This window comes from Miscanthus floridulus, chromosome 19, assembly GCF_019320115.1.
Source record: "Miscanthus floridulus cultivar M001 chromosome 19, ASM1932011v1, whole genome shotgun sequence".
Taxonomy (NCBI): domain Eukaryota; kingdom Viridiplantae; phylum Streptophyta; class Magnoliopsida; order Poales; family Poaceae; genus Miscanthus; species Miscanthus floridulus.
In genome coordinates, this window is record NC_089598.1 from 1,927,321 (window position 1) to 1,999,409 (window position 72,089).

At 44.3% G+C, this 72,089-nt stretch overlaps 4 protein-coding genes and 2 pseudogenes across 6 annotated transcripts; 3 read left to right on the forward strand and 3 right to left on the reverse strand.

Moving 5' to 3' along the window:
* Positions 1-6,121: 6,121 nt before the first annotated feature.
* Positions 6,122-7,795, forward strand: LOC136528712 (uncharacterized). Its single transcript, XM_066521690.1, has one exon. It carries the CDS (start codon positions 6,274-6,276, stop codon positions 6,640-6,642), a length of 369 nt encoding a protein of 122 aa, XP_066377787.1. The 5' UTR covers positions 6,122-6,273; the 3' UTR covers positions 6,643-7,795.
* Positions 7,796-8,177: 382 nt separating this feature from the next.
* LOC136528711 (uncharacterized) lies at positions 8,178-10,842 on the reverse strand. Of its 3 annotated transcripts, none has more exons than XR_010777130.1 (2): positions 9,686-10,079; positions 8,178-8,569 (listed from the first exon to the last, which is right to left on the reverse strand). XR_010777130.1 is itself a non-coding variant. In XM_066521688.1 (2 exons), the coding sequence occupies exons 1-2, from the start codon at positions 10,396-10,398 to the stop codon at positions 8,495-8,497; spliced, it is 381 nt and encodes a 126-aa protein (XP_066377785.1). In that variant the 5' UTR covers positions 10,399-10,842; the 3' UTR covers positions 8,178-8,494. The 3 variants fall into 3 exon arrangements, 1 of the variants encoding a protein (XP_066377785.1); XR_010777129.1 differs by having other exon boundaries at positions 9,194-10,079; XM_066521688.1 differs by lacking the exon at positions 9,686-10,079 and adding an exon at positions 10,093-10,842.
* A 21,856-nt stretch (positions 10,843-32,698) lies between these two features.
* Positions 32,699-41,158, forward strand: LOC136529152 (G-type lectin S-receptor-like serine/threonine-protein kinase At1g61390; annotated as a pseudogene).
* Positions 35,950-36,324, forward strand: LOC136528760 (uncharacterized). The gene has a single exon (XM_066521743.1). The coding sequence runs from the start codon at positions 35,950-35,952 to the stop codon at positions 36,322-36,324; it is 375 nt and encodes a 124-aa protein (XP_066377840.1).
* A 1,359-nt stretch (positions 41,159-42,517) lies between the features above and the next one.
* Positions 42,518-44,634, reverse strand: LOC136529153 (cell number regulator 13-like). The gene is made up of 3 exons (XM_066522220.1): positions 44,110-44,634; positions 43,065-43,637; positions 42,518-42,976 (listed from the first exon to the last, which is right to left on the reverse strand). The coding sequence occupies exons 1-2, from the start codon at positions 44,551-44,553 to the stop codon at positions 43,479-43,481; spliced, it is 603 nt and encodes a 200-aa protein (XP_066378317.1). The 5' UTR covers positions 44,554-44,634; the 3' UTR covers positions 42,518-42,976; positions 43,065-43,478.
* A 768-nt stretch (positions 44,635-45,402) lies between these two features.
* On the reverse strand, positions 45,403-54,436 carry LOC136529127 (cysteine-rich receptor-like protein kinase 40; annotated as a pseudogene).
* Between the last annotated feature and the right edge of the window lie 17,653 nt (positions 54,437-72,089).

Below are 72,089 nucleotides of genomic sequence, written 5' to 3' on the forward strand. Positions count from 1 at the left end.
ATTCGACACTCGAGTAAAGCTCGGACGAATGGACCAAGAATTAGAGCGTGTTTAGTTCCCACCCCAAAATCCAAAAAAGTACTACAATACCCATCACATCGAATCTTACGATACATGTATGGAGCATTAAATGTAGACAAAAAAAAACTAATTGCACAGTTTGGTTGGAAATTGTGAGACGAACGTTTTGAGCCTAATTAGTCCACGATTAAACACTATTTGCCAAATAAAAACGAAAGTGCTACAGTAGCTCAAATTCACAAATTTGGGCAACTAAACACGCCCTTACCGTTTATTTTACTGCCTGTGTTGTTTTACTGGTGTGTGTGGTCGCCCACTCGGACATGGTTGTGGTGCAGGCATGAAAATTTGAATTTGAAAAGGGAGCGCCGAAAGTACCACGCAATTTGGAATTTTAAATACACGAGCTACGACTTCTTAAAATAGTGCCCCGCCGGCCGCAGCCTAGCGGGAAACGGCTATAAAACGAAGGCCGAACTGCTCGGTCGTCTCGTCACCGACACCAACGATAGTAGGCTTAGGCCTCGTTCACTTTGTAAAAAAAGTGAACCCGATGGATAGTACCACTTTCATTTTATTTGGTAAATATTGTTCAATCGTGGACCAACTAGGCTCAAAAGATTCATCTCGTGATTTCCAACTAAATTGTATAATTAGTTATTTTTTTACCTACATTGAATACTCCATGCAAACGGCTAAAAATTAATGTGATGGAAAGAGAGTAAAAAAACTTGGAATTTGGATGGCATCTAAACGAGGCGTTAAGTTCAAACGCTGCATTGCCGCCCAGGGAAAAGAAAAACTTTCTAGGGCGCGTTTAGATGAAAAATTTTTTGGATTTTGGCTACGGTAGCACTTTCGTTTGTATTTGGCAATTAGTGTCTAATTATGGACTAATTATGTTTGAAAGTTTCGTCTCGTGATTTATCACCTAACTATGCAATTAATTTTTTTCGTCTACATTTAATACTCCATGCATGTGTCGTAAGATTCGATATGATGAGTAGTATAAAAAAAATTTAGGAACTAAACAGGCCCCCTGGTCCCTACGATCAGGCACCTGGTCCCTGTCTCCCCTGTGACTGAGCATCGCATGGATCGGCGCTATTCTGGGCTAACCAAGGTAGGCTTCAGTGTCCTAGCGTGCAACTCGGTGCTCGCCGTCTGCAAATCCTGGGGCGACGCAGGCGCCGTCACGTTCGTGCTCGTCGCGGACGCGGCCCTCGTCCTCCTCTTCGTCTGCCTCCGTGAGTTCGAGCGTCGCCGCAGCAGGGCAGGGTGCGGCAGGGTCAAGGCCGTGGTGTGGGCGCTCACCGCGCTGCTGACGGCGATGTTCACGTCCAGGGTGGCTCCGCTCATGCCGCCGCCGGTGGACGCCCTGGTCTGGGGCATGGCCGTGGCCACGGCCGCCGGCAGGCTGTGGGCCTTGTTCTTCAACTAGTTAGTACTAAGTCGCAGTCGTGCATGATCTGTATTTGCCTGTCGTCGCTTTACAGAATCCTATTCCTTCTTTCGTCTGCTCGGTTTCTTCTTCTGGAACTGGATTCCACATCATTACGTTCGTAGCTCGACAAATAAAAGTCGAACGTCGTCTTGAATCTTGGTAGTCGCTGTAGTTCAATGAGCGTCGGCTTGATGGAGAGAGAGCCGCGTCGGAAGGGGCAAGGTGCCGACTGCCGAGGCAACACTGCAGTGCTCTACGGAACTCAGATTTTTTTTATTCTGAGGCGCGCAAATGATGCGGTGGCGCACCGTTTACAATAATTTCCCTCTTTCCTTGTGGTGGAAATTTGGTTATCAAGCAACATCATAGGTACCGTCTGTACCGGATTGTTGAAATCTAGGGCATCGATTTTAGGAACACATCCTACATTCCAATAGAATATGTGAATACCGAAGTTTTAGAATTCCTGTCGGGTGTGGCTAGCGCCCGGACGTTCGGACGGACGCGCATGTCCCGGATGCCCGCGCAGCCCGCTCCCGTCCTCCTTCGCCCCGACCCCGTCCGTTTTCGTCACCCCCCATGCACGCACTTCGCCCCGCCTCTGCCCGCTGGTCTCCCTTGACCCCCTCCTCTCCCTCCTTGCGGGCAGCACTTAGGAGCCGGAATGAGCAGCTGAGAACGAGCACGCCCCCAACACGCTACGACCGCAACACCACCATCCACCGGCCCCTAGTGGCACCGTCCATCACCCCCCCCCCCCCCCCCCCCCCCCCCCCCGCGCGCCACGCCCAACCCGCTCGAACCCGGCCATAGATGAAACATTTGAATACAACATACGTCTGAAAAAATGGATGAAACATTTAGAACACACCTGCAACATGGGTGTAAAACACACGAAACATCCATATTTGCAACTCGCAACATGAAACCATTTGCTGCAACATAAGACTGAAACAACTGAAATATTTAAAATATATTTGTTTCTGTTTAGCACCCACCCCTAGGGAGGCGTGTTCGGACGCAAAGTTAGAGACGGACGGCATACAGGAAGTATTGCAATCGGAACGATACCCCAGCAGACATGTAATTTGATGCATTGCATTGATCAGTGAAGGTGGACCACATGTGCGTGGCTACATACGTATCAGTAAACTATGCCGGTCGGCTTTGCCGACATGGTCCGCACGTGGTCGGTGCCGCGTCTGGTACGTCCGTACGTGGCACAGGCCCACAGCACTACACACGTGGCGGCGGTGTCATCATCGTTATCCCCGTCGCGGCCCATACCGAGAAAAGAGAGGAGCTGGTGCTCCAGTGCAAGCCCAACATCGTTTTCAGCGTGGGTCATCATCCTTTGAGATGTTGTATAGATACGCGGCCCATAAGCTACCTTCTGTAGTACGAGTACCATTGCCATCCTTCGTGGTTGGGAAGGGGGATGCAGGAGGGTTGGCGGCTAGTGGGACCCCAGAGGAGTGGGGAGCTAGAGGAAATGAACTAATCGAGTAGGAGCCACCTTGACCCTGAAGATAGGCTCAATGGGGGGAGAGAGGAGAGAGAGAATGCGACGGGTAAGAAGAGAGATATGGTTTTGGGCGGAGTGGAGAGATGATGAAGAAAAGAATAAAAAAAAACACAATGATAGTTGTAGTCTAGATTTATTGTTGATCTACAAAATTATCTCCTTCAATAATCTAAAAAGAGTATTGGGACAACCATATTACCAATCTGTTGTGGAGTTGTAACTGGATCTACTGGGGATGCTCTTATCAATTACTTCCTCCGTCTAAGAAAGATTGCAAGTACAGGTTACGTGTCGGCAAAAGTAGTTCACGTTTGATCAAATTTCGAGTGAATATTATTTATATTTATGACTCCAAATTAATATATTGTGAAAATACATTTCATAATTAATCTAATGATATTTATTTGATATTAATAAATATTAATATATTTTAATCTATAATTAGTTAAACTTAAGATTAAAAAAAACGTGATACTATGCTAGAATTTTATTCCTCGTGGATAGAGGGAGTATTCGGTTAGGCCACCCACGTGGTCTGGGCACCGAGCGGCGGAGCATATCCCAATACCAAGAGGGGCCTGGATTGCTCATTCCAACATGAAACCATCGTGACATATCTTGGCCATTAAACTTCTGCTCAACCAAGTTGCCTCCACTATCCTCCGTCCCTATGTGCACCCAAAGCCGCCTGCACAAACTGCGTGTAATTGGTTGATTATTGGTTCAACAAGTGTATCCCGAGCCCATCTGATTTCGATGGCCTTAGGTCAGATAATGGCCTGTTCGCTTCGCTGAAAAAAAAACGAGTAAAAACACTATTTCGGTTGATTTATTATGAGAAAAAAACACTGTTTCGACTGAAGAAATAAACTGAAAAATATGGATTATAAGAGAAGCGAACAGGGCCCGTGTTTTTAATCAGGTTTATTAGGCAACGGCCACCGACCAAACAGACGATCGAAACTATTCTATGGTACTATCTGGACGATTCTCGGATGCTTGACATATTATTTATTTTTTTCAATTTTGAGGATGACTCTTGAGCTCTTGCTTTACTTTTGGCAGATACACATGATGCTTGAAAGTTTACCGTGTGACGACGGTGGTGGGATGCACATGAGTCATGTATAATTTCACAAAAATAAAATTATTTGCTAAGTCTCTCCGTGTTTCAAGGTTTATTATTTAATACTCAATTAGAGATTAATTCAAGGGATGTCTTTTCATCTGTCTCTCTAACCGTTCACATAAGCTTTGTATATATATATGTACGCAGAGAACGATTTGCATCCATCGCTCTCCCTCGTCCTCTATCTTCTAACAACTCTATACGCGACTTATCAAGAACACGGGGCGTACATCCCGGGGAGGAAAAAAACAAGAAAAAGAAAAGAAACGACGTGCTCTGATGCTTGGCTTGTCCTCTCCTGAGTCCTGAAAGCGATCGACCCACATGAAAGTAACGGACGATGGGCACATGGAAGCTTATCCAGCGGTCAGTCAAGCACACTGCTGCAAAGCATATCCGGACATCTTGACCAGCGACAATGTAAATGGCGAAATTGACGACGTATACTCCCTCAGTCTCGAAAAAGAAAAACGTGTTTGGGTAAGGGTTACCAATGTGTTTTTGTCTTTCACTGATGTGTTTTTGTCAATTCCTCTGATAGACTGAGTCTATAAGGGTTTGCTGGTGGAGGCCCCCCTCTCTCTACTATGCTTTCTTGCTGTATCGTTTGGGCCTGTGGGGTTACGCTGGTAATTCTAGAATTACCGGCCAGTCCTTTATAAAAAAAAAACTCTGCTTCTGCTTAATAAAATTCGTGTCTCCGGTAGTTCGAGAAAAAAAACGTTACCAGATACGTTAACGGTCAAAATTTTCTCAACTTTAATTAGATTTATACAAAATGTGTGCAACATTTATATCCCTCAATAAGTTTATTATTAAAATATATTCAACGATCTATCTAACTATACCAATCATATATTATAAATATTAATATTCTTTTATATATAGTTAGTCAAAGTAAAAAAAAAGTTGACTTCTTGAGAAGTCGGAATGACTTCTATTTTAAAACAGAGGGTACTTGAAAGGTGTAATAGGTTTATGAATTGCATCGTATGCACAGTGCTTAGTGCAATTGACGGTCCTATTCAGCTGATCTTAAAGCCGGACCGAATCTGATTCGTTAATAGAGAAAAATACCGTCGAACAAGCCCGACAACCAGAGCAGAGCTTTCAATGTACGATATACGCCACCCTCCGCGATTTCCATGAAACTCGCCTGACGACGTCACGTGGTCGGGGGTCCTATCCAGAACATGTACTACGCCGCCTATAAACAAGTCTGTGAGCAGCTGGGGTGGGCGCAGCGGCTTTGCTACACCCGGTGCCGGTTTAGTTCCCAAAAATTTATAAATTTTTTTAAATTTTTTTTTATCATATCGAATTTTTAGACTCATGCATAAAATATTAAATATAAATAAAAAATAAAACTAATTATATAGTTTAGATGAAATTCACGAGATAAATCTTTTAAGCCTAATTAGACTATGATCGAATACTAATTGTCAAATAACAATAAAAATGCTACAGTACTATTTTTCAAAAAATTTCGTCAACTAAACACGGCCCTACACAATCTCCTCCAATCGACACGTCAGTCTTAACGACATTCCGGTATGGTTTAGTTCCTAAAATTTTTCAACATAATCTGTTACATCGAATCTTACGGTACATGCATAAAGTATTAAATATAGATGAAAAAAAATTAATTATACAGTTTGGTTGGAAATCGCGAGACGAATGTTTTAAGACTAATTAGTCCATGATTAGCCATATGTGCTACAGTAACTAAAATGCGCTAATGATGGATTAATTAGACGTAATAAATTCGTCTCGCAGTTTCCATACGAGCGCTAATGATGGATTAATTAGGCTTAATAAATTCGTCTCGCAGTTTCCAGACGAACTATGTAATTAGTTTTTTTTATCAGTATCCGAAAACCTCTTCCGATATCCCCGAAACACCCGATGTGACGTCCAAAAATTTTTATTTCGTAAACTAAACACACACTTCATATTGTCCATCTTACACTACTCCTGTATAAAAACTCCTGGTTCATGTCCGAACGGGCGAGACTAGCTTGTCTTATAGTCATTCCACTGCTCGAGTCAAACAGAGTTTCCACGTACACTCAAGCACGTACTCCGCGAGCTCTCTGGTATACCTGGCTGCCGAATTCAGGCTTGAGCACACACTGCCACTGCCGGGGACTGCCCATGGCGGACAACAACAACCGGGGGCAGACCTTGATCGCCGGCGCGGGCCTCGGCGTGCTCACCGTCAACTCGGGCCTCGCCATCTACCGCGCCAGGGGCGACGTGGCGTCCGCCCTCTTCGTCGCGGCCTCGTACCTACTCCTGCTGCTCCTCTTCGCCTGCCTCCGCGCGTACGAGCGCGCGGCGCCAGGGTCCCCCGCCAGGGAGCGGGCCAGGCGCGCCGCGTGGCCCGTCACCGCGCTGCTCACCCTGGCCTTTGCGTGGAAGGTGGCCGCGGTCATGCCGTCGCATGTCGCGGCCGGCGTCGTCTGGGGTCTGGCCGTCGCCACCACCGCCGGTGGCTTCTTCGCGCTCTTCCTGCAGGCCTGAAGAGTAAAGACATGACATAGGCGGTTCGTCAGGGCCAGGCTGCCAGCGGGAGGAATTCTTCTTCTGTGCTGTAGATAGTGCGTCATATGTGTGTGCAGTGTGCCTACCGAGTACCTATGCGGTAGGGATTGCAACGGAGCGGATTCGGATAGGACGGAGTCTTTGTGCATCTGAATCCGAAACCCGAAACCAAAACCCAAAACCGCACCGAACACCGACTCGAGTGATAAACCGTCCCCAAAACTAAACCCGTGGATAACCGAAACCCGAATGGATACCTGAAACCCGCTTTGTATGACAGCATAGTAAAAGAAACAATGACTTTCTATAAACATATGCATGATATATAGACACATATTCACATGTAGAAACAAGAGGCGACAAATAATAAATATTTTTATGAGTCAACTTAAAATAAATTTAATAATATAAGTAAACAAATTATTATTAGCATATTATAAAACATGAGTTTTAATTCAAAATGATTTATTTCGGATATCCATCGGATATCCACGGGTTGAAAACCGAACCCAATTGATTTTAGGGCCCCGAACCCAAAAACCATGGATAAGAAATCATCCCCGAACCTAAACCCGCAACACCGACCCGCAGATATCCGATCCGAAATCGCCAAGTTGCCATCCTTACCTCTGCCTGCTCGACCCGTGTAGTAAGGTACGGAGTACGTACCCCAGTGCTAGCTAGCTTATATGTGTATATAGCTGATGACTTTTGTAATACAAAGTGGCTTATGTGGCAGCCAGGTGGCCGTAGCCACGCCTAGAGACAGCTCTAACGGTGTAAAAAGAGCTCGAGCCTGTTCGCTGGGTCGTAAACGATTGTGGATTATAAACCAGAACAGTATTTTTCTCTCATACTAAAGCAGCCAGCAATAATAATCCACGATCGTTTCAGCCGAAACGAACATGCTGTAAGTTATTGTGAACAGGGCCTAAGAAAGAATAAGAAGTTAACTCTTTATTAGAAGCTAAGCTTACATACTTTTCTATGATTTATACGCCTATGTTTACATGTTTTTTAGACTAATATATGGGTTTACTCTGTTTCTTTTTTTTTTTCAAAGTTCATATGTTAACAAGTTGACTTTACAGTTTAGAGTGTCCAAAGGTCGACAAACGTACCTCAAAGTGACCGTGGACTTTTGCTAGTACGTAGTATTGGTGTTTGGAATGAATCAAAGCAGAGGTTGATTTGTGGATTTTGCTGGTTACGGGCGGCTTCCGTCGTTAGGAGCTCTTGTCGCAAATTGTCCAAGTCTCATAAGACTAGAGCCGTTTTGTGTAGCTTGGGAACTTTCTTGGGGCCGGTGTTTGTTTTGATAAGCCATGGCTTACTTGCTGTAATGTGTTTTATTTTAACCTTTTAATGAAATGCGTGACGTGCCAAGGCACAGTTGTAAAAAAAATCTATATCGCTCTAAAGTCTTCCTTTTTTCTTGTTCTCCCCTCAACCCTATTGAGGCATCCGACACTTGAAGTGTTGCCTTCGCACTTTTGTTTCTTTGCAAAGGGTCATTTGGCGTAACTCCAATCAATACTACTATTGATCACTGATTCATTGTAGCACTATTTCAAGACTGTAGCACAGAGCCCGTGGAGGTGGCCATTGTGGTTCTACCGGCTCCACTGGGGATACAGTAGTTTTGCCACGTCAAAAGTCCCAAAAACACAACACGAGTGTTTTGGGATTATTGTTTACCGAGTGTTACCTATTTTTCAAAGAATTTTTTTTTTCTCAGCGTACCATTGATGTTTGCCGACTGTTTTTCGAAATTACACTCGACAAACATATTTTCTAAAGAAAAATAATAATTAGGAATTACACTCGCCAGCTACCATCTATGTGCTGCTTGCAGTAGCGTAAGAACTGGCTCTCTTTGGTCATATTGTTCCAAGTCAATGGGAAACTGCAAGAGCCATGAAACTTTCATTAGCAACCAAATTCCAAGCAATCCAAAAATAGATCACACACAAGTGAGAAATTGGCTCTTCAAAACAAGCTGCTATCACTTCCCAATTCACTATCATACGTGATAATTTCCAATACACAGACAGTTTCATGCTAATTTGAGAATAATTTGCAAGCAGCCAACCAAACAAAAAAAACTAAAGGTTTGCCAGGAGATCCACTTCACTGACTCTAGCAGATATAAGTCCAGGAGAAGAAATATAGAATTTATACAGCTGATCACACGCAAGTGCATGAAAAACTGTTGGATTAATTTCTCTTGGAGCTGAGCACCACACAGGATCAGGCAGACAGGCACCGAACAGAGAGAAAGAGATGCTAGTAAACTTTTGACCAATCAAAAAATAAGCACGTACTGCTGCGCTTGCCGCTCAAAAGCTAACAGCGAGATGCACCTGCTGCTACTGGATCCTACGCTCATGTGCCTGAAGCAGGAACAAGCAACGAACGGAGGGAGTCGGACCGAGCAGCCTGGGAGCGGCGGACTGCTTCCTGGAGTTCGACTCCTTTTCACGAATCAACCAGAGAAAGAGAAGAAACACAGAGAGAGGAGGGAGCATACCAGCGCAGGGTCTTTGGACCTTGAATCCGGTGGGCCAACAACTGTACCACACCGGTGTGCTCTGTGCGCTAGCGAGCACGGACTCGGGCGCTGGGTGCGCTCCTGCGGACGCCGGACAGAGCCGACGGACTTAAGCAGAAAAGGGACGCGACCAAAAAATTCAATGAAAACCAGATCAAATCAAAACGAATCGCTCCCTAATTTTGCACAGGCAATCACAGCGGAGGAGGGAAGCTATTCTCAAGAAATCATTGCCCAATTTGAACTCTGCCTCCGGAAAATTCAGATCGAAGCCAAAGAACGAAAACTTTTGCCAAAACCGAAAATCAGCTCTCGTCTTGATTCAATCAAATTCATTTATAGAGCAACATCAGCACATATCATTGCACGAATCTAGCCGACCGAAACACCCCCAAAACCTCGAATCAAACAGATCGAAGCAAGAACGAAAAAGGGGGAAAACTAGAACACAGTAGCACGAAAATCACATACGGACACACGTGATGAATCCCGGAGGACGACAGGAGCATTTGAAGATTTTCTGCGGCGGCCGGAGGGGAAGAGGGCGGCCGGAAGAGGAGGGGAGGGAGGCGGCGCCGGCGGGAGGAGGGAATGAGATCGTCTGCAGTCGCGCAGAGCGACCTCTCTCTGCAGTCGGCGCATCTGAGACGTTCATTGTGATCCAACGGTGACCCTAACTAAACTCATCTAGCAGGGCGTTCTAGTGGCCCATCGCAGCCCAGACATCGCACTCGTCTTCGTTGTTCTCGTCAACGCCATCGACACCCACCACAGCAGCGTCGACAAGCGCAGCCATGGCGGACCCCTCCTCCTAGCTCGTTGATCTCGTCAACGCCGTCGACGCTGCTCACAAGGAGATCGTGGGACAGGGCGGGCACCTTGGCGAACGTGGCGGCAGCGGCGAGGGCGCCCCCGGCAGCGCCGACAAGCTTGGAGCCGAAGACGAGCACCTTGATGTCAGCGGCGACGTCAGCGTCGTCCTTGGCGGAAAGCCCGTCGCCGGAGGCTGGCATGTAGAAGGTCGTGGCGTCCCTGCGTGCGGCCTCGCATGACAGGTCGAGCGAGTTCGCTAGGCAGGTGACTGTGGCAGCGGTGACATTGCTTCCCACGACACCGCACGCACGCACGAGCTCGCCATGGACGGCTATCGGTCCTTCAACTCCGCCGCCGTCTTTCTCGTGCATAACTGAGTAACTGACCTCGAGCTGCTACTCTCCCGCGAACTCGTGCGTTAGACCGTCCAGGTGCTTCGGAGGACTCCGTCTTGCCCGCCGCCCACGCAGCTGCCGGACGTGTGCCTGCCCATGGGTGCTCAGGCCCTGCTCGTCAGTGAGATGCGCATGTCTTCTTCGTCCGTGACCTCGCAAGCTGCTTCGTGCGTGCGGTGTCGTGACAACCATCATGCGTGCGTGCGGTGTCGTGGGAAGTGATGTCCCCGCTGCCGCAGCCGCGTGCCTCGCGAATTCGCTCGACCTTGCCGCCGCGCTGACGCAGGGCTCCAATGACGAGACCGCGGTGGCCGCGGCTTCCGCGCCCGTCGCCGTCGCGCTCGCGGCGCTGATGGACTGCCACGCCGCTGGCCTCGTCGCCGCGCTGTCGTGCCAGGCCGCGCGCAGGGACGCCACGACCTTCGACATGCCAGCCTCCGGCGACGTGCTCTCCGCCAAGGACGAGGCCGACATCAAGGTGCTCGTCTTCGGCTCCATGGTTGTCGGCGCTGCCGGGGGCGCCCTCGCCGCCGCCGCCACGTTCGCCAAGGTCCCTGTGAGCGGCGTCGACGGCGTGACGAGATCAACGAGGAGGAGGAGTCCGCCATGGCCGCGCCCGTCGACGCCGGCTACGGCTGCGACGATTTCGGACTGGTACGAGTCGCCCGAGTATCCTTCACGTGGCTGGGCTGAGATGGGCCGGCTGCAGGCTTCCAAGACTAGTGTGGTTGTGGCGTTTTGTGGGCTCGCGGTTGGATCTGAAACGGACGTCTCAGATGCTTGACTGTAGAGAACAGTCGATTTGCCCGACTGCAGAGGACCCAATCCCGGGAGGAGAGGGGGAGAAGAAGGGGTGGGGATGGGAGGAGAGGGGGCACTGGGCGCCGGTTAAGTACAATATTTTGTTTGTTTGCGGTCACTCGGCAAAAAAAAAAATTTCTCTTTGCTGAGTGTCTTGAATTTAGGCGCTCGGTAATTTTTTTTTCTTCTTTTTTTCTAGAAAAAATATTTTATTTATTTGCCGAGTGTTTTTTTAACACTCGGTAAATCCCCTTTTTACCGAGTGTTTTTTTTACACTCGACAAACCCTTAATTTACTGAGTGTTTTTTTTTGACACTCGGTAAACCCTCTATTTGCCGAGTGTCTTTTTTTTTGCCGAGTGTTTTTAGCGTAGCACTCGGTAAAGAACTTGTTCGTCGAGTGCCCGAGAGAATATACTCGGCAAATATAAAAACACTTGGTAAATTTAAGGATTCCGGTAGTGCTCCACTTTTTGTCAGTTTATTTTTCGCCTTGAAAAAGATAACGGCTCCATGCTACCGTGCAACACAGTGCTATTATAATATTTTTCAAGGGGCAGAACGCTAAGGAGCTATACGGAAGAACGACTAATTAAGGTCTCCATTCTCACATTCAGCAGCTACCTATTTAGCCCATTTATCGCTGAAATTTAGCTTAAGCTGATGCTTATGCTGATTTGTTGTGAGAGAAAAAATATTGTTTGTTTACTAAAAAGTACTGTTGAAGTAGTGCTAAAGAACAAGTGACCCCCAAATACACCTATTTTCTCGAATGGAACAATTCTCTCTTGCATATGTATGTGGAACAATTTTCTTCGCACGTTTCATCGAGAAACATTTTGTTCCACGGGTAAGGAAGAATAATAAAAGCATCATTATGAAAATGTTCCAGACCCATGTTCTAGTTGCAAAGAAAATATGTTCCACATATAAAAGGAAAATGGCGAAATGCTCCCTCACAAGAGAAAGAAAGTTTAGAAGCGTGGTGTGGCAGAACCGTCCGAAATAACATATTTTTGGAGCCGTCAATCTTTCACTAGACACTAAGTACATCGAAAGTGAGTTACATCGGACAGTTCCGTCGAGCACACCCTAAGGGAGAACTCGAAATAATCTATGTTTTATCTCCATAATTCAATAATAAGTACGAGCTTACAAAATATTAGTCCATTTCATACAACAAGAGTTCTAAAAAATTATTTATTACAACACCCGAGTTTAGAGTGCGATAATTAAACAGCGAAACAAAAATAAACATCTAGCGGAAATGATACAAGGATCCGTCTGTGTCCACCAGAAGAATCATCTACACAAGAGCTACTCCTCAAGCTGCACCTGCAACAAGGGTAAAATAAACCATGGGTACATAATATACTTGCAAGACTTACTCGACTAGTGGGAATAGTTTCTCGACTCTCAGAGATATGATAGGCAATCTAGGTTTGTTGTTTTCTTTTTGTTTACGAAAAACATTACTAGAAGTACGTCCTTAAGATCAAGTTTAATTAGCAGTCATAATTACTTCATTAGCTAACCATTCTAGGTAAGCATATGTTCTACTTTCAAGCAAGGGTTAAGCAATCAGAACCATCTCACCATCTTTTATCTTCCAGTTCTTACTACGGTGCTAGACCATAGTCAAGTCGTACCGTCTCACAGAAACGGCGATTCGTGAACCAATGTATTCCAGTTGGGTACCTCAAAACACACGTCCCGTTTGTACCCCAGGCACAAATAAGACCAATCCATTCCACTCCTGTCAAGGGGGCTAGGTCCTCATCCAAACTTAGACTTCAAGCCTCCACACTTGAGACCCGGTCTCAATATGGTGCTTAGACCTCCACCTTTCCCCGCCTCCAATCAGTCGGTTCGAAAAGAGCCAGAACCCACGACAAGAGCGTAACGAGCCTTCCCGCTGCCATAAGCAAGTATGTGCTCAGGATAATAAGTCTGTGACCTGACTACCATCCATAGCAATAGACGGTCCTTAATCGACATGAACAGGAAAAACAGTGTAACCAAGCTAAGCCCTGTTGATCGCGTGATACAACCTGTTACACCCACCAATATTCATACCATATCCTGTTCGGTCTCTATTTTCTTTTCATTATTTTATTATGAGAATAATAATAATAACCACCTATTGTGAGTAACGACAGGTTACTCACGCTACCGAAAACCTAAGCATAGCATCTACTGGAACCTGCACTAGTAAGACTCATAGGACAGATATATCTATGCATATGGTTTTCATAAAATTCCTGTAACGTAAATGCACACACACACACATATATATATATATATATATTCAATTATTATAAAAAATAAGGGTTATGCACCAGGGCTTGCCTTGGATAGGTGCGGTGTCAGCTGAGTTAGTTAGTGGCGGCTCTAGGACCTCCTCCTGCACGAGAATCTTCTCCTCGTACTCCTCGAGATCTCCTTGAACTCGTGATCGCCGGTGGTCACGATCGCCACCAACTCGTTCTCTACATGCATGCGATGATGATACAACACTTAGCATTTAGGCAATAACAACTCTTAAACTAAGAATACACATACTAAGCTACTAAGCTAGCTCTAATGACTAAGGTACTAAGCTAACTATCATATTTACGAAGCAAAGTGTTGGGTTCAACTAACAAACACCTAGCTTTATAAATGAAGGATATATCTTTATTTCTACTAATGATTTAATATATATTTGAAACAAAGAGCATTTAACTACCCTAATGCTTAGTCTATTCTAAGGCTATAAAAATTACAGTGAGCACATAATAGCATAAAAATTTTAGGACTAAAGCTACCACTAATTTATCATAAAAATTCCTACAATATTTAACCTAATAATATTGAGCACTCGCAAATGATTTAATAGCTCCTAGCATCAACATGTATATATATGAACTAAATACACTAACAGATAGAGCATAATTTTAGGAACCTAACAAAAATTAAAACTACTTCTAATTCCTTATGAAAAAGAAAAACAAATTCTCTCGTGCAGCCCACACGCGCGCGCTAAGCGGCCCGCAGGCGCGGCCCACGCGGAGACGGCCTGCGCCGGGGAAAGCCCACGCGCGCTGGCGATTTAGCAAAAGAGACCTCAAACTTCTTCTAAATTACAACTGAGTGCTAACACTACTTCCCCCTCTCTCAAACCTTCTCACTTAACCCCCTGGCTTTTCTGGAATTCCCCCGCGCACACCCCCAGCGACCTAGCCCACGGTGGCGCGATGGCCAGTGACACAGCGCGGCTGTGCCGGCCACTAGGGACCTACGATAGACCACCTAACGAGCTAGTCACCATCATTGACCCGAGCGACTACGCTAAGCTATGGTGCGGGGTGACACCACTGGTTGGGGAAGGCTGCAGCGGTGCGCGGCCATCCACGACGGCGGCGCCACTGCTCCAGTGAGCTTAGGTAGCTACAGGCCTAATTGGTTAGCGCGTGAGCATTAGGAGGCTACCATGGACCAGGCTGAGGTGACGGTTGGGGCAGAGGATGACGGAGGAGGGCTGGCCACGTGCGGCCGAGCCATGCGGCGGCGCACCATGGCAGCATGGTCACGTCAGCAACGATGGGGAGGCAATAGCGGTTCCGCTAACGTGCATAAGGTGGAGAGGAAGGCAATGTGAAGCTAGTGGTGCAAGTGAATTGGCTAGGGAGGGACGGTAGGAGGGCTGCCCTCGTCCACGGCCAGACGCATTCTTATCGGCACGGGGGCGGGGAAACTCCAAAATTGGAGCTTGGCAGTGCCTTCTTCATGGCTGGGTGGGTGAAAGGTCCTAATGGCTAGAGAGGGGTGAATAGCCTAATAAAAAAATTTCTACAACAACACTTAATAAAATGGTTAGATAATTATGAGGCGAAGCAAGTGTTGCGCTAGCCTACTCAAAATGCAAGCCACCTACCATAATTCTAGTTTAGATAGAATCTATTCACACAATAGCTGTGACACTACCCTATGTTAGTGTGCTCTCAAAGGCTAACTAAAGAGCCACACCAACCAACCAAGCAAGTACTCACAACTAGCTACACTAAAGAGCTTGACAACTAGTTTGCGGTAATGTAAACAGAGTGATCAAGAAGATTATACTGCCATGTAGATGAAGGAACCAATCAATCATAAGGATGAATAACAATGAAGACCAATCACCTCAGAATCAATGTTGAACACAATAATTTTTTACCGAGGTTCACTTGTTTGTCGGCAAGCTAGTCCTCGTTGTGTCGATTCACTCACTTAGAGGTTCATGCGCTAATTGGCTTCACACGCCAAACCCTCAATAGGGTGCTGCACAACCAACTCAAGATGAGGATCACACAAGGCATGAGCAATCCACTAGAGTACCTTTTGGCTCTCCGCCAGGGTAAGGTCAAGAACCCCTCACAATCACCACGATCGGAGCCAGAGACAATCACCACCCTCCGCTCAACGATCCTTACTGCTCCAAGCCATCTAGGTGGCAGCAACCACCAAGAGTAACAAGCGAATCCCACAGCGAAACACGAACACCAAGTGCCTCTAGATGCAAACACTCAAGCAATGCACTTGGATTCTCTCCCAATCTCATAAAGATGATGAATCAATGATGGAGATGAGTGGGAGGGCTTTGGCTAAGCTCATAAGGTTGCTATGTCAATGAAAATGGCCAAAGGTGTGAGCTTCAACCGGACATGGGGCTTACATAGAAGCCCCCATGAAATAGAGTCATTGTACCCCTTCACTGGGCACAACACGGGGTGACCGGACGCTCCGGTCCGATCGACCGGACACTGGCCCTCAGCGTCTGGTCACGTGATTCACGCCATGTGTCCCCTACTTCAAATACCATTCGTCAGATTTCAATGGTTATCTGTTGACTGGACACAGTGCACAAATTGACCGAACGCTCAGCCTCCAGCGTCCGGTATTTTCCAGTAAGGTTCCAGAAATGATTTTCTTCGACGGGACGCGTCCGGTCATGCTTGACCGGACCCTACAAGCGCCCGGTCACATAGTGACTTTTCTCTGTGCTGCCCAACAACAGGACCGGACCCTGGGCCTCAGCGTCCGATCAGTCCAAGACCCAGCGTCCAATCGATGACCAATGCTGGCGTCTATGCTGCCACACTTGATCGGACACGCCGGTCCCTCTGAGACCAATGTCCGGTCACTCAGTGACCAGCAATACTAACTCCTTTTCACCTCTAACTTCTTCACCCTTGCTTAAATGTGCCAACCACCAAGTGTATCACCTTATGCACATGTGTTAGCATATTTTCACAAATATTTTGAAGGGTGTTACCATTCCTCTAGATCCTAAATGCATATGCAATGAGTTAGAGCATCTAGTGGCACTTTGATAACCGCATTCCAATACGAGTTTCACCCCTCTTAATAGTACGACTATCAAACCTAAATATGATCACACTCTCTAAGTGTCTTGATAACCAAAATAAAATAGCTCCTATGGTTTATACCTTTGCCTTGAGCTTTTTGTTTTTCTTTCTTCTTTCCAAGTCCAAGTACTTGATCATCATCATCATCATGCTATGATCTCTATTTGCTTCACCACTTGAAGTGTGTTACCTATCTCATGATCACTTGATAAACTAGGTTAGCACTTAGGGTTTCATCGATTCACCAAAACCAAACTTAGAGCTTTCAATCTCCCCCTTTTTGGTAATTGATGACAATCCTTTCACAAAGATATGAATTAAAATTCAATTGAATCCATGTTGCTTGCCCAAGCATATTTACCATGTGTAAAAGGATATGGACAAGTTTCATGAACTACATATGGTAGCAATTGCTCCTCCTATATATGTGCTAAGAGTTTGGACTGTAGCTTGCACATATGCTTAGATAGGAAATATAGGAGACAATGTCTACCAAATGATGTTAAGGTATAAAAGATGGACCTTTGAAGCGTGATACCAATCGGAGTGCACCATTATACCATCCTTCGCACCATGGTTAGCTCTATACCACTTGGGAACACTTGGAAATGAAATCATTAGATATCCTATGCATGCTAGTTTTTCATTTCATCGTTTAAACCTACAACTAGCATACACCACACAAGCATGGATGTTGAAATTTAAAACTTGTACCATGCAAGCAAACATATGAAATGCACATTCAAATGCACCATACAAGTTCATGAGCTTACTCCCCCTACTTATGTGGTCAAAATTTTAATTGACCCCTTTCCTTATTTCTCCCCTTATGTCAAGTTCTCCCCCTATCACTTGTATCTTTATTTCCCTTTGTGTTGTCTTCTTTTCACTATCTTTGTGCACTACTTCTCTCCCTTTATCATTAATGACCAGAAAGGTTTAAAATATAGATAGGTAGATATCAATCAATGGGGTGAGGATCATTTTCCCAAATTTGGTCGAATCTAGATCATTTACCAAAGATATTTAACTCAGTTTGATCCAAGGACAAGCTTCACACCTCCAAATAAGGGTTATCTTGTACCATGATGAGTTAAACACTTAGAGCTCATTTTCTAGATCAAACACTAGATCAAGTCCATAAACATGTCATATGCTACCACTAGATCAAGTCAAGCATAGAAGCAATAGTGATACCATATAAACATCAAATTCATTTGATTTTCATGAATGAGCCTAATAAAATGGAGAGATGACTAGATGCACTAAACATGTCCTTAGCAAGGATGTATGTCATGCCAATCAATTTTTACCTTGGATTGCTCGAAGGAGAGGCATGTCATATAAGTGAGGGGTGCATCAACACATATTTGAGAAATCCAATATGTTTAACTCATTCCTTAGCTTGCAAAACCTTTTCTCATCCAATGGCTTGGTGAATATATCAGCAAATTGATCTTCGGTGCCTACACTCTCAATGCAAATGTCCCCTTTTTATTGGTGATCTCTTGTGAAATGGTGGCATACATCAATGTGCTTTGTTCTTGCATGTTGAACCAGATTGTTGGTCAACTTGATTGCACTCTCATTGTCACATAGCAATGGCACTTTCTTGAACTTGATTCCAAAGTCACTCAAAGTGGCCTTCATCCAAAGTATTTGTACACAACAACTACCGACGGATATGTATTCGGCTTTGGTGGTTGATAATGCAACACTATTTTGCTTCTTTGATGACCATGAAACAAGTGATCTTCCCAACAATTGACATGTGCCTGAGGTGCTCTTCCTTTCAACCTTGCATCCCACATAATTCGAGTCAGAGTAACCAACTAGCTCAAACTTTGCTCCTTTGAGATACCATAAACCAACATTTGGTGTATGCTTCAAGTACCTCAATATTCTCTTTATAGCCTTCAAATGACTTTCTCTTGGTGAGGCTTGAAATCTTGCACACATGCATACACTAAACATGACATCTGGTCTTGATGCGGTCACATAGAGTAGGCTTCCAATCATAGACCGATACAATTTTTGATCCACCATATTTCCACTTGCGTCACTATCCAAGTTGCCATTTGTTCCTATTGGTGTACTAATGACTTTGCTATCACTCATGCCAAACTTCTTGATCATGTCTTGATATACTTGCCTTGACTCATAAATGTACCATTCTTCAATTGCTTGATTTGAAGACCAAGAAAGTAACTCAACTCTCCAATCATGGACATTTCAAACTCATTAGCCATCATGTTTCCAAACTTATCACAAAAATCTTGATTGGTTAATCCAAATATGATGTCATCAACATAGATTTGCAACACAAATAAATCTTTTTTAATTTTTTTGATGAAAAGAGTGATGTCAACCTTTCCCATTGTGAACCCTTTAGAGAGTAGAAAATCTCTCAATCTCTCATACCATGCTCTAGGTGCTTGCTTCAAGCCATACAATGCCTTCTTCAACTTGTACACATGGTTGGGCTTCTTATCATCTTCAAAACCAGGAGGTTGCTCAACATATACTTCTTCATTGATGTAACCATTGAAAAATGCACTCTTAACATCCATTTGATAGAGCTTGATATTGTGGGCACAAGCATAGGCTAGCAAGATTCTAATTGCTTCCAATCTAGTAACCGGGGCATATGTTTCTCTAAAGTCAAGACCTTCAACTTGTATATATCCTTGTGCTACCAATCTTGCTTTGTTCCTTACTACTATCCCATCTTGATCTTGCTTGTTTCTAAAGACTCATTTGGTTCCAATCACATTGTGTCTCTTTGGTCTTTCTACCAAGTCCCATACTTGATTTCTTGTGAAATTATTCAATTCTTCATGCATAGCATTCACCCAATCAACATCCTTCAATGCTTTATCTATCTTCTTTGGTTCAATGGATGACATAAATGAGAAGTGTTTACAAAATAATGCCAATCTTGATCTTGTTTGTACACCTCTAGAAATATCACCAATGATAGTGTCCAATGGATGATCCCTTGCAACATTGGTTGGTTGGAGGATTAGAACTTGATTGCTTACACTTGCTTGATCATTGGGTTGAGATGATGTACTAGACACTTGATAGCAAGTTGAAATTTAAGCTCTCTACTAGCAACACATTGGAAATGCTCATGTCATTGGATATTGCAATCTTACCAAGCCCTTTGACCTTGCCTTTGCTATTGTCACCAAATGTGATACTATCATAACCATCATTGCTATTGATGTTGATTGAGTTGAACATTCTTGTATCACCGGTCATGTGTTGAGTGCACTCACTATCAAGAACCCAATACTTTCCTCCAACTTTGTAATTCACCTACAAAAGAAGATCAATTCTTTTTAGGTACCCAAACTTGCTTGGGTCCTTAAAGGTTAGTTACTAAGCTCTTTGGTACCCAAATGGCTTTCTTCTTTGAGCCCATTCATGGTTTACCAATGAACTTAACCTTCATACCATTTGTACCCTTAGTAAGCACATAGAAAGAATTAATCTTAATTGAGGATACATTAGCATTTTTGCTCTTGTTCTTGCACTCATGCTCTTTATGACCAACTTACTTGCAACTAGTATAAAACTGACCATTGTCCTTCACAAAACTAGTCTTGTGAGGAGCAAAGGCCGCCTTGCCTTTCTTAGGGGTATAGCCTAATCCCTCTTTATAGAGAGAAGCTCTTTGGCTATCCAAGCACATAAGCAAGCGGTCCTCACCACCATAGTCCTTAGCTAAGGTGTGAGTGAGCTTATTGACCTCCTTAAGGTTCTCATTCTCAACTATTAGTGAGGCATCACAAGTGAAACCATCACTACTAGATAAGGTGGAAGTAGAACTACTACAAGAAGGGTTAGTGGGAGCAATAATGATAGGCATAGATAATAATTCATCAATTATATCACAAGTTAAGCCTATATTGTAAGTTTCAACATGCTTCTTTTTATTTTGCTCATTAAGCAAAGAGGAATGAGCTTTTTTAAGCTTCTTGTGAGCCTTGCCAAGCTTCTCATGTGCTTCCTTTAGCCTCTCATGAGTTGCTTTGAGCTCATCAAGGGCTTGCTTAAGGGCTTTTACCTTTTTATTCAAGTTCTTGCATTCTCTTCTTTTAATGTCAAAATATTCTTTAGCATCTTCTAGCATGTCAAATAATTCATCTTTAGTAGGTTCATCATCATCACTATCATTATCATTTTCATTTTCATGTTCATTTTCATCATCATGTTCTTCATCGCTTTCATCATCACAAGTTTGTACCTTAGTGGCCTTAGCCATGAAGCATGATGGAGATTCAAAGAGAGAAGGCTTCTCATTAATTGCAACTCTTGCAAGAACCTTCTTCTTGGTGGTCTTGTTATCATCACTATCGTTATCATCATCACTTGAGCAAGCATCACTACCCCAAGTGACTACATATGAACCACCCTTCTTCTTCTTGAAGGCCATCTTGTCCTTCTTCTCTTTCTTTTCCTTTTTGTCCTTCTTCTTGTTCTTCTTGTTGTCATCATTATTATCGCTATTGTATGGGCATTGAGCAACAAGATGATCTTTGCTTCCACATTTGAAGCACCTTCTTGACTCTTCTTTATTCTTGGATGAAGACTTCTTTCTTCTAGCATGGTAGCTCTTCTTCACCATGAACTTGCTAAATCTCTTGACAAATAGAGCCATCTTCTCATCATCATCATCATCCCATGAATCATCATCTTTACTTGATGTTTCTTGCTTAGCTTTGCCCTTGGATGATGTGGCCTTGAATGCCACACTCTTTTTCTTCTCATCCTTTTTCTCATCTTTCTTCTCCTTCTTTTCTTCCTTCTCATCTTCATCTCTATATGTATCATCGGTCATGATGTCTCCCAACACTTGGTTTAGTGTCATGGTGTCCAAACCACTCCTTACTAGAATAGTGACCAATGTGACAAATCTTGAAGGTAAGCATCTCAAGAACTTGTGGGAGAAGTCCTTGTCCTTCACCTCTTCTCCAAATGCTTTGAGATCATTGATAAGCACTTGAAGCCTATGAAACATCTCCGGCACACTCTCATCCTCCTTCATCTTGAAGCTTGCAAACTTCTCTTTGAGGATGTATGCCTTTGCACCCTTCACGGCTTGAGTGCCCTCAAATGATTCTTCCAACTTCTTCCATGTCTCATGAGCCATCTCAATATTCTTGATTTGCTCAAATGTTTTCTCATCAATTGCATCATGAATGGCACTTAGAGCAATGTCATTGTTTTGGAGAAGCACTTCTTCGGCCGCGGTGGGATTCTCTGGATCACCAATCTCAATTTTGGTTTCTACCACGTTCCACACTTTTCTATTGATTGACTTGATGTGTGTGGTCATCTTTGATTTCCAATACGGATAATTTGTACCATCAAATTAGGGTGGCTTCTTGGTGTTGTTGATTTGAGCTATTTTTATACCGAAGATTGTTAAGCCTCAAATCACGGTGATCTCGGCTCTAATACCACTTGAAAGGTCCTAATGGCTAGAGAGGGGGGTGAATAGCTTAATAAAAAATTTATACAACAACACTTAACAAAATAGTTAGACAATTATGAGGCGAAGCAAGTGTTGCGCTAGCCTACTCAAAATGCAAGCCACCTACCACAATTCTAGTTTAGATAGAATCTATTCACACAATAGCTATGACACTACCCTATGTTAGTGTGCTCTCAAAGGCTAACTAAAGAGCCACACCAACCAACCAAGCAAGCTCTCACAACTAGCTACACTAAAGAGCTTGACAATTAGTTTGCGGTAATGTAAAGAGAGTGATCAAGAAGATTATACCACCGTGTAGATGAAGGAACCAATCAATCACAAGGATGAATAACAATAAAGACTAATCACCTCGGAATCAATGATGAACACAATAATTTTTTACCGAGGTTCACTTGCTTGCCGACAAGCTAGTCCTCGTTGTGGCGATTCACTCACTTGGAGGTTCACGCACTAATTGGCTTCACATGCCAAACCCTCAATAGGGTGCCACACAACCAACTCAAGATGAGGATCACACAAGCCATGAGCAATCCACTAGAATACCTTTTGGCTCTCCACCGGGGTAAGGTCAAGAACCCCTCACAATCACCACGATCAGAGCTGGAGACAATCACCACCCTCCGCTCGATGATCCTCGCTGCTCCAAGCCATCTAGGTGGTGGCAACCACCAAGAGTAACAAGCGAATCCCACAGTGAAACACGAACATCAAGTGCCTCTATATGCAAACACTCAAGCAATGCACTTGGATTCTCTCCCAATCTCACAAAGATGATGAATCAATGATGGAGATGAGTGGGGAGGGCTTTGGCTAAGCTCACAAGGTTGCTATGTCAATGAAAATGGCTAAAGGTGTGAGCTTCAATCGGCCATGGGGCTTAAATAGAAGTCTCCATGAAATAGAGCCGTTGTACCCCTTCACTGGGCACAACGCGGGGTGACCGGACGCTCCGGTCCGATCGACCAGACGCTGGCCCTCAGCGTCTGGTCACGTGATTCACACCATGTGTTCCCTACTTCAAATATTGTTCATCATATTTCAATGGTTATCTGTTGACTGGACACAGTGCACAAACTGACCGGATGCTTAGCCTCTAGCGTCCGGTCATTTCTAGTAAGGTTCCAGAAATGATTTTCTTCGACCGGACGTGTCCGGTCATGCTTGACCGGACCCTACAAGCGTCCGGTCACGTAGTGACTTTTCTCTGTGCTGCCTAACAATAGGACCGAACCCTGGACCTCAGCGTCCGGTCAATCCAAGACCCAACGTCTGGTCGATGACCGATGCTAGCGTCTATGCTGCCACACTTGACCGAACGCGCCAGTCCCTCTGAGACCAGCGGCTGATCACTCAGTGACCAGCAAGACTAACTCCTTTTCACCTCTAACTACTTCACCCTTGCTCAAATGTACCAACCACCAAGTGTATCACCTTGAGCACATGTGTTAGCATATTTTCACAAACATTTTCAAGGGTGTTAGCATTCCTCTAGATCCTAAATGCATATGCAATGAGTTAGAGCATCTAGTGGCATTTTGATAACCGCATTTCGATACGAGTTTAACCCCTCTTAATAGCATGGCTATCAAACCTAAATATGATCACACTCTCTAAGTGTCTTGATCACCAAAACAAAATAGCTCCTATGGTTTATACCTTTGCCTTGAGCTTTTTGTTTTTCTCTTTCTTCTTTCCAAGTCCAAGCACTTGATCATCATCATGGCATCATCATCATCATGCTATGATCTCCATTTGCTTCACCACTTGGAGTGTGCTACCTATTTCATGATCATTTGATAAACTAGATTAGCACTTAGGGTTTCATCAATTCACCAAAACCAAACTTAGAGCTTTCAGTGGGGTCGGGCAGCGAGAAGATGGAAGGGCGAAGGTGACGACGGGCAGAATTGAGTAGAGGTGAACGCTCTTTGGCTCACACGTGGGCGCGGCTTGACGACGGCAGAGAGATGAGAACAGAGACAGAGCGGTGGGTACGGCCGATGGCTTGGCATGTGCACGTCTTGGCTGGATGTGGTTGGCGCGACCGTGGAGACCCACATCTAGGCGCTAGCAGATAGGCGCACGCGTTCGCGGCTGGTGTGGCCCACGTGCCGCAGTGCCATCAATGACAACGTGACGGCGAGCCCGGCCATGTTCGCACGGCAGAGGCGGCATCGCACTAGGTCGGCAACGGAGTAGAGATGTAGAGGGAGGCATGGACATGATGACGAGGTGACGGCACCGGTAGCGGCTACATCACGGCGCGGGGTGGGTCAGCAGTGCAACAGTGCAGTGGGGCCAACGACAGCACCACCTGGCTACGCAAGCAGCAGTAGCGGCTCCGCACGCTAGGAGCCAGCGGCAGTCAGGCCACAGCCAGGCTAGAGCAGTCGTGGCTAGACACGCGCAGCAGCGCGTGTGCACGTGGGACAGCTAGCATGGCGACATCGAGCGCCTGAGCGTGGTGACCATGCCCACGTGGCCAACCAGACCGAGACCGTGTCGTGCACGAATGTTAAAGCACCTATAAAAACTAAACGGTTGCTTCTAGACCTTAACCATCTTCACCATACTCAAGATGGTATATGAGGCTACCAAACCGAGCTAACACATGACACCTTTTCTTAATCCGATTTTGCAAAATAAATTGCCAAACATGGCATTGTCTAACTGTCAACATACTTGAAAATATTCCAAGTCTTTTGAGCTGAACTTGATTCCAATTTGTATTTCTAGACTATTAGAAATGTTGGCTAGCAATGTTATTTTTCTACAGCAAATATTTCATTGTCATCTACAAAGTTCATATAACAATCTTTATTTAAGTGCCACATACATGTTCTATAGCATTTTTATTTAATAAAAATTAGTTTTAAACCCTACTTGATATACATGAGCTATTGAATCGACTTTAATTTAACATTTTTATTAGTCATTTTAGGTTACAAGAAATTGATCTACACACTTTATCACATGCACTAACATATAAACATGATGCTCATGACATGTTTTAGTAAATGATTTAGGGTGTAACACCGAGGGTGTTACATGTGGTCTGCGTCCGATTCGCTAAAATACGGTATGATATTCCACACTACTATAGAAACTTAACTGAGGCGGGCAAAATGGCTTAACCGAGGCGGACAAGCCAACCACCTCGGTCCAAAGGTCACGGTTAATCATGAACTTAACCGAGGCAGTTGTAACACCCGTGTTTTTGCATCATTCAAATTCACTAAAAATTTGAACTTTTTAAAACTTACAAATGAAACCTTGACTAATTATCTCCCGCAAAACCGCTTTTTAAAATAAAAGGTTTTCCAAAAACCCTGCATCAAAATCCACCATATGCATTTGTGTCACGTAGGATTTAGTTGTAGCAATAAAAATAATTTTCTAGGATTAGAAAGATTGCTTCGCATTTAAATTCCTTTGCCTGCTCTTTGTTTGTTTGAGTGTATGTTTGAATGCTTGCGTGATTGCTTGAATGATTGTTTGCATGCCCGATTGCCTTTCAAGAATTTATTTGCGGCACCAAAATAACCTCTCCTTCCAATTCCATTCTTGAATTATTTAAAACCTTTTCTTTATATTATAGAGGTAGATAATACACCATTGATATAAGTGATATTTTATTCTTTAGGAATCATAATAGCCAACGCGTTGATAAATTATAAGTTTAATTATTCTCGCTAATATTCCCTTCTTAGTTACATTTAGCTATACATATGAGATCGTTACTTTTAGTTTCTATCATAGTTATAAAGTAATATCTAGGAAATATATCATATCTCTCACAACTAAAAAGACTAAAGAGTGGATATTTGTTGGTGCGACAATTGCCTTCAGGTTGTCGATCTGCTGCGTGCAATCCCACGCGAGCGCTCTCGCCCTGCATCGCTCGCTTCCCCGACGCCCGCCTGGTCATGATCCATCCCTCCAATCATGCTCCATCCCCTCCCGTGATCCCGCTCCAATCAACTTTGGGTTGTCAGTCTGCGGCGTTAAGGGTGATATCTCGAAGCTGACCGAGTCCCTCACCCGTCGGTTCTAGGGCGTTGCCTCCTTCCTCGTGCCACCGCTAGTTGATAGGAGGAGGAGGAGGAGGAGGAGGTGCCTCAGTCCCCATGGATCGATGGGGTCTGGAGTGACCTGACAGAGATTGGGGGCAGGGTGGAACGCTGGAGTAGTGGCAGAGATCTCCAGGATCACATCGTCGTTCCTGCCATTCGGGCCTAGGGATTAGGAGGAGGAGGAAGAGGGTGAGGCAGTCGGTGTGACCAAGGAGGTAGTGGTGTTCGTTAGTAACATCTCAAAGCATCCGAAGATAGCTTGATTTCCCCTTGTTTGTTGATGAGCGACACACGAATGGTAAGTGCCAGTGGCATTAGATCAGAGTGCTTGGACTCTTTATTTTGTTGCTTTGATTCATAGATGGTTGAACCGATTGTTTTGGTGCAATTGTGTGCTCATTTTGTTGCAGTAGTAGTGGATAAGGGAAGAATATGAGGGTTAACCTTAGTTGCTTAAGCTTGTTTGTCTACAATACAGTGTTCTCTTACTACTGAAATTACAGTTTCTAAAGTGTAACTACATCTATTCATCTTAATTTAGCATCTGAACTCAAGTCATCATTAGTCATCATTGTTTATGTTGGAATTGAGTATATTTTGCTTATATTTACAAAGGTTTTGCTGGGCAAGTGTTGTTTGGAACTGGGTGTGACACTGTCAATGTTTACTGTACTTTTGCTCAAACTTGCAACCGGGTCAGAGTTGTTTTTGGAGTTGACAATTATAGGTTCAACATGTTAGACAATAGGATTAGTATCCTTGATACTTGTACATGACGCAAGGTCCAGAGATGTTGGACATGCATGTTAGTTGAGATATTCTCTCTTATACATGCGTTAGGATAGATATGATCTCCATATTTATTGTAACAAACCTAATATGATGTAACGCCACATAGGGGGCTATTCCCTATCCTATTTAACATGCACCGAGAGACCTGAGATAGGGTTATCTCGTTCCCACTACGTTTTCATGGTATTCAGAGCCACTCTCCTCATGGAAACAAATCTATGGCGCACTCTACCACCGCCGTAGCAGCTTTCTCCTTCGGCTTTCTCCCTCCCGTGACAGAGAAGCTCACCCGTGGCAACTATGGCATGTGGTACGCCCAGGTGTCATCCACGTTGACGGGAGCTCAACTCGCTAGGTACATCAAACCCTCGGCGAAACCTCCGTCTCTGTTTCTCGAAGACAGGACGAGCGATGACAAGAAGGTGGATCCGGTCCCAAATCCGGAGTATGAGAAGTGGGAGGCAAAAGGCCAATAGGTTCTGAGCTACCTGTTTGGATCTCTCTCCAAGGAGATCTTTGCTCAAGTGTCGATGTGCACAACTGCAACCAAATTGTGGGCTACAATCCAGGCGCTTCAGGCGTCGCAATCTCGTGCACGCGTGATCTCCACGCGCATGGCACTTGCAACCATGACCAAGGGGACATTGTCCATCGTGGATTACTTCGTCAAGATGAAGGGACTTGCCGATGATATGGCCTCGGTAGGTCGGAAGCTGGAGGATGAAGAGCTAGTCTCGTACATTCTCAAGGGACTCGGTGAGGACTTCGACGCCGTCGTCACGTCGGTGTCGGCAAGAGTTGAGCCAATCACCATCCTAGAACTCTACGCCTAGCTCACCTCCTTCGAGCAATGGAAGGAGCTGCACGGTGGAGGCTCCCAATCCTCTGCCAATGTTGTGTCGAAGGGAGGCCGTGGCAGTGGAAATTCCAACAATCCTCGCGGCCGTGGTGGTGGAAACCGCGGAGGCTTTGGACGAGGACAGAAGGGTGGTCGTGGCGGTGGCGGCAGTGGAGGCCGCAATTTCATTCAAGGTGTGTTCTGCCAAGTTTGTGGCAAGGAAGGACACATGGTGTATCACTGCTATAAGAGATTCGACCGTGACTTCTCCGGGCCACCGCAAAAGACTGCTTCCTCAGCGACTACTTCATACAGGGTTGATACAAATTGGTACGTGGACTCTGGAGCCACGGATCATATCACTGGAGATCTTGAGAAGCTCACGTTGCGTGAGAAATACAACGGAGGTGATCAAGTCCACGCGACAAATGGCATAGGTATGGAGATTGATTATATTGGTCATAGCACTTTGCATTCCCCAAATAGTGTTCTCCATCTAAACAATGTTCTTCATGTTCCTGCTACTTCAAAAGATCTTATTTCTGTTAATCGTCTTGCACGTGATAACAATGCTTTCCTTGAATTTCATCCCAATCATTTTTTGATCAAGGAGCAGGGGACGAAGAAAATCCTCCACAAAGGCAGATGTGAAAAGGGGCTTTATCCATTCAAGTCTTCCACCAATAAGCAAGTGCTTGGAGTCACCAAGCCGTCGAGTTCCTTGTGGCATCATAGACTAGGTCATCCATCTAGTCGTGTAGTGCAACATATCCTTAGTCGTCACCAGTTGCCTTTTATTCATTCTAATAGTGATACTATCTGTGATGCCTGTTAGCAAGTCAAAAGTCATCAGTTGCCTTACCCTAAATCAACAAGTATGTCATCGAGTCCTATGGACCTTATTTTTTCAGATGTGTGGGGGCCCGCTCCAACCTCAGTTGGGAAGCATGAGTACTAAGTTTCCTTTATTGATGATCATAGTAAATTTACTTGGATCTATCTTCTACGTAGAAAGTCTAAAGTTTTTCAGTGTTTTCATGACTTTCAGAATCTTGTTGAAAGGCAATTTAATCGCAAGATCCGTGTAGTCCAAACTGATTGGGGTGGGGAGTATCAATCTTTGAACTCCTTCTTTAAACGCATAGGCATAGAACATCTTGTTTCTTGTCCTCATGCACATCAACAAAATGGGTCTACAGAAAGGAAACATCGCCACATAGTAGAGATGGCACTTACCCTTCTTGCCCATGCTTCAGTTCCTTTAAAATTTTGGGATGAAGCTTGCCTCACAACAATTTTTCTAATTAACCGTCTCCCTTCTAAGGTTATCAATGATCAAACCCCATTTGAGCACCTATTTGGTCATCAACCAGATTATTCCTTTTTACGCACTTTTGGCTGTGCGGTATGGCCAAACTTGCGTCCCTACAATAGTAAGAAACTCCAGTTTCGATCCAAGTGATGTGTTTTTGTAGGCTACAACAATTTACATAAGGGTTTCAAGTGTTTGGAACCGAATGAAGGGCATGTCTATATATCTAGAGATGTAATCTTTGATGAGAATGTTTTTCCCTTTGCGGCCATGCATCCAAACGCTGGAGCTCGCCTACGGGCTGAAATTTCCTTGTTGCCAAACTCTCTTTATAGTCCTAATGCCACTTTTGGGGATGTGATTTTGCATGATCAATATTCTTCTCCGTTAACCACTAATGCTTTGCCAAGCTCGTCATGTGAAGGAATAGACACAGGAAGAAAATCGGGGTTAAATCAAGCAGAAAATGGTGCTGGAATGCCCTCAACAAACTCATATCATATGCTGGAAGAAAACAACAACCATGGCACTGACTCTGAGGTGGATCCTCCGGCAGATCATCCTTGAACTGACACCGCATCCGCTTCGGGTTTAGTGCCGCCCACATCCTCTCCACCGCGTACGCCTCGCGAGTCTACCCGCCAACCTTTGACATCCACAGGCAGATCTTCTGCGGCCATGCCAAGTGGATCTCCATCAGCTCCGAGCTCGATCGTGCCACAGTCGGATCCCGCACCAGACGCGTCCCCGACACTGGCAAACTCCTCAAGCAGATCCTCTATGGACGGTGCACCTGTAGCATCGCCTGCGCCCTCGCGACCGACAACTCGACTCCAACACGGTATATCTAAACCGAAAACATATACTGATGGCACTATTCGCTGGTGTACCCTTGCTAGTTCCTCTATAGGAGAACCTACTTCGGTTGCCGATGCACTACGTGACAAACGATGGGTGGAGGCGATGCACAATGAGTATCAAGCCTTGATAAGGAACAAAACATGGCGGCTAGTACCACCTCCATCCAAAGACAAGAATGTGATCGGTTGTAAGTGGGTTTATAAAATTAAGCACAAATCTGATGGATCTATTGATAGATATAAAGCAAGGCTTATGGCGAAGGGATTCAAGCAACGCTATGGCATTGATTATGAGGACACGTTTAGTCCAGTGGTTAAGGCGGCCACTATACGACTCATCTTGTCTATTGCGGTCTCTAGGGGATGGTCATTACGACAACTAGATGTGCAGAATGCTTTTCTCCATGGAGTACTAGATGAAGAGGTGTATATGCAACAACCACCGGGTTACGTTGACAGTGCTCATCCTAACTATGTCTGCAGGTTAGACAAAGCGTTCTATGGGCTGAAACAAGCTCCACGTGCCTGGTATGCTCGGCTTTGCAACAAGCTTATTCAGCTTGGCTTTGTTCCTTCAAAGGCGGACACTTCTTTGTTCTATTATAACAAGGGTGATATACTCTGTTTGTTCTTGTGTATGTTGACGATATTATTGTTGCTAGCTCATCTCCTACAGCCACAAAAGCTCTATTGAAGGATTTGCAGGCGGACTTTGCTCTCAAAGATCTTGGTGATCTTCATTACTTTCTTGGTATTGAGGTCAAGCGGGTGGAGGATGGCTTAATCATGTCACAACAAAAGTATGCCTCGGATATTTTGTTGAGGGCAGGTATGAGTAATTGTAAGACTATTAATACACCTATATCTATTTTTGATCGGCTCAGTGTTAATGATGGAGATAAGCTAGGGCCTGATGATTCCTCCAAGTACCATAGTCTAGTAGGGGCACTACAATACCTGACATTGACTCGTCCGGATATATGTTTCGCTGTCAACAAGGTTTGTCAGTTCCTGCATGCTCCTACTACGGTACACATGAGTGTGGTCAAGAGAATCCTACGGTACTTGAAAGGATCTTGGAATACTAGGCTTAAAATTTGCAAATCATAGTCTATGTTGGTCAGTGCCTTCTCAGATGCTGACTGGGCTGGGTGTATAGATGACAGGAGATCAACAGGTGGCTTCGCTGTGTTTTTGGGTAAAAACTTAATCTCATGGAGTGCCAAGAAGCAGGCCACGGTCTCACGATCATCCACTGAAGCTGAGTACAAGGCGCTAGCAAATGCTATGGCTGAGTTAATGTGGGTGCAAAAACTGCTACATGAGCTTGGCATCTCTCATCCTCCATCTGCAAGACTATGGTGTGATAATCTTGGGGCTAAATATCTCACCGCAAATCCAGTATTCCATGCTAGGACAAAACACATTGAGATTGACTTCCACTTTGTGAGAGAACGTGTCGCTCAGAGACTTTTGGATGTTCGGTTCATCAGTTCGGGAGACCAGCTAGCAGATGGTTTCACTAAGCCGGTCATGGCTAGGAAGATCAAGCAATTTTGTGCCAATCTCAACCTTGTTAGTGGCTGAGATTGAGAGGGGATGTTAGACAATAGGATTAGTATCCTTGATACTTGTACATGACGCAAGGTCCAGAGATGTTGGACAGGCGTGTTAGTTGAGATATTCTCTCTTGTACATGCGTTAGGATAGATATGATCTCCATATTTATTGTAACAAACCTAATCTCATGTAACGCCACATAGGGGGCTGTTCTCTATCCTATTTAACATGCACCGAGAGACTCGAGATAGGGTTATCTCGTTCCCACTACGTTTTCACAACATCTGTAAGTTGAATGAGTTGACACAATTTTGCATGGCAGTCCTTCATGTATGATGCATGTCCAATGTTTCTTACCATACCAGATTGATTTCGTCAGTTTCTTACACCTACATTTGATATGCTTCTATATTTTTAGATTTTGAACTGTATGCACGGTATGGACATGTAGTTGCTATAGAGCGCCTGGTGCCAAGCCTGTCATACCTCAGGACCTGGGATGAAAACGGATCGGATACAGACGGATATTACCGATATTACATTTGTTTTCATATTTCTGTCCGGATTCGGATTATGTCGGATATGATACGATTGGATATCGACATCATAAATATACGATTTGAGTATTTGGATACGGATACGGTATCGGATATTGGATATCCGGACTCGGATACAGACAGATCTCAACCCCTCTAAACGAATTCAGTTTCGAATACAGTCGAAAAATATCCGTACCGTTTTCAGCTTTGCTCTACTGATATGAGTGAAGCGTGCTTCTAGAAAAATATATTTTGTGCTTCTCCATTCGAAACCCTGCAAGCAAGATGCTGAAATTCTTTCAACACCACAAGTATACTCCCTCTTCTTTGTTCTATTATTTTTTCTTTCTAATTGTATTTTTTAATCATGTATGTTTCTTGCTGTTCATGCGGACTACAATTATCCAAACAGAAGCATCTGCTTATAGGCTTGATTTGGAAGACAACATGTATATATCTTGTCAGAAATAAGAATTACCTATTTATGTGTTTGAGCTGTGGTCTTTTGAATGTGAGATATGCTATCTAGAAACCATTTTCTTACCCCCTATAAGCTGTCATATTGTTTATAATTGGCTTATTATGTATCCTTTCAATGAAGTATGAACCAGTCCATTCTCCATTGTGGACTTTGAGAGTAGCGTGACTTTGTGAGCTCAAGTTGACTCCCACGAGGCCTCCCCGCCCTCCCACGAACGCCACACGCTGCCGATGACGCACGCGGAACGCGCCGCCGCCGATGATGCCGACGAACCGCGGGACGCGTCACCGATTCCACGACCTGCCGCGCTGCGCCGCCGCTGGACGCGCCACTGCCTCCACGACCTGCCCCGCTGTCGTCACCGCCGGAACGACCCTGCCCCGTCAACCCAGGCGCCCAGGTCTCCGCCGTCTCTGCTTCGCGCCACCGCCACCGGACGCCAGCCGCTCACCGGCTAGGAGCGCCCAATAGGTATGTCCTTCATTGGATCCACGCCTGTAGTTCTGTGTGCTCTTATGTCTACTAACTTTGATCCCTTTCAAAGTCACTAGAACCTAGGTTCGTTGTTGTATACTACTATGATTTGGTTTGTACTTTTGAGTGCCAAATCACATGTGCATATGTTATCTATTGTACTAATCCTGAATACGTTTAGAAAAGTGATTCTACAGTTTTTCATGTGCTGCGTGGATTACATTTATTCCTTAACAAATCACACAAGCCCTCCTTTCGTAATCTAGAACTGACAATTGTTGTTTTACTCAGTAAAACTTAGTTAGTATAAAAGAATAGCCTACTAGCACTCTCCTGTATTTCAGAGGTACAATAAACTGAGTGAGCTGTAAGTGTCAAATGTAGTTTTTCTATCCACATCCAGCTCACCATGTGCATCAAGCAATGTAGGTAATTTCTCCAGCGAATCCATCTTGAAGGAACTTCTGCAAATAATAGTGATTATTCTTATTTGTATGGTATCTTCTCTGTGTCAAATTGCAGGCAAAGCTGCTCGTCACACTCACGCTGTCGAGCTCGATCCGTGGCCGTTTGCATGTAAATTCTGTGACTGGTGGAAACGATATTATTCCACTCAATAAAAATTGAAAATAGGAGGTTTGTACATTCTATTTCTTACCTAAGAAATATGAATTTTCTCTACCTAATCTCTTACCCAGTATCGATGTTTCAAAATGTGCATTGCTTCATGTGTCTTGGCTGTTGTTATAAAAAAAACAATTATCAAGGGTGAAATAATCTTGTCTTTCCCCCTGCGTATGGTTTCATATGGAATGAAACATCTTCTATTGCCTCTTCCATGATTTGACTATCAGCAATCTGTTAAGTTGATCCTTTTTGTTGCTCTATGTTAGTGATACACATTAACTGCTGTTAAGCTGTCATGGAATGGAATGCTTTTAGTTAATGATTAATGATGTGTAATGGTTGAGGCATATGTTGTCATTTATCATCCATTTTTTATTAGGCTTGGTGCAGTGGTCTGTGTATGGATAATGGCTTTGGATTCCTGTTGTGCAATGGAGGGAGTAGTAATGAAATAGCATGAAGGGTCTTATTTTACGGCATACTCTACACAGAAATCTCTTATGACTGTCTCTGTTTCTCAAAGAAATCAGGAAATCTAGATTCACTTCAACCTGCAGATGGTGTGGTGTGCTGAGTAGCAGCTGTTTTTTCAATGTTCTTTTTTTTAATATGCTATATTCTCTTCTTTAGAATGTTCAAGTACCAATGATGTCACACCGACTATCAATCTCCTGTCTCATGCAGAGTTACTTTGGTGCTTCTTTGACTGTATCAACCTGAAACTGGGAACTCAAGTTACTTTGGTGCTTTTCTGGTAATAAAATCTGCACCTTGATTATCGCAAGGTTTTTTTATATTGGCCAATTTATTTGTGGTTGCATAAACACTTTGACATGAGCTGATCCTATTATAATTAAAGTGGTACAAAAGACAGTCTGAATTCCTACTCAACCATTTCCCCTGTGCCTGCCGGGAGTTGATCTTGTGGTTAAATGCCCGTGTAGCGCCATCTGAAAAATGCATTGTTTTAGGTAAATGCATGGCCTGTCCCCAAGATGTCTTCTCATGAGGTCTTGTTAATTCATTTGGTTTATGAATCCTTTGATATTAGGGTTCTAGTCTGAATAGTGCCTTGTTTGATCAAGTTTGGTTGTAGATTTAATCTGATTTTTCATTCATGATTTTCTAATTCCCTACATAATCTGCTCTTCTTTCAGATTAGCATGCTCTTGTATGTTTTACTGTAGTTTAAGGAAGAAATCACAAAAACAATAGAAGTTTGATAGTGCATGTATCGCTTTTTTTGTAACAATACAACACTTCAATTTGTAATATTGACATTTCGAACATCACGCTCGCATTATCGTTTTTTTAACAATACAACACTTTCATGCTTAAATTATCAGGACATTATTTGTTCCCGTTGCAATGCACAAAAAGAGTTGGTGAGTCTGCGACGCCGCGCTCTCCATGACTGTGTTAATTTCATGAACTTTGTTTTTTTGGATTAAATGTCACTTTAACATCGGTATTTAATGTGCGATCCGTGTGTTTTTAGTACAAAAGTTTGGTTGTCGGGCACACTACCTAGTTAAATACATAGTTACATTTTCGTAAATATTAAAGACCCTCGTCGTTGATTACACTGAACAAATAGAATCAAAGTAATTCAGTAAAATATGGCAATCTGGACAGCAGCCAATAGAATAGTTCCTCCACTTATGGATGACAAAGATATACCTGCCATCTGGATTATTTGGGGATGTCAGAAATATGCATTTTGGGTTTTCCTGTTCAACCACTTTAACGATACGATCAACATCTAGGGAAAAATCAGGCAGTCTTGGAACTACATTATAGAATGGTGAATGAAATATCATGCTGGGAAGATGCATATAGTGAAGAGAAAAATCAATTTAAGAGATGAGATAAAATTAACCAAATTAAGAATCATTCAAGGTTCAAGAGATATAAGCAAAATTCAAGACAGGTGTTAGAGGAGTCAAGGGCCTATTGGGCCTTAGCCCGTTAAGGTTAATTAGTCGCTTGCTTAGGAGTCAAGTAAACCTCTCTATATAAGGAGATGACATGTATCAATCTAATCAAGCAAGAGATTAGAAGGAAATCACTTCTCTCTTGCCGGCCGTGGGCGAAGCCCCGCGGCCGGCCTCCCCCTGCGCCCCTAGCCCTAGCCGCCGCCACCACCACGCGAACAGTACCCACAGATACTGTAGCGCTGCTGGTACTGTAGCCCGCGCATCGCTGCCACTTCCCTCAGCTCGCTCCTCTCGATCCCAACAACCCCAACGCCATTCATAACATCTGGTATCAGAGACCATGGCTGGATCCTACGCCGCTGTGCCCTTCTCCACACCGCTCGGCGCACATCCCTGGGCTACGCCGGCCCTGTTCTCCGCAGCGCCGCCGGACGGATCCTACGCCGCCGTGCCCTTCTCCACACCGCTCGGCGCACATCCCTGGGCTGCGCCAGCCCTGTTCTCCGCAGCGCCGCCGGCCGGATCCTACGCCGCCGTGCCCATCTCCACGCCGCTCGGCACACATCCTTGGGCTATGCTGGCCCTGTCCTCCGCAGCTCCGCCCGTGTTCACCACCGCCACAGCCACTGTGGCGCCCTTGCCTGCGCAGCAGCCTGCACCTTCCACAGGCGCCTTCGGTGAGTGGATGGCGACCTTCGACCACCTGCAGCGCTAGATGGATGTCCTCGCGACCCTCGTCCATAACATTGGCGCACAACCGGCGTCGGTGCCCTCATCCGCGGGCGCGCAGTCGGCGGGCCTCGTCCTCGGCGTGCCGGTGCCTCCATTCACAGGTGCACAGCCGGGCGATCAGATCGCCACTGCGGTAGCAACCGTGCAAGTGGCGCTTGCGCAGAAGAGTGATTGTCAGTCTGCGACAGTGCGATTACAGGCTGCAGCACGCGGCCTCCTAGCGTGACACCGACTGCAGGAGATCGAAAACGGGCCCATCCATTTGCGTTTCGTTTCCTTGCGAAGACCTCGCCATGAGTCTGCAGGTCTTTCTTCTCACCCAGCTAACAATCCGACCAGCTCGGAATTGGGGAGTGATTTTTAGTGACCAAGTCATGCTCGGCGATCGATAGCCAGACAGGGGGAAGCTATTGGTGAGAAGAATCAATCGATTTCACTGACTATATTGCTGTACTTGACAAGAAAGTTTCTTCATCTCAGTTTGATCTTGAGTTCAGTTGTGTATTCAAAGTTCTTGCAGATTTGTACCCCTTGTCCTGACAGGAGGGGCTTAGATGGCTGATCCGGTGGCCGGCGTGGAGAAGATCGTCAAGCTTGGGCTGGCGATCAAGGAGGCGGTGGACATGGTTCGCCACAACGAGGAGGAGTGCCGCGAGATCAGGAAGCGGGTGCTCAGATTCAGCGCCATCCTGTCGCAGCTTCAACAGACTGGGATGATGAATGATAGCCCGACGATGAGCGGCGCCCTGGAGGATTCTCCAGCACGCCCTCGAGCTCGTCACTGCCTGCCAGGAGAGGAGCACCATCCGCCGCCTCATCAAAGCAGGGGATCTGTCCAAGCAGCTGCACCGGGTAAAGGATGGCATCTTGAACAAGGTGATGCTGGCGTCCTTCGCCGTCAACACCCAGGCCACCATCGTGTTGCTTACTATTCAAGCTGGTGGTGGTCATCCTCCACCCAGGCAGCCAGAGGTACCATTATATTGTTTGTGTTTTTTACCCATGCAGATAATGATATTTGCACATTATATTGTTGAAATGCATTTTCATTGGTTTTCATTTTTCCTATTTTATTTTCACAAAAAACTTTATTTAAGTCATGCCATGATACTTTATCTAATATAATGGATCTGTTAAATTAGAAAGCCGTTGCAAGGCACGGGCACTCTACCAGTGATGATACAAAGGATCAGACATAGTTTCCTTGAAGAAGGCATTTTACCCAAATAATGAATGCTATATGGCCAAGATGGCTAATTTGTGTTGGATCTAGTTGTGATACAAATTTCAGTTTAACTCCATATATAGGCTTCATCACGATATCGTAATTGCATCATTTTGCAATTTCAGGATGCAGGAGTGGTCTATTCAACTGATGATGCTAGGTCGGTTATATACGATGCAACCTCTTTTGTTGTGGTGGTATGATATATAGTAACATATATAACTATATAAGTAAAGTATACCATAAACTATCTATAAAAAAAGTGTCATTCCATACCATTAACCATCTTAACACAAATTGTTGCCGCCACTATTGCTTGTGATTTTAGCTTATTCATTCATGCTGGAGGTTCCATATACCTTTCATCAAACTAAGAAAATTCAAGCATCCATATCAAGTCGAGGACTCGAACCCAAGTGGGCAATAGGTTCCATCACAAGAAAACCTAACAAACTATAAGCTGTGCTCAGTTTGTGCGTATAGCTTTTATTTGTGTACATTGGCTAATGGATATTGGATGCCAAAGTTAATTAGTTAAACTTATTCTTATTTTTGTTCTTTTGAGTTTTTACGTAATTAGAATAATCATTGTCTCTCAATACCATTTGCAGAACTGAGTCGAATGATGTGGAAAACAGCGTAATAGCTGGAAGTGAGGTGCCATTGGCTCCCTTATTAGTTGGTAAGATCACATCCTGTACTTTGGTATATCTGTGTTGTGTCGTACCCATATCATGGTATAAAAATAAATCACACCTTTAATTTCAGCGATCAGTGGAAAACTAGAACTGACATTAAAAAAAGGCTCACCTTCTGGATCATAACCTAAGCTAGCAATGATAAGCCATGTGCTATCAATGGCACGGATGCCTAGCTCTGTGAGTTGTAATACAGAGTATGGATTCCTTCATGATTACAAGCTAGCATAGATATTTGACGTGTTTGTAATTTTAATTCAAGTTGTTTTTGGAAATTTATAACATCAGATTTGGAAGGAGACAAAAAAAATCTAAAAAATTGTAGTTTTCAACCTATAATTTTCTCGTTGAATTTTTATTTGAAGCCATTTCGATGTCCAAATAATTTACCAAAATTTATAGACAATAATAGTTAAAAGAAAAAATATATTCCATTCAGGTTTGCTCCAGTTTTGTCCCTTTTCGGACATAAACTGCTGTTCCAACTCCTGGGCCAAATTGAAGTGGAATTAAATGTTGGAGGTGTCAAAAGGGGCGGAGCCAGGCCTCTTTATCGATGTCAGCTGACATCGATGATTTTCAGCAAAATCAGTCTTATGCACTGTTCTTTCAAGGAGCTGACACCAGCGTCTAGTAGAGCTGATACCAATGGCTCTGGTGGCTGGCTCCGCCGTCTAAACAGTATTGGAGTTTGAGGTTAAAATTAGACAAATACAATAGTTGAGGGCTAAGGATGGACTTATTCCAATAGTTTTTTACAATCTTTTAATATAACTTTCAGTTAACAAACTAAAGTATCAATTGTGTTCATCGCATCTTTTGTGTGGTACGCATGGGTATTACAGTTTATCTTAATCCATGCTAATTTTTGTCTGTACATTACTTAGTTTATTCGAAAGTGCTAGCTATTCATATATGATTATCCATGCTCGCTACTTTTTTCGGAGATTTGTTGATGTTTACTACTTTACTCCTTCAAAATAAGTGTTTCAACTACAAAGTTCACTTGTGGAGCAAGATACCAAACTACATGATTACGTTGTTTCCATATCAGCCATAAGAGAGTTCAGGTGGTCTGAGTTGAAGGTTGCTACAAATAGCTTTTCAGATGGGAACATCATCGGCCGAGGTTCCTCTTTCATTATCTATAAGGTACTTCATGCTTTGGCTTGGTAACTTTGTTCTGGATAGTTTGGAGTGATGAAAAAAATAACACATTTTGGTACCACCTACAGATCATTTTTTTCCTACTATTATCGTGCAGATTTTTAATTCTTGAGAGCTAACATTGCACCTCCTTTCAACTTTGTTTTTTCAAAAGATAATGCTACATGGAGTTTTAATATGATACAGTACAAGAGCTCTAACAGGGACCCATTATGTAATTGTGTCTATTTTACAGGGTGTACTAAAAGGTGGAAACATTGTCGCCATAAAGAGATGTCATAGAACAGACAATCGCGTGTGGCTACACGACGAAATTTATGATCTACTTCTTGTTGTTTCAAAGCTTCAGCATGAAAATATAGTGAAATTTGTTGGATATTGCGGGGTGTTGGAACAACCTAGAGAAACGGAATTCCTATGGGTGGAAGAATACGTGGCGAATGGAAGCTTACAGGATATCATAGATGGTATGTTTCAACAGAAATATTGAACATATGTCACTCCTCGGCGAACTTTTGTCTTAATTAACTTTGTTGAATATAATGAGCTCATAATTGCTTCCACCATGATATAACATCTGTAATTTTGCAGATTCCCGAATTCATTGGTCTTCCCTCTTCCAGATAATTCAAGGAATAGCCCAGGGTCTGCATTACCTGCATGAGCAGCGTGTTGTCCATATGGATGTGAAGCCACTCAACATCCTCCAGGATTCTGATATGAATCCTAAGATTACTGACTTTCAATTATCTATAGTTCTGCCTGATAATAATGAGATCATCAATCATGATTGCGTAATGGGAACACTGTATGTAATTACACTAAAGCTTTTCACCATTTTGGGTACTAAAAATTGACACCTAAATACTGCTACCTCTCAAGTTACAATTTTGGGTACCACTTAGCACGTTTCCGTGGACAAATAAAAAGCCTCTCACATAAATATTTCCATTGACATGAGTACATATGCACGAAGCTTTTCTTTCATTTTTATTTCCTGATTTTTTCTTTTTTCTTTAATTAACAATTCAGGGGATATGCAGCTCCAGAACTTGTCGCAGCTGGTATTTTATCTACGAATAATGATGTGTATGCTTTTGGCATCACCCTTCTTGAGATGATGTGTATGCTTTTGGCATCACCCTTGAGATGTAAACCACCGCGCCTACATGGACGGGTAATTAAGTACACACAAACATCTTTGTCAAAACAGTATAGACACATTGGGTTTGGTCTAGTTAATTTCTTGGTGAGATATGTTCCATAAAACAGCTACGTTTTTATTTTACTACATTCGTCAGGATTGGAGGGCTTTGAAAGCTGAACTAATGAAGGAGAAGTTTGATCCGGCACTGTTTGAAGCGTCGGATCTAAAGCAGATACGAAGGTGCATCCAGATAGGACTTCTGTGCGCTGAGCATGATACGGCACGCCGCCCCAACATGGACCAAGTTCTTGAGATGCTAAATGGCAACAAAGAATTGCCGAACACAAAGAAGCCTGCCTGGTCAGACAAATGGCGCCCGCTGGCGTGGTTTTGACATTTGACACCTATGTCTTCCCTAGCTTGTATGACACTGGGCTCTGGGCAGCAGTATCATGTATTCATGTATCTCTGTGTGACTGTGTGCTTGATGGATATAAAAGGACTGCATGGATCAAACACTAGACTGTAGTCTGTACTATAGAGTGCAGACGTTTAGCATTTAATCATCAGCTTGATGTGACATACGATTCAGTTCTCAAATGTGTAAGCAATAATACACACACTTTGCTTTTGATTTTCTCCCTTTCATTTGCGTACTGTTCTTCCTTTTATTTATAATCAGCTTATGAGCAGAAAATACTGAAAACTTAGCTGCAGAGGCCGGAAACTATTCCTTTTCCTAAAAAAAAGTTCTCAAATGTGTACAATTCTTTCCATGTATTTCTGGTCATCTCTGTATGATGTGGGCCGATTCAGAATCCTTTAATTCAGGATGTTTGTTCACATGAACATATGCTGCTTCTCTGAAAATTGAAACAGTACATACTTTATTTGACATTTCTCCCACTAATTTGAATCACAATCCTGAAAAATTTCGAAGGATATTTGTTCACATCCACACATGCTGCTTCTATGTGTCCAGTAGCAGGGACGATTGGCTGGTCGTCAATTTGAGCACTCGCCTCTTCCATGTCAACCATTCAGAGAAGAAATCGATGCACAGTTTCAGGGGACAATCTGCAGAAGTATCTGAACATGTGTTGCAGATAAATGAGTTGCAGTTTGCAGGCACGCGGGCGGGTCGGAGAATATGCAGAAGGCACCCTTAAAACTTTGCAAAAAGCCTCCGGTTTTGGATCGTGATCAATAATCGCGATCCGAATATATGCAAAAAAACCCTATTGGATCGTGATTAATATTCGCTATCCGATTATTTGCATATAACCCTCTATTTTGGGTCCAGAATTTTACAACTAGGACCCCGGCTCGGATCGCGTCTTGAAAATTGACCGGCATTGACAGGCATACATCTTGAAAATTGCATGATTCTGACTTTAGTCTACAGATCTGGAAAGGAATTGCAGAGATTTAGAATTAAAGAGGAACTGTACAGACTTGATGGATTTGATATTCAAGTGCTACATCTGTGGGTATTCGAAATAGCAGGGCAAAAAATACATGAACACTTGTCTGACATCTTGATTGTTGTTGTTATCTCTGCTACAAGTTTTTGGTCGGAACCGCATTTGGCCTTACCTTCTCGAAGTTTTCATGGTTATTACAGAATGAAGAGGAGTTCCAGCAGTAGTAGGTGCATCAGGTCGATGACAGTAAATTTCATCCATGTTGCTCTTTCAGAGGTGATATTTTTTTATCTGAAAACCTTACAGCTAGCAGCAACGGTTGCTCTATCTTAGGAAATCTGAAGATACACAGGGCAAGAGAATGAATTAGAAGATGAGGTTATTGCAGATTGATAACATACTGAACTGGGTTTGTTAAGTTTCGAACCTAGATGATGAAAGCATGCCAAGGGGAATTGCAACTTCAGAGAATGTGTCAAAGCCTGGAATTTCTTTATCCAGCGTACAATGCGTCAAAGCGTGGAATCTCTTTCTCTTTATATGTAATATCAAGAACAAATTCTCTGTACAAGTTGCATCTTCAGAGAAGCAGCGTGTGTGCACATTGAGAGACACCTTTGAAAATTGCATGATTCTGAGTTCTGACTAGTTAAAAAGAGGCACTGTAGAAATTTGAAGAATTTGAGACTCATAGTAGTAGTACGTCCGCGGGTATTCACAGTAGCAAGGCAAAAATGACATCAAGGCACGTCTTTTTTTCTTGCGGGGTACATCAAGACACGTCTGACATCTTGAAAATTGTTCTCTCTGCTAGGAAGGTTTTGGTCGAACCGCCCTTTGCGCCTTCGCCTATCCTTTTTTTTTACTTTTTCATGGTTCTCTTATAGAATTAAGAGGGAGTTTGGCAGGCACTTCAGAGCTTGTATTTCGTCTCAACACCTTACAGCAGCAAGGGTTGCTCTATGTCAGAAAATCTGTAGGTATACAGGCAAGAGACTGAATTAGAAGATGTGGTTTTTGCAGGTTGATAATATACTGAATTGAGTTTGTTATTTTTTTAACCTTAAAAATTGAACCATGTCAAGGGTAAATGACATATGTTGCCCTACTCCTCCTTCAGTGGTGGGAGGCTCAAGGGCTGCACCGACTGTGTCGGCATCGGAGCCTGTGATGACCCTGGAACTTTGTTGTCCTGATGAACCAGAAGGTAAGCTACAGGTGCAAACAGATCATCCGAAAACTCTAAAAACAGCACCCAAGAGTTGGTCAGGTAGTAACTCTGATTTGATCATCCCATGAGAGAAAGAAAATTCAAACATACCTATTTGGCACACATGAATGCATTTTCACCTGAATTTAGTAAATCTGACAAAGAGGATCAACAATTGCATACTAGCTAGCTCTTCCCAAAGAAAAAACAGGGTGCTAGCTAGATCATTGTTAGTGTGTGGAGTGATAAGATGAGAAAGAATCAAGTCAGTAACGTGTTTCAACTCCTGCAGTGACACATGAAAATTCATGGATATGTGCATAATAAGACATGTTACCAAGGCATAATCCCTGAACAATGCCTAAGCAGCATCCATCGCACGATAGAAACAGGAACGGCACAAGAGACGGTCTTACCACAGGTGCCTGTACAAATAACAGATGGCAAACACATAAGCTCTCCACAAATTAGAAAAATAACAAAAAACTGTACACAGAAGACATGCAGGTCTCAACCTTTTACTTTCAGATATTATATAACAATAAAAATCCAAAGATCCTGTGCAGAGATCTTGTGTACCAAAAAGGCATACGCAGCTAAACATCTAGAAGCCAGGTTTTGATTTTTAATCCTAGCAGTTAGGCTATCACCATGTCTCTTATACTCAAATATGTACAGAAGCATAGTAAAAGGACATATTTGAGAGCCTCTTTGGAAGGTGGAAATTCCATGGGAAATTTGCAGGAATTTGGTACGAAACAAACTGAGTCCAGTCAAAATTCAGGAAAATTTTCCCGTGCTCCAAATGGTGCCAGAGTGTGTTTCTGCTTGATACCATATATCATAGAAACAAGAACTACTGAACTAGTTTTGATGAGCAGGTGGTTGTACTTGTACCTCTTGGCTAGACGAATTCTCACCGGCCTTGTCGAGGAGCCTCACCCAGTTGAGCGTGGCGTCGACGTAGCTGACGAGGGGGAAGAGCTGGAGGTAGAAGCCGATCTCGCCCTGCACCTCCCGGAGCTCGTCGGCGTGGCGCGCCCCCATGAAGCACCGGTACGCGTACCCGCGCCGCTGGCAGGAGCGCACGAGCAGGTACGCTCGCCGGAGCGTCTCCTCGAGCTCCTCCACGGGCGCCCGCGTCTCCGGCGCGCGCATCGGGTGCGCGTCCTGGAGCCGCCGGAGCAGGCCGCCGATCATCTCCACCCGCCGCGCCAGCTGCCGGCAGGTGGCGCGGTTCCGGCGCACCGTCCGCGCGGCGTCGGCGATCATGGTGATGAGGCTGTACGCGTCGAGACCCACCAGCTGCGCCACCGTGGCGACCTGGCCGACCAGAGCCATGTCCTTGCCGTTGATTTGTGTTTGGTGGTGTGGTTGGGGTGGTTGAGGTCGAGGAAGATGGAGAGGAGGAAGAAGGTGGTGCGGTGGTGAGTGAGAGCATAAAAAGGCCATGGTTTGGGAGGAAGTGGCAGACAAGTCCAAGAACTTGACTGGTGTGAAAGAGACAACGGCAGTTGAAAATGATTAGATTTTTCTGAAATGTGATGCTGACATGTTTGAGCGAAGCATACAGTTGGCGCCAAACGTGAAGGAGGCCGGGTTTCCAGGAAGCTTCAAAGCTTGTATAAAGTAGTAGGCATGATTTTGTTCAATCTTTGAAAGATTCCAAGTTGGACCCATTATTTGGTTGGTTCCTCATCGGCCTTGTATAAAGTAGTTGGCACAGCAATGCCAGCCTGCCTGACCAGCAGTGATCGATTTCTAGATGCTCTGTCATCTCGAGCTAGACTAATAACCTAACCACATGTGGACAGACTCTAACAAGATAGCATTTTATGACAGACAAAAGGGAGCAGGTTATTACACTGATAATTCAACCGGAAAAATATAAAATTCGGCCGGCGCTGAAGGTAGGCATCACCTTCTAAGGAGCTTCCGATTGAGCTCAAATGTGCTCAATTTGTCAACAAGATTTCCAGATGTCGATGTCCTGAGCATTAGTAAACTGTACTCAAAACAGACGCCACGAAAGGGAACTCTGACCAGCTCTCCAAGTTGGACTCGGTCCCTCAGCTCACCACAGTGTGTTTACACGAATGTTTAGTTGCAACTATCTCTCTCTGTGGTGTTAACAGAATCATGATCGATTCACCAAACTTAACATATTTCAGTAGTTCATTACTTGACACTTTGGATATGATACTGCAACAGTTTCTGTGGTTCTTCCAAAAGTACAACCTGATCTAGCCTTACCACCAGGCTGATCATCTATTGCCACGTTACTGAGCTACAATGATGCTGCCAAGCATGGTAACGACTTCCGACATGGAAGGTCGATGTTTGGCATGGTGGTGAATGCATAACAGGGCCACCATCACACATTCCATAATCTGAGCGCATTCATGCTGTTTCGCACGCAGCAAGGGATCAACAAACTTGTGCATCTTCGTTTGGTACTTGCGTGCCTGAAAAAAATAGAATTTCAATCAGGTGAAATTTCATAGTTACAAGTATGATCCATCATAGTTCTTCAAGTGTACCCAACAAATCTCGTTGTCTAGAGAAGGGACTCAGAAAAATGTCATTTATAGCCACCGAAAAAGAGATCACATTTAGCCTCCTTTTTTTTAAAAAAAATAGAATAAATACTTACATAATCAGGAAGCAGTAGCCCTGTATGGCCCTTCGCCTTCACTTTATTATAAGACCGAATAAGCTTTCCATTTATTATCTCAAGAAGTACTATACCAAAGCCATATACATCTGCTTTCTCCGAGATAATTCCAGTAGCAACATATTCAGGATCTGCATAGCCACTAAGAGACAGAGAGGATTATCATTGTAGTGCGCGTGTGCAAACACATGGAAATGAAAAATAAGAAGGTCGTGTCTATAATTTGATTGCTGTATCAGATGAGCTCCTACTATGTGCCCATAACAGCCACCTCTGCAGTCGTATTTGGAGCCAACATTAGTGCCAGACCAAAATCAATAATCTTGGCGTTCATTTCGTGATCCAGCAGGATATTGCCTGCTTTTATGTCCCTATGGACAATACACATCTGAGAATGCCCATGCAGATAAACAAGACCATCTGCTATCCCTTTGATTATTTGAAGACGCTTAGACCAATTTAGCATCTCCCTTTTTGTTTCATCTACAAAAGAGAACATACATTGGTAGCAGAAATCATTGAGTAATACACTTGCTGAACAATGAACTCGAAAGATTAAAGAGGCATTAATATTAATGTAAAGTTACCAGCAACGATAGATGCCAAGCATTTATTTGGAATGTATTCATATATAAGTATGTTTTCTTCTCGTTGATCACAATACCCAAGTAGAGCAATTATGTTTTTATGTTGAAGATTTGGAATGGCTTCAATCTCAGTTCTGAACTCATGTGGACCTTGAAATGAAGATGCATCTTTTCTTTTGACTGCGATATCAAGACCATTAGATAGTTTGCCTTGAAAAAGATTTGAGTGCCAGTGTTAAAAAACACATCTAATGATGAACAAGGGAGCATAACAGAACTTTCAGGTATAAGATGATATAAACTGCTTGTGCCAGTGACTAGTAGAGCAGTTGAGCACATTCTTCAGATTAACCTTTAACATGAAGCAAGGTGCTATAATTGATTAGCCCCATCCCAAGTGGAGATGCATTTAGAGAAGTTTTTTTTTAATCTAGGTGTTATTTCAAGAACTTGTCTCATACTAAAGATTGTCTCGAGAAAACATTACCTTGTAAACATAGCCAAATCCACCATGTCCCACCAAATTTCTCTCCGATAAGTTGTCTGTAGCAGCCAAAATCTGAGAGATGCTAAAATGTGATAATTCTGCTGTTTTTGAGCCACCAATGAGATTTACTAGTCCTCTCATGTTCATGACTTGGCCTAATTCAAAGGACACCCCACTTTGTCACTGATTAAAAATATGCATTCTCGAAAAAAGAGTTAAAGAAATGGTGGCTACAGTATGACTGAACTACAGCAATAACTTGAAGCTTCCCTGTCCTGTCCAAAATCAAATGAACGTATCCAATAGAATCATAAAGGAACAGATATCAGAAGTCGTTATGTCAAGTCATTTTTGTAACTTCAAGCTTATTTTCTTTAAATCAAATTTAACAGGATGACAAGTAGGAAAAGTCAGTGAGTTGTCCATGCCCTGGGAGATAAATCCGTGCAATGATCAATTCTAGAAGATTATGCTATATTATACCCCTGTATCAAAAGGAAAGGCATCAATGTATAGCAAATATTTGTATATTGTTCATATATTGATGCAAGTTATCTTCCAAAAGTTACATAGATGTACATGTACTTTGGAGTAGGAAAAACTATCTTAGCAATTCCCAGGTGCTACAAAATGTCACAGCTATTAGAAAATATTGCATAATTGTGGAGTGCATGAGCATACCTTCTGTTTTCTCTTCCTCAGGTTTTGAGGGAGGATGAGTTCCCAGATTTTCAAATTTATTGGTCATGAGGGCCTCTGTTCTAAGCCTGATATAGTAGCACACATGTAAAATATGACAGGCTATATGAATAAAGAAACTCAAGAGTTTGTCTGTTAAAAAGCAAGTTCCATTTGTGTATGTGGGTAGGGTGGATGAGGTCACAATTTTCTTAATCAGAGTATCACATAATTAGTATCACATATCGTAAGGAAAAGCATCAGCACCAGAATTGTAAACAGAGCCATATTCTGCAAGGATAGTGCAAAAATTTCATATTGAGCAATCACAGTCCTTGCCGTGGTTTTAATTAAGGTTTTAAATCTCCAGCTATAGTTGTCGCTATAGCCGGCTATAGTTGTTTGAGGCTGATCAAACTATTTGTGTTTATGTACAACTTAGCGGCTATAGCCCGCTATAGCCTCATTTAGCTCCGCTATAGCTGTTTTAGAGGTCATCCGCTAAATACCTTTAGCCAGAGATTTAAAACATTGGTTTTAATTCAAAGAGAGGTGTGACCTTGGAGTGATAAAATGTTTAGTGCATCATTCAGTCTAGTCTCCAAAAGTCCAAATATACAGCAGCAAAACCAAGCAGGTTTACAATGTCTGAATGCACAAGCGAAGGCACTCCATAACTTTACATGAAAAAAGGAACACCACAGATATACCATATATATACCTATCTTCATGTTCCGCATCATGTACTGCATGTAACTCATCTGTAGTTTCCTTAATGACGCAAAAAATAAAAAAGAAGGCAAATAAGATCGTTTGATCAAAAGTTATATCTTAGCAAATATTATTCCAGCAACAAACTGCCATCACCATTTTGAATCTTAATTTTAATAAGAGGCATGGTAAACGGAATAAATATTTACATGTTTCCTTGACATAATATGTAATTTTTGGACAGTGCTTCTTATATAAGTTTATTTGAATTAGAGTTTTATTACAAGCTACATAGGTTTCAGCAGTTGCATGTAGGCTAGCCACCTACCAACAAAATCAGCAAAAAAAAAAAAAAGTTTGCATTAAGAAAGAATCTCATCAGCTAGAAAAAATGGTCTTTTTTCGTAGAGGAAGAAACTTGTCTTTTTGAAACACAACAAAGTCTTAGAAACTTTCACATGATGAAATCCATACCCTTGAGCACAGAGGACAAGCTCTGCTCAGAAGCCGCTCCCAAGTACGGGTGTTGTCGACAAAGCTGACAAGGGGGGGAAAGCTGGAGGTAGAAGGTGATCTCATTCTGCACTTCACGGAGCAGATCAGCCTGCTTCCCTCCCATACAGCAGCTATGCAGGTAGCCACTATCACGACAGGACACGATGAGAATGTATGCTTGCCAAAGCGTCTCCTCCAGCTGCTCATCTGGGTTCCTCGTCTCCATGTGCTGCATCAGCTGTGTCCTTTCGAGCTGCTGCAGAAGGTCCCCGATCATCCTTGCACGGCGTGCAAGCAGCTGGCAGGTCTCCCGGTTCCTCTTAATCGTCCGCGCAGCCTCCACAATCATCGAGATGAGCCCATAAGCATCCACCCCTGCAAGCTGCGCGACGCTGGCCAGCTGACTAACTCCATTCCACAGCGCCATGCTCTTGGCAGGGGTTGGTCTTCTGGAAGGTCTACCTTAGAGACCCCAGTACCTGAAATAATGGAACCAAAGTACCTGAGATCTAAATTTTCTAAAAACACAGTGACTTTGACGATGAACTGAAAGCGGCCAACTGAGAAAAACATGGTCTTCCACTAAACAGGAGCTCCTTAAAAGGGCAGATGAATTAGACAAAAAGGCAGAATCACAGCTGCTAAGTCAGCAAGAATGTGATTTAAAGCAATGTATCCATGATAGGTTAGTTCAACTTCTGAGAGAAGAAGTCAAATGGTATCAAAGAGCAAAGAGTACTAAGATGCTGAAAGGTGATAACAACACAAAATACTTCCATATGATAGCTAATGGCAAGCATAGAAAAACTAGAGTTTTCAGGCTTGAACAGGAACAGGGGATTATTGAAGGGGAAGAGAATCTTAAAAAGTATATCACAAAGTACTATAAAAGTTTATTTGGATCACAAATGAGTAACAATTGTTCTATGAATGAGTCCTTGGTAGAGGATATTCCTCAAGTAACAAGGGAGGAAAATAAGATATTGACAGAAAAGTTTACAGAGAAAGAAGTCAGAGAAGCCATTTTCCAAATGAATCATAACAAAGCCCCGGGTCCTGATGGATTCCCAGTTGAGTTTTATCAGGTGTTTTGGAGCCTCATCAAAGGTGACCTAATGGCCATGTTTGAGGATTTCCATAGGGACAAGTTACCTTTGTATAGTTTAAATTTTGGAATTATCACTTTAATCCCAAAATTGAAGGAAGTCAAGATGATCCAGCAATATAGGCCAATCTGCATGTTAAATGTTAGCTTCAAAATCTTTACGAATGTAATGGCTAATAGATTTTCCCTGGTGGCTAATAAAGTGATAAAACCATCCCAGACAACCTTCTTGCCTGGTAGATACATTATGGAAGGAGTGGTTATACTGCATGAGACAATACATGAACTGTGTAGGAAAAAACAGGATGGGATAATTCTCAAATTAGACTTTGAAAAAGCCTATGATAAGGTTAATTGGCCTTTTCTACAACAGACTTTAAGGATGAAGGGTTTCTCACCTACATGGTGTAAATGGATTGAAAACATAGTTAGTGGGGGAAGTGTAAGGGTTAAAGTAAATGATGACATGGGTCATTTCTTTCAAACAAAAAAAGGACTGAGACAAGGAGACCCCCTGTCTCCAGTTTCCACACAACTGTGGCGCTCTTGGAAACCATGGCGCTCTTGGAAACCATGGAATGAAACACCACTGGGAATAGCCTTAGTCGTGCCAGCAGGTCAGCAAATAGGATTGCATATAGGCTATCTGATGGTGAGAGGCCACCAGCACACTGGCATTAATTTTAGCTGTCGACGATGCGGCGATGCCCCTCTATATGTAGCATGCTCTTTTTTTCTACCACAGTACGTGAGCCTAAAGGGAATGAGAACCCCTACATAAAAGGACTGTGTATGTGGTTATTTGTTTTTATAAAGAGGAGTCAAATTATGTGGCCAAATTACATATACGGACTATAAAATTATCTTTTCCATTAGATCCACATGTTATAGTGATAGACATAACTTTACGTGGAACAAATTTTAAGAAGCAAATAAATTTGCACATACCAAATATAATCGAGTATGTGATATATATATATATATATATAAGCTAATACAGAGAATAATTCATTTTCTAGAAATTGGTGAAATATTTCTTTTTCTATTTGAGGGAAGTCTGCGACCTCTCCATTTAGCTTTTTTGGTTATATGAAACCTGCACTATTAATGAAAGAGTAAGACAAAGTTTTGTTGGTTTGTTATGATTATCCATAGATATATATCAGAGAAATTACTGTAGGCACATATGTTTGTATAGTTTCTTCCTCGTGTTGAGCAGAATATCCACGTGTAGGTGAGCATCCATTATTGATATGCCAGATTGGGAGTACAGAAAAGAGTGGGTGTGTGTCTAGGATCTCATTGATTGGTCTAGCAAGATATTTGATGTGGATCAGCAGGGACGGAGGTAGAAAAAAAAAACAAAGACCTGGCTAATTAAATTCCTCCTTGTGGATAAGAATTCCTCCCTGCTCGAGCCCCTTCTACTGTTGCTGGAAGCGTGAACAGGTTACAGGCTAGAGGTAGAAAATGAAGGAAAGAAGCCCAACCCTCAAATTTATCTCTGTTGAAGCTTGAAAGGAGGGGCTAGAGCCGTAGAAGTGAAGGAAAGAAGCCCCTCGTAGCAGTTTTTTTTTTCTAGATCCGCTACTGCATTAGGTTATCAATAATGATGTCCATCAAGCTCTTGATATATGCCAACTCAGCAAAATTAATTCGTGAGAGAGTGCAAATTGACACTTCAATTGTGAAGCCTCATCCAGCTAGCGTACATCCCGGAGAAGAGGCCAGCTGTCCGGAGAAGACAACGATGGGAGGGACCCACGAACCATGAAGTGAATATGGAGGCCAAAAGATTTTATTTGTTTCTATAAAAGATTTCAGACCCATGTTGTTAGAAAAATAAGTATTAAAATAATTAAACCAATCTAATCTGTATTGTATCCTTGCTTCCCCTGTCTTTTTTTTTTGTAGGCTTTCCTCCGTCTGTCTCTAGGCATATGCCAATTCAGCAAAATCTCTGAACAATCTGTCGCTGATACGGCATTACGTGCACTGATAAAAAAAACATGACCAAATATACCAACTGACCACTGGGGGAAACGAGTCAGACATGCAGAATACCTGAATTCAAGATACTAAGAAAACATGCAGTCATCAAAGCAACTACGCAAGATTTTTACTGGGAGCTGCTGAACACCCTGCTATACCATTCAGCGTCAGGAAAAGTAAAGTTTCATCGAGAGGAGGCGTCTTCTGCTACCCATGTTGAGTGGGCAAAGAGAGGACACGCCCCATCCATGCATCCTTGCAGAAGCCATTGCCCATCCTCACAGATCAGAAAGTCCTTGTGGTGGTGCTTCTGGACCATATCTTTTACTACTTGTACAATGCTTGGTTTCAGTGGCAACTGCCTTAGGCCTGCCCGTTGGTTTCTCACCTGCCACTGCCTATACTTCTCAGGGCGGTCCACACACGGTCCAGGCCCTTGCAAGCGATGGCATTCAGTGCCGAACGTCCAAGCACAACCTGCTCCAGCACCAATCGAGATTTTTGCTCTCCCTTGGCATGGTTGCATCCAGTATGTCGAATAGCGCCATGTAATAGAACAACGCCTCTCGAAACCGTGACAAGAATGATGAACCACATGAACAATTCAAAATATGCTTTGGATGAACACATCCGGCCTCATCTTGTTTATGTTATTGAGGACGATATCCCTGGGGCTTGGGTCCTCAAAGTATCCGCTCTCGTCCATCTAGGTGCTAAAATTGAAGAGGTCATTCACGACAAGCACCTCACCTGCCTCCATGTTCAAGTCTTGTTGAAGCAGTAGGCTGCAAAGTAAAGGTTGTAGGCCATGAGCAACTGCCAAAGCTGGCTGCCTGAACCCATGAGCCGTGCCTCTAACCCCTTGGTGAAACATTGAGCTAGCCTTTGTGTTGCGTCGACTGTCGCCGATGCGTGTTTCTTGATTTGCTTCAGCAGCTCACACGCTCCCATGTGGTTGTTTGCTGCCACTGCCTGTGCACAAGAGATCAACAATGTGTGTACGTCCACCACGTTATCCTTGGCCGCCTTGCTCCAACTACAACTCGTCAATGTGTCATCCTCCTCCAAGAGCACGCGTGAGATGTAAGGGAGCACCATGTCATTAGGGACATGACGCCGGCCCTCACTACTGCTGCCATTGGGCTTCTGGGGAAGGTCAAGGAAGACAGGTGGGGATGGTGGTGACCGCTCCACGAGACCTTTGACGAAGAATTCCTCTGGTGTTGTAGCCATGGTGATGAATGGTAGTCGGGTGGCGCCGTAGTTAATTTTTGGTTAATATATATATATATATATCGTAACGAGAAGAAACAGACAGACTTTTGATTAATGATTCTAACGATCTATGATCTGGAGTGCGATAGAGACGAGGCTTAGCTATGACTCCAATGCTGGTTGGAATCTGGAGACCATGGCTAGCTATATTCCCAATGTTGCGAAAGCTACCTATTGCACAGAACACATAAAAAATATCCATGGAAAAGCAGATCATTGAAACAAACCCCGTTTCTTTGACCTATTGTAAATGACAAAGCAATTAATAAGAAGACACTCTTTGTGGGATGGAAATTAAGCATATCTAGACAAGCTTTTACAGGCTAACATGAAGCAACAATAGTGATCGTGAAAACAGGGAATGAAATTAAGAAGCTGAGATTAATTTAGATAGGTGTTTATGCATGTAAATTTTTGCAAATGTGAAGAAAAAAGTGAAGCACGTACATGAAACATGGCAAGATTTATGAAGCAAATATCTACTGGTACATCATGCATCTGATGCTGTGATGTTTGAAATGATACTGCTAAATGTTAATTGTTGACTGACAGGCATAATTAGAACACCTTAATTACTACCATGAGAGTTACTGGTGGCTGGCAGCGCGAGCCTTTTCTTCCTCCTCGTCCCTTCCACTGCACCTCCGCGGCTTCTCGGGCCATTCTTGGCTGGCAGCGGGCGAGTGCTTCTCTCCCTGCCTCATCTCTCGGTGAACAAGTTGCAGATTTATGAGAGACACAACGGCCATCTCCGGTGTGAATCATCCGTGGCAGTGGCTGTGGCGAGGTGATTCGCGGATGGAGACAGCTAGAATGAGGAATGCGCCAGGCTCCCGCAGTGAAGGCGACAGGCCAACCTGCTGCGATGGTGTGGCACCAGCCCTCCCCTAGATCGATCGTGCCGCCGACGCTTCGTCCACGGCCGTACGTGCTCTTCTCATCCAACAGCCCATGGAACCACCTCCTGCATCTGCACCTCCCTCTGTGCGGCCCGCCGGCGCCGCACAAGGCGCGCAAGACGAAGAAGACGAGAGGCGTCACTGCTGCACAGAGCTGAGAGCTCCCCCACTCCCCTATGCAACCTCCCAGCAGCCGGAACAGCCATTGATATGGACAACGCCCAGCAACTGCTCGATTAAATGCCACCAAGGCAAGACTCGATACTACTGTAGTTGTGTTCTAGAAATTGTAGGCGAGTAGCACTCGCAAACATAATTTTACCACTGATAAACACGGACATCCAGACGAGCGAAGGACCGGAAATGGCGACCAGAGGGGGTGAATGAGAGCCGTAAATTTTTTTGTGAAATATTTCGGCCATTGTCCCAAGTTCACCACCAAACGTGCAAATAAAACACCATGATGTCCACGACCCAAATGAGTGGGTGGATATTCTCTAAGAACACAACGAGACACCACAAAGCCAATCGCAACAATCGAAAGTCAAATCGAAGCTCAAACACGCAAATTTCAGATAAACAAAAATCTAGACCGGCACACTCTATTTTTGCAACTGGATAACAGTATTACAGCAAAACCACATGGCTAGGAACGGCTCCTACAAAAACTCACTGCCTGTATACTGGAGCGATTACCAATCCTGCAAGAACGAGAACTAAACAAGTGTTGCACTAATGGAACGAGAACAATGCAGCTCGCAAGTAGTACTCCACCAGCCAAATGAATGCTAGTAGTCCACTACGACCATGACAATGATTTAATAATCAAAGAAAGTTTTGGTTCCTGTAGATAAAAAGTGACTACTCATAAATTGGAAAAAACAAATCACGATCAGGCGAATCTCTTGCTTCTGTCCATGATGGCGTTACTTGCAAGAGATCAGACAAGAGATACTACAAACATGGAAGGGGAGGCCACCACCGATAATCTGCTCGACGCACAGGCAGTGTACGCCGATTTGCTCAAGAGATGCAGTACCCATGAGTGGTCATCGCTTCCTCTGGTGCTCTGCGTACGGCTGCTGGATACCACAACACGAACTGAAAGAATTAACTGAGGGGAGAGACAGGCAGCAATGAATCAAACGGTCAGAGCAGGCGCTGCTCAAACAAGCAAGCTCGGCGCTTTCGCACCAGCTCTGGTAGCGCTGCAGCTGAAACACATCCCCGCGTGAAGAACAACGAAGAACAGAGAAGTCACGCTGCAAGAACAGAACAACAGGCGGACACAAAACTTCTCGATTTATGACCCAAGCCAAATCCAACTGCCACGAAAACGAATCCAGGTAATCCGAAGGCAGTAGATGGGCTATCCCTAAGAAATCATCGCCCAAAGTTTGGTCAATCCATGGAAATTTCAGATCACAGGAAAGAACGAAAATAGATGAACACAATGAAAACAAGAGCAACAAAAATCACACACAAAATCACTGAATCCCGAAGGACAACTAGAGGATTCGGGCCTCCATTCCCACACCAGATATCACAGAATACACCCACAAATTTTTCAGTTTGGGGGACCTCTCTCAAGAACAAGAAACCCTAAGTCTAAAAGGAGAAAAAGAAAAATGAAAGAGAGGCAAGGGAGATGGGGGCTCCCTCATCCTATTTAACAGGGCTATTACACATTCCCAGTTTTGCCCCTGGATACAAATGAGTTGAACCGCTAAGCCCAAGAGCGTTGTTGTCCAACCCGGTGTAATCTTGATCCGACGGCCACCGCACCTACTCACCGGTAGCTTCGCTTCGACGCGAACTCCCCGATACCGCCACGTGCCGTCCGTCCCTCCTCGGAACCTCCGCCCGGGTTTTGAGGCTCAAACTCGTAAACCGTCCGCGGGTAGCGTACTCCATACGCGTCCCCCGCCATCCGACGCGTGTCACCGCCGTCCTCGACCGGCCGGCCCGCCAAGTCCTCCTGAGCCTCACTCGACTCGCGCATCCACCGTCTTGACCCGGTCAACACCGTCACTCCATGTCTTCTTGCACCTATCGATGTCCCAAGTGTCAGCCACCACGGCTAGTCACCCGGCCTCTGGGTCCCTCGGTCCAAGCCTCACGTCCGTCCTTCACCGCTCCCGGTCTGTCGGCATGGCACGTCCTCCTTGACCTTCACCTCGCTGTCGACCACCGCATCCGAGCTCTACACCTGCACAACACAAGACAAAAGACATGTCGCACACATAGCTTTCGCCATGATAGGGTTAGTCACCACTCAACCTACTTCGTGGATCACATTGACAATCACTCATCACAAAACGAACACACAAGGGTACTTGTCAACCTTGTGTTCGCAATCTCCCCCTTGATGAGTGCATTGTCAACACCAATACACGAACAGCTTGAGCAAAAGAAAAGGAAGAAGAAGAAGAGAAAACAAAGAACTCACCCAAATGACCAAAAGCCAAAGAAAAGCCAAGAACCGGGTCATTTGAAAATGAGCAAAACTTGGTCCCCAAAGACATGAGCAACGGCTCGACGCAACCAAGTAAAACAAAGCTAACCCTCAAGAAGAGGCAACGGGCTCAACACCACTAGCAAAGCTCGAAAAGCCGAAAAACTGCTAGACCCTCGAGAAGAGGCAAAGGCTCAACACATCTAGCAAAACACCTCAAATGCAACTCCCCCTGAACAAGTGCAATCTCTCTCAAATGAATGCATATCTCTCAACTTTAGGTGGAATTGGAAGTTTCTTCCCCTTTTCTGAATATTTCTCCCCTTGTGTCCCCTTTTCTGAATATTTCTCCCCTTGTGTCCCCTTGTGACATTGTGAGTGTGGAAACTTCTCCCCCTTGTTGACACATGCACTTATCAAGCTAGAGCCCAAGGATTGCAACTCCCCCTCAAAACAAGCTATGAATGCAGAAATGCACAAATGCAGAAGCTTCAAGATTATAGCAAGCAAATTGAAAGGATGCTCTAGTGGATGATGTCATGTATATATAACAACACATACAAGTGGTAGCAAATGCTCAAGGTGACCAAATGAGACGAAATATGGCATTTAAGCAAGTTTGATCAAGTTTGAGCAATTTTAAAAGAGGGTTCACCACCAAAGGAGCACATAGCAAAAATAGACAGGAGATCGACCTTGTGCTACACATGTATGCAAAGTGAACTACCCCAAACAAAGTTCACACATCATGTCATGAGACAAACTTGTGGTTTGATCAAATTTTAGACACCAATTGAAATTTATCGGAGTTATGCAGCTTATTACCAAAGTTTGTCAGACAAGTGTGTGCGGGAGGTTATCTGTGCCATCAAAACCTGACTTAGCGACCATGTCAAGCCTATGCCAAAGGCAATCAGAAGCTTAAGACAATGATCTCGGTATCCATTACAGAGCTCAAGTTCACCAATAAGTGCAATTTGGAGCTGTCTCGATACTCTGACATAGGATAGTACAGACCCATCCCGATCTTTTCAAATCACTTAGTTTGATTTTCAAGTTTTAGCACAAATTCAAGTTTCTCAAGCAAGTGTGTAACTCAAGGTATGAGCCGTAGCAACTAAGCATATATATGAAGCAAGAAAAAGATCTCGACACATTCTACACATGCTAGTGCCACAAGTAGTGGTGAACACATTCATGTTTCAACAAGTTTTAATCAAGTTCACAGTTTGGAAAACAAGCTTAGCTCATAACATGTATCAATTGATCAAAAGGAGCCTAAGCCAGAAGCACATCATTGTATATCCATAACATCCCCAACAAGAGCATAGTGTCAATCTAGCTACTATAAGGATGAAGCTCAGGATGCAATATGATACATGATGATATGATATGCAAGAATGATATAAAAACAAAAACAAAGGCTAAACTACAAAGAAAAGCAAAACTAGAATACAACAACCAAAGTTCCCCTCCTCTAAAAAGGGAAACAAACTCCAAGTTCCCCTCGCAAGCGAGCAAATTGGGCTTGGTCAAGTGGTTTGGTGAAGATATCTGCGAGCTGATTTTGGGTATCAATGTGGTGCAGATCGATATCACCTTTCTCATAGTGGTCACGCAAGAAGTGAAAGCGAACTTCTATGTGCTTTGTCTTTGAGTGAAGGACTGGGTTTTTGGCTACACTTATGGCACTGGTGCTGTCACAAAACAAAGGCACTCGCCTAAACTCTAACCCAAAGTCTCTCAGAGTAGCTATCATCCAAAGCAACTGGGAACAACAAGCAGCAGCAGCAACATACTCAGCTTCTGTGGTGGATTGGGCGACGCTAGACTGCTTGCGAGAAGACCAAGACACAAGAGAAGATCCAAGAAACTGACAAGTCCCCGAAGTGGACTTCCTCTCAACACGACAACCAGCATAATCTGCATCAGAATACCCACAAAGAGAAAGAGAGGAGGAGGCTGAAAACTAAAGACCAAACTCGGGTGTGAAACGAAGGTACCTGAGGATCCGCTTGATGGCTTGACGATGAGACATGCGCGGCGAAGACTGAAAGCGCGCGCACAAGCAGACTACGAACTGTATGTCCGGTCTCATCGCCGTTAGGTACAGCAGGGACCCGATCATGCTTCGGTATTCCTTCTGGTCCATGGCTTCTCCCTCCTTGTCCTCATCCAGGGCCGTCGTGGTTGACATGGGCGTCGAAAGAGGCTTGGCCTCACCCATATCAAATTTGTTGAGCACGTCCTTGGTGCACGAACGTCCCCTCACGAGTTTGCTTGATTTGCAGCCCGAGGAAGAAAGTCAATTCGCCCATCATGCTCATCTCAAATTCCCTGCTCATAGTATCTGAAAACTTGGCAACAAGAGCATGAGAAGAGCCACCAAAGATTATATCATCCACGTATATCTGAACCAAAAGGATGTCTGTGCCTTGCTTGAGGAGGAACAAAGTCTTATCTACGGAACCCATCCTAAAACCCTTATCAAGTAAGAAAGCTTTTAAACGCTCATACCAGGCTCTCGGGGCTTGTTTCAAACCATACAAGGCTTTGTGGAGTTTAAAAACATGGTTGGGGTACTTTGGATTTTCAAAGCCAGGGGGTTGCCTCACATAAACCTCTTCCTCTATGTACCCATTCAAGAAGGCACTCTTTACATCCATCTGATACAGCTTGAACCCTTTCGAAGCTGCAAATGCTAAAAGAATCCTAATGGCTTCTAGACGGGCAACAGGAGCAAAGGTTTCTTCATAGTCTATTCCCTCTTTTTGACAAAAACCCTGAGCCACTAATCTCGCCTTGTTTCTCACCACCACCCCATCCTCACTCTGCTTGTTCTTGTAAACCCACTTTGTACCTATGGGGTGGCACTCTGGTGGAGGTGGAACTAAAACCCACACTTGGTTCCACTCAAAGTTCTCTAACTCCTCGTGCATAGCATTAACCCAATCGGCATTAGATAGTGCGTGTCCAATATCTCGAGGCTCAAAAGAAGCTACGAAAGCAGAATGAGCGAAATGGGAAATATGATAAGACTTGGAACGCGTTACCCTTTCGTTGATGTCGCCGATCATGGTCTGAGGAGGATGGCGTCGCTGGATATGTCTAGGTGCACCCAAAGACGAAGTCACCTCCCCCTCATCCACAGCTGGGGCCTCCTCAGTCGATTGAGGAAGCGGCTCGCATGGACCCCATGAAGTAGAGGTGGAGGGCTCGGGGCCGTGAGCCGAAGTGGTCGAAGCTGGCTCGATCGAGGCAGCCGGTTGAGATGGCTTGGGATCATCCCAATCGACGTCATCGTCATCCTCAATGAAAATGTTGTCACCCATCTCTTCATCACCTGCATGTTCAAAGATAGAAACAGAAGAGGGCATGGTTTCGTCGAAGGTGACTTCACAAGTCTCCACGACACGGTTAGTCTCAAGATTAAGCACACGGTACGCATGTGAATGAGAAGCGTAACCGAGAAATATACCGTCCGAAGATCTAGATTCAAACTTGTCAAGATTACCTTGCTTAAGAATGAAGCACCTGCAATCGAAGACTCGAAAATGACTCACCTTGGGTGGACGCCCAAACCGCAACTCGTAGGATGTCTTCTTCAAGAAAGCACGAAAAAAAATGCGGTTTGAAACATGGCAGGCGGTGTTGATGGCTTCGGCCCAGTAACGCCTAGGAGTCCTATGCTCATCGAGCATCGTCCTGGCCATTTCAACCAAAGTCCGATTTTTGCGCTCAACAACACCATTCTACTGAGGGACATAGGGCGAAGAAAACTGATGTTCAAGACCCAACGAAGCACATAAGGTGTCAAACTGTGAGTTTTTGAACTCAGTGCCATTGTCACTACGGATAGCTCGTATGGCATTCTTTGGTAACTCAGTTTGCAACCTCAAGATCAAGTCACGAGCATGAGAAAACGCTTCGTCCTTGCCCTCCATGAAAAACACCCAAGAATAGCGAGAAAAATCATCCACGATCACAAGAACGTACCACTTCCCTCCCTCTGACCGAACCCGAGCCGGACCAACAGTGTCCATATGGAGTAGCTCACCGGGTCTCGTGGTCATGACCTGAGTCACTGGAGGATGGGAAGCAGCCACCATCTTCCCGTGGCGACAGGGATGGCATACCAGATCCTTCTCAAACTTAAGTTTGGGCAATCCTCGAATCATGTCAAGAGAACTCAACCTCACTAGGAGATCGAAGCTCAAGTGACCAAGTCTCCTATGCCACTTCCACAAATCAGAAGAAGATCCGGCAACCAAACAGCGAGAAGAACCGAAAGACTGAGAGAAATCAGCTCTGAAAACTCGGCCAAAAGGAACGATCTGACAAACTAGATGTCCCTGAGAATCGAGCACACGAGAAAGTCCAGTCTTAAAGCGCACCTCAAACCCATCTTGAAGGAGTTGCGAAACAGAGAGCAAATTGAAATGCAGACTTGAAACCAAAGCAACGTCCTTCAAGATAAAAGACTCATTGACCCGAATGGTCCCACGAGACAACACCTTACCTTTGCTATTGTCCCCAAATGTGATGTACTCCTTGTATTGCATGGGGTCGAGGCTGGAGAACCATTGGGAACTTCCGGTCATGTGGCGCGAACAGCCGGAATCAACAAGCCACGTGTTCTCCAGGCCTCTGCTCTGCATCAATAGAAAGACAGGGGGTGAGCAAATGGCACAACACTGGGGTTAGTGAAATGAGGAGAATACCAGTGTTGAGTCATTTGCCCTGGAAAAGTGTTAGGAAAAACACCATATATGCCATGTCCCATTGGAGAGAAGCGATCACCACGTGGGGGAAAACGTGGTCCGCTAGGAGTGTGGGACTGAAAGCCACCGTCGCGAGGTCCAGAGTCATATAGATCATGACTTGGGCCACGCCGGGCACGACCACCACGTGGTCTCGCCACCTGAGGCCTAGCACCTTGAGGCATTGCACCTCTAGGCCTAACACTGTGCCTCTGAACAGGCGGTATATGTACGCCATGGGGAGGACGGTACATGTTCCGGTTGTTCAACTAGTACTCGCGCCGCTCATCTCTCTTCCTCCTAAAGCAAAACTCAGCCAAATGACCATCTCTATGGCAATAGTCACAGTGGTACCTCACCTCTCTCTTGGGTGGTGGTTGACTCACTCTCTTGTGGATGTGGTTCACTCTCTGAGGCTTTTTGGCTTTAGGAAGGGGTGCACTAGAGATGTTGGGTAGAGTATCGAGTGAGTTCCGAAAGTGGTTCGGTTTGGGAACCCAAACTTGCTTGGATGGTGGAGCTTTTGGTGGTTCTTCAAACACACCATCTTTGATCATAGGCTTGGTAGACTCTGGTGGAGGGATCTTGATCAATTTGGGAGTGTTGGTGGGTTTCTCACTTGGGTTCAAACCACTATGTTCACCAACCTTGCCATAGACATGCTCACCCTTCCCACCTATAGCAAAGCCTACTCCTGATGAGTCAGTTCCTCGCCTGAACTGGCTCACCATCATGCCCAACTAAGGCTCACTGCACGACACCCAGCTCAAGATGGACTGAAGTTGTGTGTTTTCTTCCTCGGTTCCCATCTTGTCGTGCCTGCAGGACTCAAGCTCCAACACCAAAGCTTCACATCGAACACATGTAGTGGTGGTGCTATCTGAGTTGGCCTTCTCAAACTCAGCAAGTTTGGCAACCTTCTCTGCCAACTCAGATTGTAAGCCTGAGCAGGACTTGCATGCACCGAGCAACCCAGAACGAGACTTCAGCTCTTCACATTCATCAAGCAAAATAGCATACTTGGATTGCAAGTCAGAGAGGTTAGGCATGTGTATAGCACACTCATCGCACTCCTCCTCCTCTGACACCACTACACCACTCTTGGCAAGCTTCAACTCCTTTAAAGCAACCTCTAGCTGGTCCTTAAACTCTTTTCTCTCGCGGGCAGCACGCTTAAGCAACTTATCTTGACTCATCAATGTATCATTCATAGTATCAAGCTCAAGCATAAGTGAGTCAAGTGTGGGCGGTACCTCATTTTCGTCGTCGTCGACGTCGACGTCCTTTTTGAGCTTTGCTCCACCGTCAACCGCCATAGTGCAAAACCCACCACGGTTTGCACCGGCAACAAAGCAGAGACCGTTGAGCTTGTCCTCGCGCTTCTTCTCGGACTCATCGTCGGTCGAGGGAGAAGAAGAGTGATCATCGTCGGAGTCATCGTCGAGGTCGCTGAGGGAGGCGAGGAAGGTGCGTTCTTGAGCTTTGGCCTTCCTGCGGTATGCCTTCTTGATCGCCTCCTTGTCGAAGCCGCCCTTGGCCTTGTGCTTGCCGGAGGTGTAATCGCGCTTATCCTTGCACTTGCCGGAGTCGTACTTGTTGGTGAAGGGCTTCTTCTTGGGGCAGTGCGTGACAAAGTGGTCTGAATCTCCACATCCATAGCATCCCTCCTTCATGCCACCACTACGTCGGCGGTTCAAACGGTTGTTGTGAAACCGAGAGAACCGACTGATGACGAGTGCCAACTCATCATCCCCAAGAGACTCCAGCTGCTCCTCTGTGACTGACATCAAGCACGACAAAGAGAAGGAAGCTTGTGAAGGGTTAGTCAATGAACTTGAACCACTACCTGAGACCAAAGCCATGGTTGGTGCAGAAGGATTCTTGAGCTTGGCTTGGGTTTGGTAGTCGATCTCTGTGGACTTGAGCTTGCTGAAAAGCTCGTCGATGGTGAGGGTGTCGTAGTTGGCCGACTCAATGATCGCTGACACCTTCACATCCCATACCTTTCGATCAAGGGCATAGAGAAGCTTGAGCGCTCTCTCATGATCACTATAAGGTAGGTTGGCCTTGTTCGCTTTCATTTTGTTGACGATAGTCTGAAAGCGGGAAAACATGGCATCGATGGACTCGCCATCAAGCTGAGAGAAATTCTCGTACTCGCGCTTGTACGTCTCGTAGAGTCTGGTCTTGACCTGTGCGGTCCCCTCATGATAGCTCTGAAGCCTCACCCAGATCTCTCGAGCTGTAGTACAATTAGAGACACGCTCGAACTCAGAAAGCGAAAGACTCGAGAAAAGCACACTGCGAGCTTTGCTATTTGTGTTGTGCCGATCCTTGTGATCCTGGGTGGTACGGGCCACGACAGGGAGCACAACGTAAGTAGCATCCTCGCAAATTTCCCAGACGAGCCAATCAATTCCCTGGAGATGCGCAGACATGCGGATCTTCCAACAAGGATAGTTGGACCCATCGAAGTGCGGTGGTTTACCGGAACCACGCTCCATGTCGCCTTCGTGGATCACGGACCGATTAAGGTAGAATGATCCTTAACCAGCTCCGATACCAATTGAAGGACCGGAAATGGCGACCAGAGGGGGGGGGTGAATGGGAGCCGTAAAATTTCTTGTGAAATATTTCGGCCACTGTCCCAAGTTCACTGCCAAACGTGCAAATAAAACACCATGATGTCCACGACCCAAATGAGTGGGTGGATATTCTCTAAGAACACAACGGGACACCACAAAGCCAATCGCAACAATCGAAAGTCAAATCGAAGCTCAAACACGCAAATTTCAGATAAACAAAAATCTAGACCGGCACACTCTATTTTTGCAACTGGATAACAGTATTGCAGCAAAACCACATGGCTAGGAACGGCTCCTACAAAAACTCACTGCCTGTATACTGGAGCAATTACCAATCCTGCAAGAACGAGAACTAAACAAGTGCTGCACTAATGGAACGAGAACAATGCAGCTCGCAAGTAGTACTCCACCAGCCAAATGAATGCTAGTAGTCCACTACGACCATGACAATGATTTAATAATCAAAGAAAGTTTTGGTTCCTGTAGATCGAAAGTGACTACTCATAAATTGGAAAAAGCAAATCACGATCAGGCGAATCTCTTGCTTCTGTCCATGATGGCGTTACTTGCAAGAGATCAGACAAGAGATACTACAAACATGGAAGGGGAGGCCACCACCGGTAATCTGCTCGACGCACAGGCAGTGTACACCGATTTGCTCAAGAGATGCAGTACCCATGAGTGGTCATCGCTTCCTCTGGTGCTCTGCGTACGGCTGCTGGATACCACAACACGAACTGAAAGAATTAACTGAGGGGAGAGACAGGCAGCAATGAATCAAACGGTCAGAGCAGGCGCTGCTCAAACAAGCAAGCTCGGCGCTTTCGCACCAGCTCTGGTAGCGCTGCAGCTGAAACACATCCCCATGTGAAGAACAACGAAGAACAGAGAAGTCACGCTGCAAGAACAGAACAACAGGCGGACACAAAACTTCTCGATTTATGACCCAAGCCAAATCCAACTACCACGAAAACGAATCCAGGTAATCCGAAGGCAGTAGATGGGCTATCCCTAAGAAATCATCGCCCAAAGTTTGGTCAATCCATGGAAATTTTAGATCACAGGAAAGAACGAAAATAGATGAACACAGTGAAAACAAGAGCAACAAAAATCACACACAAAATCACTGAATCCCAGAGGACAACTGGAGGATTCGGGCCTCCATTCCCACACCAGATATCACAGAATACACCCACGAATTTTTCAGTTTGGGGGACCTCTCTCAAGAACAAGAAACCCTAAGTCTAAAAGGAGAAAAAGAAAAATGAAAGAGAGGCAAGGGAGATGGGGGCTCCCTCATCCTATTTAACAGGGCTATTACACATTCCCAGTTTTGCCCTTGGATACAAATGAGTTGAACCGCTAAGCCCAAGGGCGTTGTTGTCCAACCCGGTGTAATCTTGATCCGACGGCCACCGCACCTACTCACCGGTAGCTTCGCTTCGACGCGAACTCCCCGATGCCGCCACGTGCCGTCCGTCCCTCCTCGGAACCTCCGCCCGGGTTTTGAGGCTCAAACTCATAAACCGTCCGCGGGTAGCGTACTCCATACGCGTCCCCCGCCATCCGACGCGTGTCACCGCCGTCCTCGACCGGCCAGCCCGCCAAGTCCTCCTGAGCCTCACTCGACTCGCGCGTCCGCCATCTTGACCCGGTCAACGCCGTCACTCCATGTCTTCTTGCACCTATCGATGTCCCAAGTGTCAGCCACCACGGCTAGTCACCCGGCCTCTGGGTCCCTTGGTCCAAGCCTCACGTCCGTCCTTCACCGCTCCTGGTCTGTCGGCACGGCACGTCCTCCTTGACCTTCACCTCGCCATCGACCACCGCATCCGAGCTCCACACCTGCACAACACAAGCCAAAAGACATGTCGCACACATAGCTTTCGCCATGATAGGGTTAGTCACCACTCAACCTACTTCGTGGATCACATTGACAATCACTCATCACAAAACGAATACACAAGGGTACTTGTCAACCTTGTGTTCGCAACGAGTCTGATGTCATTTTCTTGCTGCGCAGGGAAGATTTATTAAACCACAACACAGTACATCCCTTTTTACAAACAGGGCCCCAAAGGAAAGGAAAACTACAAGTAAGCTCCTGTTCATCTTCCTCGACAACTCCGATCCGCCCGGCTGTGCACCAGAAGCAAAATCGAAGCCCAAACCACCAGATCCTCTGCCGGAAGACTCCAAACCTTGGTAAAGCCGCATCAGCCACCAACCCCGGACCTCCAGCCAAGATGGATTTAGTCCATTGAAAGAGAATGGGCAATCTCACCATCGGAAGAAAAGGAGAAGCTACACCGGCCGGCCAGGCCAGAGTTCACAAATCAGCCTGCTAGCCCATGGGCCCCATACAGGCCGTACACATCTTCAAACTGATCAAACAAATACAAAATTGAGTGTCAATTACTGTGTTGATCAAACAAGACTTAACAAACATAAGCAATGATACGATTCTGCAGTTCTGCACCCACCCACAAGCGTGGTTTTGGATTGGGATCGTGAAAACTAATTACATATACTATTTTTTTTTTAAAAAGAGAATATATTAATATCCTAGCTTCTGCATCGATTAATGCATATAGCTGTTCGTTATTACAAACACACGTAAAAAGGTCCAGGAAATCTCAAAAGCAAAGTTTTGAGCCATAAAGCCAACAAAATTTTGAGAAGGAAAAAACTAGATAACAATTCTATTGCTAAATCTCCAGCCGTGTCTTGCAAACACCTCCATCGCGGCTGTCTCAATGATCCTACAACCCATCTTCACTGAATGACGATCTTCCTCTTTCTGAAGAAGTGACCAGAACCTGGTCCAATATGTCGCTTTGAAGATAACCTGCAAATAAGATGGTGCTATGACATTGTCAAACACAATATCATTACGGGTTAGCCAAAGCACCCAACAAATAGCACTTGCCCCTACAAGAATTTTAGATATCATTTTCATGTTTAACCTTTCAACCAACTTGTAAACAAATTGTGTACACTATTTGGAGGATTTAGGTTAAACGAAACTTGAACAATTATCCACATGAATTTATCATAATGACAGTCAAAGAGTAAATGTTGTATAAAGTCTTCGGAAGAACAGAAACAACACTTCGTATCTCCTTGCCACTGTCGCCTGGCTAAATTATCTTTTGTTAAGATTACACCCTTGTACAAGTACCACATAAAGACTTTAATTTTGGGAGGTAGTTTTAGTTTCCAAATTAAATTGTTATATGATAAAGCCTGGACACCTAGCAATGCTCTGTACATGGAATTTACTGAGAACAACCCATTCTGATGCAACCCCTGTCGATGGGGAACCCTACGGCCCCCCCATAGACCATACTGCAGGGAGGTAGGCCTTGGTAACAAGGCCTACGGCCCAATCACCAAGAAGAACATGGAGCAAAGCAATGTGCAAAATCGAAACTCCAATGCAAACTATACAAGAAAAGGCACCCGAAGCGTAGCTTAGGACTCTGACCTTGTATCCGAATAGGACACAAACAACGTCTCTCAGCGCCTGGACTATAAAGGGCTAGTGAGGGTACCCATTGTAAGAGGAGAATGCATACCCGATACTCAAAGCAATACAACGCAAACAGGCTAACACCAAAACTGGACGTAAGGTTATTACTCGACCAAGTCAAGGGCCTGAACCAGTATAAATCGTGAGTCTCTTTGTGTAACTGCCGAATTCCGCTATTCGCCGAAGCTCGAACAATTGTCCCGGGTACCCTCGTGGCAGACTATCGGTGGTAAAACATCAACAGCTGGCGCGCCAGGTAGGGGCTTTTCGACGAATTTTTTCTCGAGAGTTCGGCGGACCTCAACCTCAAGATGACCTTTTCGGCGGGAACAACCTTTGTCTTCGGATCCTAGATCTGCAAGGCTGACGGCGACGGCAAGCTTCGTACCCGTCTCCGAGAAGAAAAAGAATTCGATGACGAAGTTCAATACAAACTCGCTGAGAAGATGACAAAACTCTCAACTTCGGATACAACTCGGAATAAGGAAGAAAGCAGATACAAAACCGACTCTAAAAAAGAGATAAAACCCGATTCCAAGACAATCTTCATGGCACAAGAGCCAAGCCTAATTGGACTCAGAGACACAACAACGATCGCGAAGGGATACGACCCGTACAACTCAATGAAGAACTTGGGAACTTATGGACTACGCAACGCGGCATCAGTCTATCAACACTTTACCCAAAACAAGATGAACTCAGCAAGAAGAATACTCCTGGAGGGAGCACAAGAAGGGATGATCATGACAGTGACCCTGCAAGATTGTGTGGTGCATTGGCTAGGTTCTTTCACCTCAAGCAAAGTCCAGACTGGCACGCGCGTTGAAGAACTACCTTATCAAGAGGGAAAAGAACTCGGATCCAGTTCAGAAGCTACAGACAGCTCAACCAAACAAAGGATGGAATACCGTACAAGAAGAGCTCGGAAGAGGTATATTGTATACATGGCGGAGCAGTTAGAACAACCTTTGGAACCACCACAGATACCAGATATAAAATCTTCAGACGAATCAGAAGGCAACATCTCGCCATATGAGAAAAGCGACAGCAACGAAAATGATGAGCAAAGACTAGCAAGGCTAAAGAAGAACAAATTGAAAGCTGGAAGGAGGAACCGGGCTAAACAAAGGAAGCAAGTCTGGAATAAATACAAAGCGGAGCTAACGGAATACAACAGAAAGAAGGCGGAAAAAGAAGCCACAAAAAATACAAAAAGGGAAAGAATTGAAGAATTAACAAAGGAGTTGTACACCCTCACGAATAACGAGAAAGCAAAGGAAGACCAGAAGAAAGAAGTCGGAGGATCAGAAAAACAACCCAGCGAAGAAATTCCACAGGAGCCACAAAGGGAGCAGCCACCCAAAAAATCGAATTTTCAAAGGATAGGACCAGTAGAAAGTGCTAATATCAATGGAAGGAAGGAACACTACTCAAAGCAACAAGAAAGAGACAAACCAGAATTGAGCCAATGCTGCCAAGAAATATCAAGAAGATTTGACAAAGAAGATGACTACGGAGAGTCTGAGTTAAAAGAAGACAGGTCTTATTACAGAAGGGCAAGATCGCCAGATTACAGAAGAACAGAACCATACGACAAATTCCCTTGTTTCGCAGGAAGACTACAAACTTTAAAGCTACCGCACAAGTTTAAACCAGCAAATCATTCTAAGTATGTTGGCAAAGTCGAACCAAGACAATGGCTAAGGGTTTACTCCCAATCTATTGAATTAGCTGGAGGAGACAACGACATCAAGGCTCTATTCTTCCCAATGGCCCTCGAAGCAATGCCGCTACAATAGTTTGACAAATTGAGGCCAAGATCAATCAGGTATTGGGAAGACTTGCAAGAAGCTTTCTGCAACAACTTCGCAGGCATTATTACCCATCCAATGACTGCAGCCGAATTGAAAGGAGTAAAGCAAAGGAGAGGAGAAAGTCTAAGGGAATACTATAGAAGATTTGGAGAATTCAGGGCTCAAGTCCACAACATTACTGATAGGGAGGTGATAGAGGCCTTTGCAGAAGGAATCTGGGCAAACTGGCAATACAAGGATTATTTCAATGAGAACCCAAGAACAAATGAAGACTTCAAGAGGGTTGTTGAGAAGTTAATTTTGTCAGAAGAAAGAACTCAGCACAGATTTGCTAGGGACAACCCAGAGAATAGAAGACCCGATTACAGACATCAAGACAAAAGACCAAGGCAGGACAATATGGTGGCAACCACAGACAACAAAAGAAGATACAATGGAAACGACAATGATAGTAATGGTAGCAATCACAATGGCAACTACAACAATAGCAACAACCGTAACAACAGCGGTTACAACAGTAATAGCAACTATCAGAGTAACAACTACCGAGGAAGAGCGCCGGAAAACATAGAAAACATGCCATGTCACATACACCCTGGGGCCAGACACAAGTTAGTTGAATGCAGCACTTTTCAGCGGCAATTCATGAAAAGAGAAAACATGAATCAAAACAACTCGGAGCCAAAGCAAGAAGAATCCAAGAAGGAGGAAAAGAGAGCTAAAGGAGATTATCAAGAACCCCAACGCCAATTAGCGATGATATTTTCAGGTGTTCCTAACACACGAAGCAAAAGACAAGAGAAACTAGCTCACAGAGCCATCATGGCAGCTGAACCAGCCATCCCAAGATATCTAGATTGGTCAGAGTACCCCATCCACTTCACAAGAGAAGACCAATGGACCAGTGCAGCAAACGCAGGATGCTACCCGCTGGTACTGGGTCCGACTATCGCAGGAGTAGCAGTAACTAAAGTACTCATCGATGGAGGAGCCGGGCTTAACATAATTTTCAAAGATACTCTCAAAAGGATGAATCTAGATTGTGAAGGTCTAATGACACCCACCATTCTACGGAATAGTACCCGACAGAGCAGCTATGCCCCTCGGACTGATAACCCTACCTGTCACCTTTGGCACACCAGACAAATACCGGACGGAATTCATCAAATTCGAAGTTGCAGACTTTGAATCATGCTACCACGCAATACTTGGGAGACCAGCTTTAACAAAATACATGGCAGTACCACATTATCCATACCTACTACTCAAGATGTCAACAACATGGCAGTACAAAGCACATGATTGCGACGTACAAGCAGTACAAATATCCGAAAGATTACAAGATATAAAGGAAGGAAAGGAGATTGCAATGCTGGCGAACGAAATGAACCCAGATGAGATTAAGATACCAGTGAAGAAGCCAAGCAACTTCGCACCACCAAAAGAAGCCGCTACCAAGACTATTGACCTACTGACTGGTGATCCGGAGAAGACGGTAATCATCAGTGCAAATCTCGACCCCAAATAGGAACTCGCGCTCACCAACTTTATTCGGGACAACAAAGATATTTTCACTTGGAAGCCAGCAGACATGCCAGGGGTCCCAAGGGAGTTGGCTGAGCACATAATTGATGTGAACAAAGGGTCCAAACCTGTTAAGCAGAAGTTACGAAGATTCGCTCCAGACAGAAAAGCAGCAATCAAAAAAGAGATCACCAAGCTCATGGCAGCAGGATTCATCAGAGAAATAATCAACCCGGATTGGCTTGCCAACCCGGTCCTAGTAGAGAAGAAGAATTCAAAAGAATGGCGCATGTGCATCGACTACACAGACCTCAACAAACATTGCTCAAAAGATCCATATGTCCCACCAAGTATTGATCAAATCATCGACTCGACAGCAGGATCAGCTCTGTTATCCTTTCTAGATTGCTATTCAGGCTATCATCAAATATCCTTAAGAGAAGAAGACCAAAGCAAGACTTCGTTCATTACACCCTTTGGGGCATATTGCTATAAATCAATGCCTTTTGGGCTAAAAAATGCAGGGGCAACATATCAAAGAGCAATTCAAACTTGCTTGGGGAGTCAAGTCGGAAGAAATGCAGAAGCATACATTGATGATGTAGTAATCAAGACAAAAGAACCCAGATCATTGATAGAAGACCTCGAGGAGACTTTCAAGAATCTAAAAGCATGGCAGTGGAAGCTAAACCCCACAAAGTGTGTTTTTGGGGTACCATCAGGATAACTACTCGGGTTTCTAGTTAGTAACCGAGGAATTGAAGCAAGTACAAAGCAGGTTAAAGCCATCATGGATATGAAACCTCCAAAGAAAGTTAAAGACATACAGAAGCTTACAGGATGCATGGTAGCACTTAACAGATTCATCTCCCGACTAGGAGAAAAAGGGCTACCTTTCTTCAAATTATTGAAAAAGGCAGGAAATTTTGAATGGACAGAAGAGGCAGAAGAAGCATTCCAAAAGTTAAAAGAATACTTGGCATCATCACTAGTAATGACACCACCAAAAGACAAAGAGGACATGATGCTATACATTACAGCAACCAAGAACGTTGTCAGCACAGCAATTGTGGTTGAGAGAGAAGAACCTGGACACGCATACAAAATGCAAAGACCAGTCTATTACATAAGTGAAGTACTAACAGAATCAAAAGTGAGATACCCACACGTACAAAAACTACTTTATGCAGTGTTGATATCATCAAGAAAGCTGAGATATTATTTCCATGAACACAAGATTACAGTGGTAACTAATTTTCCACTTCAAGACATTCTACGCAACAAAGATGCAACAGGTCAGATAT

Coding starts and splice junctions, on each gene's coding strand:
- LOC136529153 (XM_066522220.1), bottom strand. CDS start 44,553: ATGGCTCTGGTCGGCCAGGTCGCCACGGTGGCGCAGCTGGTGGGTCTC. Junction 43,638..44,109: donor AGAATTCGTCTAGCCAAGAG/GTACAAGTACAA, acceptor TTATTTGTACAG/GCACCTGTGGTAAGACCGTC.
- LOC136528711 (XM_066521688.1), bottom strand. CDS start 10,398: ATGCACGAGAAAGACGGCGGCGGAGTTGAAGGACCGATAGCCGTCCAT. Junction 8,570..10,092: donor CTGCCGCCACGTTCGCCAAG/GTGCCCGCCCTG, acceptor TGGCTCTTGCAG/TTTCCCATTGACTTGGAACA.
- LOC136528712 (XM_066521690.1), top strand. CDS start 6,274: ATGGCGGACAACAACAACCGGGGGCAGACCTTGATCGCCGGCGCGGGC.
- LOC136528760 (XM_066521743.1), top strand. CDS start 35,950: ATGGCTGGATCCTACGCCGCTGTGCCCTTCTCCACACCGCTCGGCGCA.